This window comes from Equus caballus, chromosome 1 (assembly GCF_041296265.1).
Source record: "Equus caballus isolate H_3958 breed thoroughbred chromosome 1, TB-T2T, whole genome shotgun sequence".
Taxonomy (NCBI): Eukaryota; Metazoa; Chordata; class Mammalia; order Perissodactyla; family Equidae; genus Equus; species Equus caballus.
The window spans coordinates 29,766,244-29,838,332 of NC_091684.1; the positions used below are offsets into that span (position 1 = coordinate 29,766,244).

The 72,089-nt window shown below is 40.5% G+C and overlaps 1 protein-coding gene and 1 long non-coding RNA gene across 6 annotated transcripts; one reads left to right on the plus strand and one right to left on the minus strand.

Moving 5' to 3' along the window:
* Positions 1-1,215: 1,215 nt before the first annotated feature.
* SLF2 (SMC5-SMC6 complex localization factor 2) lies at positions 1,216-43,362 on the minus strand. 5 transcript variants are annotated; one of them, XM_023640834.2, is made up of 20 exons: positions 43,010-43,362; positions 40,321-40,364; positions 39,072-39,799; positions 37,379-37,436; positions 32,517-33,508; positions 31,459-31,529; positions 28,374-28,496; positions 27,812-27,979; positions 26,711-26,813; positions 21,989-22,064; positions 21,049-21,190; positions 16,264-16,366; positions 15,471-15,647; positions 14,180-14,277; positions 13,534-13,621; positions 11,766-11,897; positions 11,244-11,321; positions 9,016-9,102; positions 6,668-6,736; positions 1,216-4,507 (listed from the first exon to the last, which is right to left on the minus strand). In XM_023640834.2, the coding sequence occupies exons 1-20, from the start codon at positions 43,147-43,149 to the stop codon at positions 4,472-4,474; spliced, it is 3,513 nt and encodes a 1,170-aa protein (XP_023496602.1). In that variant the 5' UTR covers positions 43,150-43,362; the 3' UTR covers positions 1,216-4,471. The 5 variants fall into 5 exon arrangements, with proteins under 5 accessions (XP_023496602.1, XP_023496600.1, XP_070078800.1 ...); XM_023640832.2 differs by having other exon boundaries at positions 32,517-33,511; XM_070222699.1 differs by having other exon boundaries at positions 31,999-33,511; positions 43,010-43,336.
* A 17,476-nt stretch (positions 43,363-60,838) lies between these two features.
* LOC138916642 (uncharacterized) lies at positions 60,839-61,238 on the plus strand. Its single transcript, XR_011423946.1, has 2 exons — positions 60,839-61,023; positions 61,125-61,238. It is a non-coding gene; the product is annotated as an uncharacterized lncRNA (long non-coding RNA).
* The last annotated feature ends 10,851 nt before the right edge of the window (positions 61,239-72,089 follow it).

Here is a 72,089-nt window from a genome sequence, read left to right on the forward strand (position 1 = left end):
CTCCTTGTGTCAGAAGGAATAGAACACACATACACTACAATTTTAAGAGATATGGTTGGCTCAGATGTCAGTGAACCCTAAAGTGCATTAAGATCAATTTTAATTTTCATCTGAGAAAAGTCTCAAATTAGAGCTAAACAATAACAGCTAGCATTTATCGAGTTTTTGCCATATGCCAGGCACTTTGCTAAGCACTGTTCATGCATTAGCCCATTTAGTCCTCGAAAACTCTCAAGTAGACACCGTTATCATTCCTTTTAACAGATGAAGAAACTAAGGCTCACAGAGGTGAAGAAACTTGCCAAAGATCAAATGGCTGGGATAGTGAATCTGGGATCTGAAGTCAAGACTAAGGGCAAGGTTAAGGCCCTTAACTTGTACAAGGATGTGCTGCCTGCCTCCCAGTAAGTACTTAAGGCATGTCTCTGCTTTTGCCCGGGCTGTCACTCCCCCACCCCACCACCACCCTGTCGGAAAAAATGCTCACAGGCAGTCTCTTCCAAACCAGCCTGTCAGAAAGGAGAAAGAAATATGGGCATGGTTCTGGAACCCAACGCCTCGGGTTCCATGCAACCATGCCTATCCTTCCATGAGCCCATAAGAACAGTTTATCCTGTGAGGAGGTGTCAACCTATGTCTGCCCCCAGCTGGCATACCCAGAGCTGTATCTGCCTGGCAGGATGGAGGTGGTCCTAAGTCCTGTCTTGGCATTGTATGGCTTCCCCTTTCTTAGCCCTGGGCTCCAGAATGAAGGAGCCAGGACAAGGGTGTTCTTTTCCAGTCTTCTTTGCCCAGTAATAGAAAGTATTTTCACCTGGATACCAGAAAGTAAGACTCATGAGAGCTCTGTTTATGTTGTTCATCACTGACTCCTCGCTGAATCCTCAAGAGTGCCAAGCATGTGGCAGGTACTCAATAGTTGTCGAATGAACAGAGTGAATGAGGCAATGTAAGAATGAGATTACTGAACTCCTGACAGCAAAGTATACAGCAAATTATTAATCAGGTTATATGAAAAGTGAACTGTGTATAGCTATGCCTTTCTGTATTCCAGAAACAGGTGACATCAGGCTAAAAAACTGATTGGAGAATCCAAAGCAAGAGGAAGAAAGGAAAAAATCAGTTTTAAAAATTAGGAGATGGGGCAGGGGAAGAAACAGGACATTCCAGATACTTAACCATCCCCACTCCGAAACGAATATTACCAAACACGTGTTCAAACTGAGAAAAAGCCATTTTAATAACACACACATACATTCATAGGACTTTAAACAAGATGTAGTATAAAATCCTTAAAAAAAAAAAAAGAAAGAAAAAGGCAATCTGCGTTTACTTGTCAACTGCCTAAGAGCTGGTGGATGAACTGGCTGACAGGACTGCCCAGGGAAACGAATGCACAGATGACGAAGTGCACCCACACTGCAAATGAGCAAGAAACCACCACCACAGATTGTGGCCTACATGCACAGCCACCTGCACCCTAACCGTGCCTCCTCAGAGACAAACCAGGACAGTCCTCCCCTAACTCTCCAACTCAGTGTTAATGGGTCACCTCTTACATTTTTATTTTTTTTTAATTTAAAAATTACTCTTGGTTTAAAGACTCCACACATTAATACTGGCCAGTCCCCACCAACTATACTTGTTTTGACAGAAATAAAAATGCAAGTGCTCCAACTGAGCCTAGATGACAACACGCCATTTTCTATCTTTTACATCTGGGGAGATTTTTGTGAAGTCAAAAGCAAGCTATTACTTGTACTTCAAAATAAAAACAAAATGCCAACCTTCCGAAAGGTGACAAAGGCACCACTGCCATCAGGAGACAGACAGAAAATGTATAAATGCTGTTACTTTACTGCTACAGAGATGCGTTTTGTGCATGGAGAGCCTCTTTGCTTAACATGATATAACTAACAGAATTATATTTTTGGATAACAAGAAAAGCAGTTTAGAAAAGGCAAACAGTTACACACAAAAGCATAAACACTTACAAGTACCTTAATTTTCAGCTTGCAATAAGGGTAATAAGTTTGACATATATATCCAGAAAATTAGACACGGTGATTTTGGCACAGTAATATTGCCAAACACACCACCACTCAGTGCAAGCTTTGTTTGCCAAGTCCCAAAGGTGGCCTGACATTCTCTGTGCAATGAACATTTTCTCCCCTGCTACCATCCCATTCACTGGGCAACAGCAGCAGGAGGGAGACAAAGCATGGAGACTCAAGAGGGGGAAGGATAATACTTGCTTTGGGAGAAAAACCATGGGCTACTTCTGCTAAAAGAGAATCACAAAATTTTTATGAGAACCCAAATGCAAATACTGACTGGAATATGACCTGGAGACGAAGACATCTACCAGAGTCATAAATATAAGGGCCCAAACTGATGTTTGGCTATTTACTTTAAAGGGACAGATGAAGTATTTTTCTCTAATGGAAGAAAGACAATTAAAAATAGAACTTTTCTTACTGGAATTGTTAAATAAAAATTTATCAAAGTGGTTTTATATTTGATGGGTAGTTCTGTTGAAACTGCAATACAAAAGGGTTACTTAAAAAAAAAAACCTGAATAACCCACTTGTCCCCCTGTCAATGTACACGATTAGAAAATATTTACACACTGTAATTACAAGCAATATAAGCAGTATTTTATACTTTGAGATTTTGTACACTTTACACAATGCAAAATGAGAAAAATATGAACACTTATAAAATTACACACAAATAATGTATCTACAAAGTATTAAATTACAGAGAGTGAAAGCTCCCATTGTTGGGCAGATAGATGCCAGAGTTTCAAGCTTCTGTCAAATATAACTCTTTGTATCTATCTCATTAACCATAAGTGGCATTTTCTAACAATACCCTTGAGAGGTAGTATCAAGATAATAGTATTCTTACCAGTAAACTTAACACAAAATAAAACTTCTGTTGGTCTGACTCTTGGAGCCTCATTCAGCTGGGGTTCTTGGGAACTAGATTAACTTAGTCTTCTGTATGAAATATCTAACTGCTCAATGCTTGACACGGGCTCAAAAGTTACTGATACTATTTTAAATGATAAATTTAAGATTAAATGCTTTTTACTCCTAAGCCTCAATTTAGAGGTAGAAAGCTATTTTTCAAAATTTATTTCCTCCCCTCTCAAACCATACACATGAAGTCCAATGCCCTTTCCCTCCATCCTCTTCCCCCACAACCGGAGACATGAGAGTGCTCGGGAGAGCAGTTCACCCAAGCCAGTACTGAAAGAAAGAAGAAAGAAGCTGACGTTCTCCTTCAAGAAACCCTCCTAAAAGGGACACTCAGCCAACAAAAGAATTTTTCAGTTAGCTAGTAAGCGTCTCTAACTACCAAAGGCTTCAAAGGGCCCTTGGGCTAAGACCAGCATGCGCACTTCTACTAACCCTCCACCATTTAACCAAAGGATGGCTTTCCAGTGTTTAAGAATTTAGAGCAGCTGTGGTTTTCAAGTGCAACTTTAAAATACAAGCACACACGTGTGTGCATATACACACGTGCACACAGTGTCCCAAAGAATAAACGCCATCCAGGTCTCTGCCAAGGCTATATATGAAGGGAAGTAAGGTTTTTGGAAACTTGTCCAGATTGTTAAGCTTTTACAATATAGACTTCTGTAATATGGCTACAAGGGCCAGAATGCTAACATTTAGCCAAGATTCTAAGATTTAACCAGCATTTAAAAAAAAATGCGCTTAAAAGAAATCCAAAACAAACTGCATATGAATGTTTTGGCATAAAATCAGAGCCACTATTTTATAGCTTAACCTCATCCTCGTAAGGGGATCTGACAATATACCAAACTTCTGTTTTTCAACTGTTTGTTTACATGTATTTTGAAAACAGTAACAGATTTATAATCTTGAACAGTGAAGGAAAATGCATGGGTTGAAACCTCCCTGTGGTTTATAAGAGTTACAGAAGAGATTTATCCTTTTTGTTACTGAACTCAGTTCTAAGCTTTCCCTTTGAGTCCTAACATAACCAAGAGGGAAAACTAAATCCAGCTGGAACTTGTTCTTGGTTTGCACGTCCAACTCCTCAAGTTGGTCCAAACTCTTTCTTACATATTTCGTGTGATAATCCAAGTGCCACAAATACAAAAAAAAGAAAAAAAAAAGATAACTGGCTTACAATTTAACAAAAGGAGTTAATAGGGGCAGGTTACACATGCAACTACTAGCTGCTTCTACCCCTCCCCTCTCATTACAGGATTCTGCTCTTTTAAAAGGCCAGTTGCCTTAATTAAGCAGATTGTGTTTCATATCTGCTTCAGAAATGGCAATTTCTTCATTACCAGTTTCATACTAGATATTCAAGTGGCACATTTGCTGCACATTTTCTTAGCATTCCACTAGATTCTGTAGTAATCCATTCTACTCCTCCAGGAGAGCTTTCATTGAATTTCTCTTGGTTCATATTTTTGCTGCTGTAAATCTTGTTAAGAATCTGGTACCCAGAAGTCATGAAGCTGCCCCTAGAAAGGGGAAGGGTGAAAAAAACAGGATAAAAGAAAATCAGATTATGCATTAATCCTTATAAAACTACTAATCATCAGACAATGGGCTTTGATAATGAAAGTAATAATCTTCATATTGAACATTTCTCTGAAAATTTATGGTAATCAGATTCAAGTTTTACACTTTGTAGTCTAACAATTAAAAAAAAGTATAAAACAAGTACAAGATGTTTTCCTCACTAACATGTGGAGGGTCATATTTAAGAAGATTAGGTAAAATGTTAAGCTGATTAATATAAAGTTTTGGTATTACATTCTTTTCTGTTTTAATGACACATCAGCAAAGTTGGCTAGCTAAAAAATAGTTTATTGAAGTTAGAAACTAAAATAAAAAACAACAAAACACTAGCTTAAGATTTCTCAAAGATTTCTCTAAAAAAGCATATATATCTTACAAACGACATCAACAGCAAAAGAGTCAAAACGCCATAAATATTGGGAGTGCTTTTCCTAACTAATCTTCAGCGTTCTTATTACTTTGATATAAAACATAAACAACTTCTAGGCCCTATCTACTCAAAATATTGGCTCTGGACCAGCAGCACTGGTATTAATCTGAGAACCTGTTAGAAATGAAGAATATCTCAGGTCCCACCCCAGACCTATTGAGTCAAAATCTGCATTTCAGCAGGTTCCCAGTTGATGCCTATGCACATTAAAATTTGAGAAGCATCATTTTAGACAATCCTACATCAGTTAGTGTGTAAACAAGCAGGATGGCAAACTTAATAACAGGTGTTTAAACAATGCCCCTCTTAAGCAAAGTCTCCTTAGATATGACACCGAAAGCGTAAGAGACAAAAGAAAAAAATTAGATAAAACTGGACGTCATCACAATTAAAAACTTTTGTTGCACAAATGATACCATGAAGACAGTGAAAAGACAACACAGAGAATGGGAGAAAATACTAGCAAATTATACACTCAATAAGGGACTTGTATTTAGAACATATGGAGAATTCTTAGAATTCAATAATAAAAAGATAAAAAAACCCAATTACAAAATGGGCGAAGGATTTGAATAGACATTTCTCCAAAGAAGCTATATGAATGGTCAATAAGCACATAAAAAGATGCTCAACATCATTAGTCACTAGGGAAATGCAAATTAAAACCACAATGAGATTCTACTTCCAACCCCCTACTATGGCCACAGTCAAAAAGACAGGTAATAACCAGGTTGGCAAGAATGTGAAGAAATTAGAAAGCTCACACATTCTGGCAGGAATATAAAATGGTGCAGCCACTTTGGAAAACAGTCCGGCAGTTCCTCAAAACATTTAACACAGAGTTACCATATGACCTAGCAATTCCACCCCCAGGTATATGCTCAAGATGTTTTCATTTGAAACATACGTTCACACAAAAACCTGTATCCAAATGTTCATGAAAGCATTATTCATAATAGCCAGGAAGTGGAAACAACTCAAAAGTCCATCTACTAAGCGGATAATAAAATGTGATATATCCATACAATATTGATTTGGCAATAGAAAGGAAATACATGCTACAACACGGATTCACTTAATTTTATGTTATATGGAAGAAGGCACTCAGCCACTCATCAAAGACCACATAGTATATGACTTCTTCTATATGAAATGTAAAGAACAGGCGAATCTATACAGACAGAAAGTAGATTAGTGGTTGCCTAGGGCTTGGGGGGAGTGGGGATGGGAGCACAGGTGTTGGGGAATGAGGAGTGACTGCTAACGGGTATGTGACTTCTTTTTAGAGTGACAAAAATGTTCTAAAGTTAGATTGTGGTAATGGTTGTACAACTCTGTGCATATACTAAAAACCACTGTATACTTTAAATGGATGACATGGCATATGAATTTTATGTCTTTAATGAAGCTGTTAAGAAAAATGCTCCTCACGAAATAACCTCCATTTGATGCAATGTAACGTTTTAAAATGGGCTCAACCACCTCTGGAAATAAACTGAATATAAAGCAAAAAAACCTAAAAAACATACATAAACTATTACAGGGGAATTTTCAGTTTATCTTAAGATACTTAGAAGCAAATGCTCTGTCATACTTTATTCAAAAATATGGAGAAATATCATTTAACAAAATTATTAAGAATAAACAAAATTGTTTAATAAAACGACACCTGAGTAGGCCGACAGTTCTGGATTATTTCCTGCCATTTTCCATGTATCCTGGCAACCAAGTCTTTCACCTAAAAAATATCAAAAAGGGGAAAAGGGATTAGATCAAAACATCCTCACCTAAAATCAATTTAACGCTCGATACAAAAGATCTGATAGCTGTGACAGGCCCACACCCAACAACTCAATTTGATTTTTGTCAAGAAAGATAAAATAAACTCATCTTCTGGAGAGGTTTTCAAATCACAGTGACTAATAAGACTTTTCTTCATCACCATAATCTAAAATACTGAATGCTTAGGACTCCATTTTCCCATTAGTTACTGAAGATCATCCAGAAAAACATATTCCTTGCCTTCAAGACACTTACATTTTCAACTTGCTGGCTTTTGAACACCCAGATAGAGAAGCTGACGGGTGGGCTTTGTTACAGGGCTCAAGGCTTTGGTTGTTCCCTGCCTTCCCAGCTTCTATTTGAAAGACTCAAGGCCACAAAAAATGGTTGTCGTTCGTTCCTTTCCACATTATCAGAAGATCCAAAATTCACTGTTATGCCTTCTTAGGATTTTGCACAGTACTATGAATCCATATCTGGTATGTTCCTATATTTGGAGGTTTAGCAAGTCTCTGTGCGAAACTCAAACTTTTCTACCACTCTAGAGGTTCTCAATTAGCTCTTGAACATAGCTGCTTGAGAAAAATGTTTTAAGTCAGTCAGGAATTTTATAGCTGCCTTAAGTTTAGAAAGTAAATTGCAAGGTCTGCTTTTTTTCTTCATTTAGAGTTCAGCAGATTCAGTTTCTCCAAAACAATCACCACCTTTTCTACTAGAGGCTTGTGGAGAGGCATGCAACTCATCTATTTCAGCAGGACCATCCCCTGAAGCAATTTCCTCAGACCTCTCCGTCACTCTCCACTCCAAGTAAGAAGAGCCCGCGCACCAATCTCTGCCGGCTCTTGGCTTTAAGAAACAAAAACCTTGGGTGGTCCCCTTTTAGCATGTCTGTCAGCAGTAGCCACTACCACCAAGTTCTACGGGCCAGTAATTCTAATCAACGTTCAAAAGAATGTGCTTCTGAAACCATGATTTCCACTCTAAGGCAAAGAGCTATCCCCTAAATATATTTGAAACTCTGCAATCTGATACAACTTCATTAGTCGCTCATTTCTGTACTTAACTTAAATCTACTAAAATAAATACAGATACTAAATCCAAACGGACATTGTTGAAATGACGACCCTTTACAGCTAACTAACGTAAGATATAAAGTTACAAAGCTGAACCTTCACATTCAATGACTATCCAAACACAAGTGGCAAAAAAGAATCAGCTTTACATTACAAAAGCTAAAAGATGATTTGGAATAAAAAAAAATCCTTAGACAAAAAAGTTTTTAAAGAAGAGGTGTTTAATTTTATGTTTCAGGAACAATTTTCAAATCATTTTATCAATATTAAAATTCCTTTCCTAACTCCATACTCACATATTCAGCTTTTCTACTGTCTTTGCATATACTAAACCTTTAAGAAAAAAGCAAGTTTGCTGCAGAATTATTTCCATCCTAGAGCTCAGACTGGGTGATGTAGGACTCAGAGATTTGAAAAGTCCTTCCTTTAAAACATTCTCTAATGGAATATTCAAAGGATAACAGCTAAATTAATTCTTCTCTATGAACAAAAGTTTTCAACCATCACGAAATTTTATAACCACTGTTTTAAAACTTATATATTTATTTAAACAATGCTTTAACCCTTGAAGCTAACTTAAGCACAAAGGTCTTAATTTGTACAATGGGAAAAAACTAGTAAGTTTCATTAGTATTGGAAGCACTTTTCTCCTTAGGTGTCAGGAGTTTTAGAATAGAGAGTATACTAAAATGAAAAATGTATTTGCTTTGAGATTTTTTTCCTTTCACTTTCACTCTGGCTAGAAGAACTTAGTAAAAGCTGATTTCTGGGGCTGACCCCTTGGCCTAGTGGCTAAGTTCACATGTTCTGCTTTGGCAGCCTGGGGTTCACAGGTTTGGATCTCGAGTGCAGACCTCCATCACTCATTGGCCGTGCTATGGTGGCAACAAAACAGAGGATGACTGGCACAGATGTTAGCTCAGGCTGAATCTTTTCCTCAAGCAAAAAGAGGAAGATTGCAACAGATGTTAGCTCAGGGTGAGTCTTCCTTAGCAAAAACAAAAAACACTCAGATGATTTCTGTTATTAAGGAGAAAGTCATATTTCTAATCTCATATGTTCTTTTTTTTAAAGAGAGGCTTATATGCTTCTCTTCCTCAAATATTATGTAACCAAAGTTAAACAAAAATGCTAACAATATGTAAGAAAAACCCACACTTACCTTAGTTCTATAAAATAGTCTTGCGTCTTCCCTAATATCACACTTAACATGCTTTTCCAAAGCCCCACAGAGGTGCACAAAGTGTTTCTGTGCAGAACAAACACAAGAGATGAAAAGAACTCTGAAGCATTACAAATTAACAGAGGAGATTAAGCAGTTAAAACAACTAAGAACCATTTAAAAATCTCTCACTCTCCACTTAGCAATTTCTGACGCTGACCACCCAGCACAGCAGCAGGCCTGTCAGTGAAAGCAGTAACTGCCGCAACCAAGAGACTATTACGGTTTACTGCTGATTAACGTAAAAAATAGACAGAAAAATACACGTTATTTTGCTATGTATTAAGGCACATTAATGAAAACTAACCCTAGAGCTCAGACTGTGACATAATGCCCAGAAATTTAAATAGAGTCCTTCCTTTAACACATTCTCTAGTAGAATATTCAAATAACAGCTAACCTACTTTTTCCTCTATGAAGAATATAAACTTTAATAATAGTTCCTTGAAAAATTAAGTGTCTTAAGTTTTAGAAGTGTATAGTCCAAAACAGTCACTCTCATACATATAGTATGATTGACTATATTAAGGTGAGAATATAAATGGATGCTTTTTGGGAGGGAAATGTGATAACAGCTCTTTTTTTTTTTTTTTTTTTTTGAGGAAGATTAGCCCTGAGCTAACATCCATGCCCATCTTCCTCTATTTTATTTGTGGGATGCCTGCCACAGCATGGCTTGATAAGCAGTGCGTAGGTCCACACCCGAGATCCGAACCAGTGAACCCTGGGCTGCTGAAGTGGAACGTGTGAACTTAACCGCTGCGCCACTGTGCCAGCCTCCGACAGCTATCTTAAAATAAGTAAAATTTGAAAAATTTATAACCTTTGACTTCGCAATTCTACTGCTAGGGATTTACCCTATAGAAATGCTTGCATAGGTTGGTAGAGATATATGAATAAGCATGTTCACGTTAGCACTGTGTGGAATCACAAAAAGGATAATGTTCATCAATAAAGCTTTTCAAATACTATAGTTATTAGACAGAAATGCTAACATATTAAAGTGAAAATACAAAGACAAGTGGCAAATAGTATGAATGGTATGACCCCATTTTTGTTGGAGTCATATAATATGCATACATTATGGAGAAGTCTACAGGAGGGCAATGGATTCTAGGAATCTTTCACTTTCTACCTTATATGGTTTTATAATAATTGAATTTTTAAACAATAATGATCGTTCTTAATCAGAAAAAAAATGTGAAGACCATATAAGAACATTACAGATAGATGACTACATTAGGTTTCAATCAGAAAAGCAAACATAGGTTGTATGTACTACAGTGTTTATAAAAACACACGGACCAGTCTTGTGTCCTTTTCATTATGCCTAAGATACTAAATTTTAAGACGGGGTTGGATTACCTAAGGTGTGAAACATGAGGAATTAAACAAGAACTTTCCCCAGGAGTATGGATCATGGTACTATGGGAAGAATAGAATAATTCAAAATGAAAATCTTAATATGGGAGATAATTCAGAAATGTCTATCTGGAGACATCAGATATAGCAGGAAAAAAAAAAAAAGGGTTGGCCCAGTGGCTGAGTGGTTAAGTTTGTGCACTCTGCTTCAGCAGCCTAGGATCTTGCTAGTTTGGATCCTGGGTGCGGACATGGCACCGCTCGTCAGGCCACGCTGAGGCGGCGTCCCACATGCCACAACTAGAAGGAGCCACAGCTAAAAATACACAACTATGTACCGGGGGGATTGGGAGAAAAAAAGCAGAAAAACAACAACAAAAAAGAAATGTCTATCTGAAGTAGCCTGACATCATCAGTTTAATTTTGAAGGCAAATATTTCTAAACAAAAAAAAAAGTAGACTGGGAGAAGAGAAGATACCAGCTAAGAGCTGGCCCATTTGGTATTTAGTGACCTTGATATCTTACTAATGTATTACACTGTTGCCAAGTTGTGATGGCTAAGTTCTATTCCAATAAGTTCTATTCTACTAAGTTCGTTCCAGAATGAACATTTACAGACAAATAATTCTTGTCAATGATATGGTTGCAAGGTTACTATTACTTCCCTCTATCCAGTGTACAATGGGATTTCTATAGCAAATCCAAAGTTAACTTTTACTAAGTTTTCTCCTATATAAAGAATGTTCATGCATTCCATCAATAGTGACACTTCTTAAAAACAAAAAAATCACTAAAAACTACCCACCCGTTGTCCAGAAGAAAAAGAATGGGAACAACTAACTTCACCAACTAAATGAAGAAGAATGTAGGTCAGGTAATATGCCTGTAAGGAAAATGAATAAAATAAACATCCATGAATTAGCTGGCATAGATGACAATCCAGTTTACACATTAGGAAAGCTGCCCAGGAAGGATTAAGGATTTGCTAAAGTCAACTAAGCTGGTAAATGGGGAAAAGCCAAGCATTTAACCCAGGCTTTCTGATTTCTAACTCAAGTGCATTCCATTTACTACCTCAGGACTGCACTAGTAAAGGGCCAGAAAATATACTCCCAGTGTTAATTACCAAAAACCATCATTTTACCTCAATTCTCAACTTTCAAGTTTTCCTGAATAATTTCATGACAGCAAAAATAAAAAATATCATTCACTTTATAGTTGTGCTTGCTAGAATGTATCTAGTCTCTAATTCCAGAAATGCCTATGCTATCAGTGTTAGGAAGTTATGCTCATATGTACTCTTTTGAGATGACCTAGCCCTGGATACCTGCTTTTCAAGTTCCAAATGAAGACTCTCGTCAATAGTGCCATTTGGTTGTTCAGTCCTTTTCTTCAAGACCATTTTCTTCAACAAATCAGAAGGCTTCATTTGCACAAGATAGCGATGTAGGACTGATACCTATCAAAAGAAAGAGGAGATACTGAATATTGCTAAGGAATACAGTTGCTCTTTCTTAGGCTACCTTTCTTCAGTGTGTCCTCTGTTCATTTTGCCTTCTTTAATTTTGCCCCTTTAGTTTTCTTTATAGTCCAGTGATATCCATTTCTCCTTTACTTAAAAGGCCTCAATTGGGGCAGGCCCGTGGCTGAGTGGTTGGGTTCGCGCGCTCTGCTTCAGCGGCCTAGGGGTTCGCTGGTCCGGATCCTGGGGGCGGACATGGCACCGCTCATCAGGCCGTGCTGAGGCGGCGTCCTGCGTACCACAACTAGAAGGACCCACAACTAGAATATACAACTATGTACCAGGGAGCTTTGGGAGAAAAAGGAAAAATAAAATCTTTAAAAAAAAAAAGTCTCAATTGCTTAAAAGGGATTTTAAATGAAATATTTAGTACTTGTAATTGAGGACAAAAGCTTAAGGGGGAGACCAAATGGCATAACAATAGAGGTCAAAGGGAGTGCTTTCTCTGTGAAATTATTTGAAAGTTGAATCTCCCTGTGAGCAGAAGTTATTGAATTTTGAAAAGAATTCTTTTTTGATGGCAGTAAATACACTGAAAGGATTAAGAGCTATTTGCTAATTACTCTGGTGGCTCAGGAGTGGTCCCCATATATCTGGAATCAAATCTACCTCAACTTTACTAATGCAGAAACCAGCCGTCCCTTTCCATCTCTCTGTCCCACAGCACGCTGTGCATATACTTCTATCACTGTGGACTACACTGGACCACAAGGGCTGGTTTATTCTGTTTCAACCACTAGATTATGTTTTCAAGGGCAGAGCCTCTAATTCATTTCTTTATCTCTAGGACCTAATAGAGTATCATGTACTGAATTGCAATTTAAACAAGAACACCACATCTAGATTAGATTCTACGTTAAGTTTTCAAATCCAACTGTGAGTAGCCCCATTAATGTCATTAATGTTGGTAAAAAGCTTTCAGGACTTCTTGGAGTGAAGCTTCCATAGGACATGTTTACACACTCATATATACATGATAAATTCATGACTGAACAAGCAATGGAGGGCAACCACTTTTAAGCTCTTCTGATAAAATTGCTAACCTTGATGAAGTGAACTAATTTAATAAAAAATGTCATATTATGATTTTCCCAGAAGTTTTAATACATTAATTCATCTAATTGTCTACAACCATCCTCTGTGGTAGAGAGTGCGATACCACCTCCATTTCACAGATGAAGAAACTGGATCTCATTAGTTAAGTACCATTCTACAGAATACATGAATAGGGGCTGGCCCCGTGGCCGAGTGGTTAAGTTCGCGCGCTCTGCTGCAGGCAGCCCAGTGTTTTGTTGGTTCGGATCCTGGGCGCGGACATGGCACCACTCATCAAACCACGCTGAGGCAGCGTCCCACATGCCACAACTAGAAGGACCCACAACGAAGAATATACAACTATGTACTGGAGGGGCTTTGGGGAGAAAAAGGAAAAAAAAAAAAAAAAGAATACATGAATAGTATTATGCCCGAGAGTTGAGATCTAACCCCAGGATTCTGACTCAGGATTCATCACTTTTCCCTACACCTCACCAACTCTCCATTTATTAAAAGAGAACAAAAATGTTATTTATACCTGCAGGTTACTGGCATTGGGGATATCTTCATGTTTCTCATCCAAAAGCTTTGAAATAATCACTAGGCTGAGGCACTGTCTCAGTTGCCTGGAATTAGAATTTAAAAGTATTTAGAATGTATTTTAATCAATATTGCTTGAGAAGCAAATGAAGGAGCCAAAAGGAGTTCTTCTAATTGGAAACAGCTAATCTTTCAAGAGAAGGGTATTCAAGAAGATATGAGCTTTAACAAGACAGTATAATTTTCATGTAAAATATTTCTACATAAAGCTAGAGTTGCCTGAAGCTCAGGCAAATCATTAAAGAGCCTTTATCTTTGACCTTGCTGATTTACTGATAGAAAATCTATCTTACTGCTGGAATTTATTTTTACTAAAGCAAAGAAAATGCTATTTCATTCACTTTCATGGTATGTACCATGTAAATTATCAGATAAGCTAAAATTAAAAATCAAGAATATTACAAAATGATCTAAGTTAAGTGTCAGAATCAGAATGCCAATGCCTTTTCCCACAGCTGAATATGAAATAAAAGACTCTGGTCTAACAGTCAAGGAGTGATGAAAGGAAATAAAGGTCCCAAAAGCTTTCCATTCATGTAAACATTATAAAATTTTCTTAATATCTAATTCTCACTTTTCAGTACCTTCCACGTGACGTCCAGTTAGGCACCAGCTGTACCAACCACAGAAGATTGTGGGGATGACTGGAGAGTTCACTTATGGCCAGACAGAGTTCAGGCACCTGAAAACAAAGAATGAACAAGATTTTTCAAATAAGACAATGGAGTCAAACATCTAATAGATTATCCACATCTCTTCTTGCCCTAATGGAAGTGTTATTACAATAAGAACACTCATTTTTAGAAACAGCGTGGAGTTTAGAACCTGCTAAAATGTACACAGTACAGAGATTCAGTCTTAAACTCTACAACAGACTAACCAGATACATTTATCAGAATTTCATCTGGCATTCATGTTTTGTGCTACATCACATCTGTATCTGTATTTAAACAGTACTTCTTGGAAGAAAAAAGTAATCTAAATACAAATACCAGTTCCGAAAGGTGTACAATGAGAGTTGCAGAAGATCAACATATTCCTGACCTGGGATTTCTTGCATTTTAGGGATCCTCAACTATTCTAGTATTTAAAGTCTAACAGAATTGCTTCAAACTAATCCCTGAGTAGGGGAAGGAAGTATGGGATGAGGGTAACAGACAAGACAAGATTGATTATGTTGTGATAATTGTTGAAGCTGGGTGATAGGTACTTAGGGGTTCATTACATTCTTCTCTCTACTTCTGCACATGTTTGAAATTTCCCACCACAAAAGGCTGAAAAATATATTTAAAAACTTAACAAAAATTATATATGGCTGCATAAGTTCAACTCAAATTCTTGTTGTATACGTGACTCATTCCACCACTTCATTTAGGTCTCTGCTCAAAGGTCACTTCTGAAAGGACTTCCCCGACTGCCTCATCTGCAATAGCAGAGCACCCCTGCCTTGCTACTCTCTATACCCATGTCCTGCTTTATTTTAATCTGTAGCACGTATTAGAACTTGACCTACTATAACCTACACTTTGTTTATTATCTAACCCACTGACTAGGATAAAACTGCTATGAGGACAAGGATTTTATCTTTCTCACAGCTGTATCTCTAGCACCTACATTATAATATACTTGGCCCACAGCAAATCCCCAATAAACACACTTTTTTTATTGAAAGAATAGCTGCGGTTTTAGAAAAGATTCAGTTATCACAAATTTAAATAATACAGTTCCAACAAAGACAGTCTCTTCCTCAGTTTATTTTTCATCTGCCAAAGATCTTAACTGAGCTTAGAAACTATTAATTCTGCATACACTATGAAAGTCAAATTGTGATGCTATACCAAAAAAACCCAATACTAAAGTTTTAAGTCACATTACCTTTGTGTTCCAATCTCTGATGTTTTTCATCAAGTTTATCAGGAGGCTTTGAAAGTCCACTAGAGGAATCTGTTTCAGCTGTTTCTCCAAACTCATTTTAAACAACATTAAAATCAGCAACATTACCTCACGATCCTGGTAACCTTCTGGATGTATAGATGTACACAAGCCTAGAAACTGTGAAACAAATGCAGAGACAAAACAACTTAAGGAGATACATTTTACTTGAAGAGCTTAAGTTACAGAAACTTTTTGACAAAAAATGCAAAAGAGAACTATAAAGAAAATAAAACATTAGCCGTCTAGAAAAAAGAAGGCAAGAAACAGTCATGCTAACAGTTGAGTTAGGTGACTGGATAAATATTTTCTTCTCCATTTTTGATTTTCAAGATTTTCTTCTTAACAGTTCAATATCATTGATTTGATTCAGCCACTAAAAATGTTTTAACACTGTTACTAATTCTTGATCACTAAGTTACATTGTAAGTAATAAGTTTTTCGTCATACATCCTCTAAAAAATTATTGGTTTCAAAAAATATTAGTTTCAAAAAGGTTTTTGGTAAAAGTATTCCTAGAACTATTTTAATTACATAACTCCAATCTAAAGTTCCCTTTCACTCCTAATATTAAAACAAAAATAAAAACAACCTCTAACACAAAGATTATTGCTAAAAAATTTCAGAGACTGGAAATCACTTGGTAAAACACTAGTGATTTTGTTTTAAAACATTAAGCATAAAACTAAAGAGTTCCATCTCTGTGCTAAAGACATACAAAAGAGTTTTTTCCTACCTTAACTACATTTAAAATGTTGGTTTCAGGAAGAGCTGAAAAAATTGGCTTAAAAGATGAATCTTCACTTCCTTTTTCCCCCAATGTCATCTGTGTTTCAGAACTATTAAAAAGTGAATAAAGCAATAGGAAATTAGGCACAAAATAATTACTTTAAGAAATACTGAAAAGTAAGTTTTATTGAGGTATAATTTACATACAATAAAATATACCCATTTTAAGTTTTGATAAATGTATATATACTAGTGTGACCAGCATCTGAATCAAGAAATAGAATATTCCCATTACCCCCAAAAGTCCCTTCATGCCAGATCCAAGTCAATCCACTATCTCCCACTCCAGGTAAATACCAATCTGATTTCCCTCTCTACGGATTAGTTTTCCCTTGAACGCTACTTTTTATAAGGCACTATCCTCGTGGCTCTTGGTGTCAGAGAGCTATGTAGAGAAGGTGGCTCTCACTACAAAGAACTCATAATATTTAAAGGCCTCATGACTGGCCTAAAGAAACTGCCAAGGCAATATAAAGAAACAATTCTTTTTTTTTTTTTTTTTTTAATATTTTATTTGTTTTTTTTCCCCTTTTTCTCCCCAAAGCCCCCCCGGTACATAGTTGTATTATATTCTTCGTTGTGGGTCCTTCCAGTTGTGGCATGCGGGATGCCACCCCAACGTGGTCCGATGAGCAGTGCCATGTCCGTGCCCAGGATTCGAACCAACGAAACACTGGGCCACCTGCAGCGGAGTGCGCGAACTCAACCACTCAGCCACAGGGCCAGCCCTGAAGAAACAATTCTAAGCATCCCCATTTTGGTTGAGGTAATCAGTGAAGATTCGTGGAAGAGGAGACACATGAACTTGGCCTTCAAAAAATAGACAATACTTTCTTGTTTAATTTTTTGAATAAATAATACCTTCATATGGTTAAAAAAAAGTCAAAAGGTATCAACACCCAGTATGCTGTGAAGAACTGTCCTCCCAGCACCCATTTCCCCTCCTCACTGACAAGCATGACTAGTTTTAGTCCTTCCTCCCACAGGCATTTTATGTACATACAAATGAATATGAATATACGCCCCCTCCACTTGCAATACAAATGGGAGCATACTATATACTGTTGTGAACCTTTCTTTTTTCACTTAACATATCTTGGAGATATTTCCATAACTATATGTGAAGCACTTTCTTATTTTTAAAAATATCTGCTTGGTAGTCCTGTGTCCTTCTCTAGCTGTAACAACCTAAGGCAAGTTACTTAACCTTTCTGTGCCTGACTCACCTGTAAAATGGGAATGAAAACACTAGCTAATAGTTGTAGTGATATTAAATGAAGTACTATATGTTAAGCCCTTAGAACTGTGCCTGGCACATAGTAAGCAATATGTGTTTGTAGTTGTGATGATTATTATTAAAGCACCATGGTTTATTTAACCCATCCCCTAAGATGGATTGCTCTAATAAACAGTGCTTCAAAAAGTGAGACAGGTAATATTTTGGTGAGCAGTCAGAGGATGGAGGTGAGGGAGCAGCATGAGGAAGGGCCAATGCAACAACGGCTAATGTGGAGGAACAATAAGCAGATCAATTTGGTCAGAAGAAAATAGAAAATAGGTCAGAGACAAACTGTAGAGTCTTAAAAATGAAGTGTAAAGGTTTGAGAATAGGGAGAACGAAGTTCAAGGCTATTTCATAAAAGGAATCTTCCAACAGTGAAAAGAATAAAGATTTTAGAGGTGGAAGCTCCTGGGGGAAAAGAGATTATTGCCAGGCCAGGCATGCAAAGGGGATCTGAATTAGACTGACACTGAGAATAAAAAGGAAGGAACCGCTGTGACATAGGTAGAGGAAGAGGTGAGATGTGAGAACTGATGCAATATAGAATAGAAAGAGGCTGGGACTCAAATTTTAAGTCTGTATATCTAGCAGAATAATGTTTAAGAAAAGAACCATACTAGTATCCTTTAACATCTTACTCTTTCTATCTGAATATTTACACTAACAACCTTCAAATATTTTTTAGTCCAAATCTGCTATTTGTATAGAGACTTGCTATTATGAAGATGCATATACAAACCAGCAAAAACGGGTAAGTTGCACGTGAGCCCTAGTGAGAGAAGAGTGAGTTGTGGTCCTATCTCAACAGGATTCAGTCTTGTGCCCATGTTGTTGGAACAGGCATTTCATTACATTTCATTCACTCCTTCACCAGCTCGCCCCTGCATGCCTATGCTCAACTCTGCCTACCACTACACAGCAAAAGTGACGACAGCTACCTCCTCCCTGCTCCGTTCACCACACCTGACTGAGGCAACTCTTCAGTTGGTAAGCAACTAAAAAGAAAACCCTATTTTGCTAAATGTTATTTGTGTTTACTATGTCTTATTGCAATCATTATATATCTTTATTTCATTATTATGGTATCTGCTCACTATAGTGAAGAAAAAAAAAATTCAAATCTGTTGCATACAACGTGCAAAATTACCACACACTGAGTTCATTAAATGTTAAATAATAAAACAGTTCATATTTTATTTTTTTAAATATAGGTGTTTGAGTATTTTAGTTATGTCTAGGGTTTTTGGATGGGCTAGGAAAGCATTATTTTTCCTATGTAAAGTGATGGAATATAGCCTTTATCTGACAATTTCCATCATATTTTCAGATACAGATTACAACTGAGCAACAAGAGATCCAGTGTGGGGTATAAAGAAAACTGGAGAGAAGAAGAGTTTGGTTTTAGATATACCAAGTAATAAGAATTTGCATTTTTCTCAGAAGTGAAGATGAATATATTCTCACAATGTTTAAGAACTGTTTTTATTTCTTTTTCTGTGATCAGTCTATTCATTTCCTTTGTTCATTTTTCTAATAGGCTATCAATCTGTTTCTTATTAATTTGAAATTAAGCCTGTGATCAGAGTTTATATGTACATATACACAGACATACATACATATATTCATAGATATATCCCCCTCCCCCATTCTGAGGTTTTTCTTTTGACTTTGTTTATGGTGATTACTGTCATGGAATTTTTTTTTATATGTGGTCAAATAAGTTAATCTTTCCTTTTATGGCTTTTGAGTGTTAGTTCATACATAAAACCATCTTCCTCTCTTCTAGGATTATAAAAGAAATCTGCTAGTTTCTTCTATTAACTTTATGTTTTCACCATAAACATTTAAATCTTTGATGAATCTATCAGTTTGAGGTATGGATGCAAAATTTTTTTTCAGATGGGGACCCAGTTTTCCAAATACTGGATATAATACCAGATACTGAATAATTCACTCTTTCCTTATATTTTGAAATGCCACTTTTAGCGTTTACTGAGTACCTATATGAATTTGATTCTATTTTGGACTTATTTCATTACACTGATGGAGCTTTGTACCCTTGCACTTGTCCTACACTGTTATCTGCTGAGGCCAGTCCTGCCTCATAACTCTTCTTTCTCAAAACTTTCCTGGATACTATTTTTTCCATATGACTTTAGAGTCACTTGTATAGTCTCAACTCCTCTCCTCCCCACAAAGAATCCAACTGGCATTTCTTATTAGGATCTGATTAAGTCTACAGTTTACCTTAGGGAGCGCTAGTATTTATGACGTTGAATTTTCCTATCTGACAGCATGGTATGCTCTTCCACTTACTAAGGTCTTCTTTTTGTCCCCTAGTAATGTTTACGCATGTGCACACACACACGTTTCTATTTAACTTTATTCCTAGGTATTTCATATATTTTTCTTTTTTAAAGATTTTATTTTTTTCCTTTTTCTCCCCAAAGCCCCCTGGTACATAGTTGTATGTTCTTCGTTGTGGGTCCTTCTAGTTGCCGCATGTGGGACACTGCCTCAGCATGGCTTGATGAGCAGTGCCATGTCCGCGCCCAGGATTTGAACCAATGAAACACTGGGCTGCCTGCAGCAGAGCACGCGAACTTAACCACTCAGCCACGGGGCCAGCCCCCTCATATATTTTTCTTACCACTGTAAATGAAGTCTTTTCTTCTAGTGTATCTTTTGACTAGCTACAGTTCATATATGTGAAGGTTACTAATTTCTCTTTATTAACTTTGTATCCTGGTGTCCATACCAAATTCTCCTCCTTGTTCATCATAGCTTTTCAGTTGACTCAGACTTCTATGTATATATTAAATCACTTCTGCAAATAATAAATCTTTCACCATCTCATTTCCAATTTTTATATCTCTTTTCTCTTGTCCAATTGCTTTGGCCAGTACCTCCAAAACAATGTTAAATAACAATGGGAAGTCTCATTTCTAAAAAAAGTTTAAAAATGTTTAAATGTTTCTATTTTTGCCCTGTTAAACATGATGATGGCTTTTAGATTAAGACAGATGTTAAGAATGTATCCAGGGGCCGTCCCTGTGGCCAAGTGGTTAAGTCCTCACACTCCACTTCAGCAGCCCAGGGTTTTGCTGGTTCAGATCCTGGGCGCAGATGTGGCACTGCTCATCAAGCCATGCTGAGGCAGCGTCCCACAGGCCACAACTAGAAGGACCCACAACTAAAATATACAACTATATAATGGGGGGACTTGGGGAGAAAAGAGCAGCAAAAAAAAAAAGAAGATTGGCAACAGTTGTTAGCTCAGGTGCCAACCTTTAAAAAAAAAAGAATGTATCTAATTCAAGAACCATTTCAACTTTGAGAGATTTAAAAAATCAAGAATGGATACTGAATTTATCAAAGGAATATTAACTGTTATTACATATAAATTGTTTAAAAGAATGTTTTAGAGTTAATTATGAAAATAAAACTTACACAAGATTGTCTTCATTAAAGTCTGGCTGAAGATTCTCCAGAGGAAACAAAGATCTAAAATCAATTCCCATGTTGAAAAACACAGCTGCTATATCAGATAATGATGGGATCCAGGGCCAAACCGGTGAATCACTGAAGGTATCTAGTTAACGAAGAAAATATTTTATTCCAAATCCTAGGTTCACAAACCCACAGTTGCAAGGTGATAATCTGCATGTGAAACATGGACTATTATGATTTTATAGAAAGAACTGGTAATGATATGGTAAGAATACAGTTATTTAGAATGATCATACAGAAATTATACGTCTTTCAAATAAATGTGAAGAAAATGACACTTATGAACAAAATACCTGAGAATGATGGATAAAAGGGTTTAACTCAGGAGGAAGTAACACATTTTGAAAAGACTAGAAATAATAATGGTAAAATACCAACTACTGCTAACACAGGAAGATTTTACTGTCTTCACTGCCTCTATAGTCCCAATCCTCAAAACAAGTGAAAGAGGTAAATCACAAGACTTGTTTCATTATAAGGGATCTCAAAGGTAAGAAAGCAACTTCCACATTTTTGCAGTGGATACTTTCAATCTCCTCAGTGCATAATTAGTACAACACTGTTGCTCACCAACAAGCTAATTAAAGTTAATTGGCTAAATAAATAAACATAACTATTTCTACTTACTCAGCACAGTAAGCTATGACTTGGTAAATATTAGGTTAGGGCTGCCATTTGCAAGATCTTATACCCTTTTTCTCAATGCAGCTAAAAAAATGCAGATATTCATTTTTGATTGGAGTTTCATTTCATTAAAGACTTTACAAAAATTATTTTTTATTCTTTATTTCCCAGTATCCTGATGTTTAACAATATAAGAGACCATGTACACACCAACCAGTAATTCACACTGTTAATCACAGTAAATTTATACACTCACCATTTCTAATTGTTATTTCCATCAGTGTACTTAAAATCTGCACGGACACAATACAGTTTGTATGAACCGACATCATCTGTCAAAAGTAGATAAACGATAAAGACAGAATAAAGAAAACATATGAGCATTTACTACTTGCCAGGCACATATAAAGGTGTTTTATGTGCATTTCATTTAATACTTACAATAACCTTATGAAGTGGTCATACATTACACATATGAGCAAAGAGGCTCAGAGAGATGAAAATACTCTACCCAACATAATACATGAGGAGCTGGAATTTAAATCCAAGTCTGATTGCAAAGTCAGGGTCTTTACCATTCTAACATGCTGCTTGTTTTTACAACTTTCATTTACAATTAGACAAATATAACATTTGAATTATCAAAAAATGCCTTTCTTGTTCACATGACGCCATGAAACCCAAAACCCATAAAGGAAAAGGCTGCTAGGTTGAATCACATCACAGACAGAAATCAAACCATAAACTAGTAAAAATATTTGAAAAGATACAAATATGCAAATTAATATACCAATATACTTTTTAAAAGATGTTCAATATCATTAGTAATCAAAAAAATGCAAAGGAAAATGATAAGATATCATTAGTTGACTTCAAGATTGGTAAAGATCAAGAATATTGATAATCTTCAGTGTCTACAAGAGTACTAGGAAAGACATAGTATGCCCAGTCTGAGTGTAATTTGGTAAAATTTTTAAAGTAATTTGGTAATGTTTATGCAACGTTATTGTCCTTATGCTTTGATTGAGTCAGCTTTTTTACACATAGGAATTTACATGCAGAAGCATGTAATTAATTTTAATTTTTTGGAACAAAATCTCAACTTAAAAAAAAACATTAAAAAAAAATTATATACTTAGGGCCAGGCCCGGTAGCCTACTGGTTAAGTTTGGCACGCTCTGCTTCAGCGGCCTGTGTTTGGTTCCTGGGTGCAGACCTGCACCACTCGTCTATCGGTGGTCATGCTGTGACAGTGGCTCACATACAAAATAGAGGAAGATTGGCAAAAGATGTTAGCTCAGGGTGAGTGTTCCTCAGCAAAAACAAAAACAAAAACAAATTATATACTTACATATTGAAAGTAATTTTAAATGGTTTTGTAGAGGAAAACATACTATATTTCTGCCACTTTCTCTTTGTCTTTTGAGCCATGGATTATGATAATAAATTTAAATCTAAACTGTAAGGGGGAATAACCCAAACTCTAATTTCAATCAGGCATATGGCTTGTGTCATTTCAAAATCAACCTACGTGAAAAAATGTCTTGGCTATGATGTTTGTGTTGTTATGCTCTGCCACTAGGGGGCAGCGCCATTCAAAGACATTGGACACAGGACACGTTTTTGATGATGATCTTTTTGTGAGGGGTGATGAATTATAAGGGCAACACAGTACTTTGAGATAAGTAAGTGTGTAAAGAAGTGTATATAACAATCTAATGTCTATCAACTGAGACTGGGTTAAATAAATGGTACAGCACTATAAAGGAATACTATAAAGCCATTAAAAAGGATGATAATGTATGGATACTGAGATGAAAATACTCAATAATTTGTTATCTGAAATAAGTTATAAGATAGCAGATATTCTGTTTATATTGTTTACAGCAATCTATGTACATACAGAGAACAATCTAGAAAACACTGACCAAAAATTCATAGCCCCTGGAGATTGGGAGGAGTTCAATGTTTTCTTTTTAATCTCCCTTTCATTTTACTTGAACTTTTATCAATCACATATGAATTCCCTTTAAAAAGAGCATTAAAAAAAAGTAGTAAACTGTCTTTCTGGTTTACTACATTAGACACATGATAAAATCACAAAGATGCAAACATTTTAATAATTAAATTTACAAAATATTAGGACTATAGAATTAAAATGAATTCTGACATACTTTCTAAAAAACAGTTATGAGTTGGTAAGTCTCTCCATCATGAAAAATGGACTTGGAATTGAAAAGGAGTAACAAGACAAAGTGTCTTACACAGAAAAAGGGCTCAATGAATGATTAATAGTCTGGTTTTCAAAGAATAAATATGAAGAGTATAAAAAACTGGTTACACAAAGATATGCTTATATGCCATCATTAGGCTTTTAAAGGCTATAATGATGGGCCCACATAAACAAGATGAAAATTAACACAGATAAATGCAATGTTGTACTCGTAAGTTTAAAAAAAGATATATTATATAATTAGAGAATAATGAAGCCCTGCTGTGACAGCAAATGAAATTTTGAATAAAGAGAAATATGTGTCGGGGCCAGCCTGGTGGTGTAATGGTTACGTTCATGTGCTCTGCTTCAGCGGCCCAGGGTTCGCGGGCTTGGATCCTGGGTGCGGACCTACACACAGCTCATTAAGCTATGCTGTGGCAGTGTCCCACATACAAAAATAGAGGAAGATGGGCACAGAGGTTAGCTCAGTGACAATCCTCCTCAAGCAAAAAGAGGAAGATTGGCAACAGATGTTAGCTCAGGGCCAATCTTCCTCAACAAGTAACTAACTAAATAAATAAACAGAAATATGTGGGTGGGGTAGATAGCTAAGAGTCTTGCTGGAAACTGTTGGTAAGAAAGACCTTATCTGGAATATACATCTGTTTATGGGGGGAAGGGCGAAACACTTTAGGAGTGACACTGACAAGCTAAAGGTCATTCAGAAAGATAATCAGTAAAGGGACTGGAAATTTAATAACTGGAAAATGTTTAGTGTGAGGAGAGAAGAAGGTCATGATGGTTGTTTTAAAATAACTGAAGGACTATTAGATGAGGCAGATTCTGGGAAGCTGTAAGAACAGATAATAAGTACCACTAGATAAAAGCCATAGGGAGGCAAATTTTGATTTAATTAGGACTGTTTAAAAAAAAAATTACTGGGGTCCAAGTGGTGAGCTCCTAACCACCAGAAGCAAACATTCCTGCCCCACAGTCTGCACCACTTGTATTCTCTCTGCCTAGAATGCTCTTTTCTGCAAGTCTCATTCCACCACTTTCTTCAGGTCTTTACTCTGACCTCACCTTATCAGTAAGGCCTTCATCAACTACTTTATAAATATATTTATAAAAGCAAACTTTCTTTCCCACCCTGGTACCCTCTACAGCTACCTTGTCCTACTTTTTCTTCACAGCACTTACCATCTGACACAATATATCTATAAATGTGTGCGCACACACACACATATTTATTGTCTGTCTCCTCTATACTAGAATGTGGGTTTCATGAGATCAGAAACACTCATTTTTTCACTGCTGTTCTCTCCAGTGCCTGGCACAATTGGCACTCAAAAATGCCAGCTATATAAAAAAATGAATGAAAAGCTGTACTGGAATATCTAGTTCCTGCTAAATATAAAATTCTTTGAAATGCTACCTTAAAGCCCAGAACAGAAACTCCCTATGCTTTTCCCACTTCTCACTTCACATGTAATAATTATAGTTCTCTGATATTACTGACATTTATAAAGTTACCATGTAGATAATACAAAAATTAAGATAATTATTTAGGGGGCTGGCCCCATGGTGTAATGGTTGAGTTTGGTGTGCTCCACTTTGGCTGCCTGGGCTCTCGGGTTTGGATCCTGGGCATGGACCGACACCACTCATCAGCCATGCTGTTGTGGGACCCACATACAAAATAGAGGAAGACTGGCACAGATGTTAGCTCAGGACGAATCTTCCTCAGCAAAAAGAAAAAAGAAAAGGTAATTATTAAAGGGGATTTAAGAGTTAAGAAAGAATGGGGAAGTGAAAGAGTCAGTTGGATGTGTATCAAATATATATATATATATATGTGGGGAAATACTAGTACACAAGCCAAATCTTAAAAATGTACACAGGTGGGGCTGGCCCCGTGGCCGAGTGGTTATGTTCGCGGGCTCCGCTGCAGGCAGCCCAGTGTTTCATTGGTTTGAATCCTGGGCGCGGACATGGCACTGCTCATCAAGCCATGGTGAGGCAGCGTCCCACATGCCCCAACTAGAAGGACCCATAACGAAGAATATACAACTATGTACCGGGGGGGTTTTGGGGAGAAAAAGGAAAAAAAATAAAAATCTTAAAAAAAAAAAATGTACACAGCTATTTCCATAAAAATGAGGGGAAAAAAGCTAAAACTCCCAGGTATGTAAGCATTAGAATTAGATCTCTTCTTTTTTTTTTTTTTTTTTTAAAGATCGGCACCTGAGCTAACATCTGTTGCCAATCTTCTTTTCTTCTTCTTCTTCTCCCCCCAAGAGCCCCCCAGCACATAGTTGTATATTCTAGTTGTGAGTGCCTCTGGTTGTGCTACGTGGGACATCTCCTCAGCATGGCCTGATGAGTGGTGCCATGTCTGTGACCAGGATCCAAACCGGCGAAACCCTGGGCTGCTGAAGTGGAGCGCACGAACTTAACCACTCAGCCACAGGGCTGGCCCCAGATCTCTTCTAAAACTAACTATAATAGTGATTTACCAGTGTGATGAAATGTCTCAAGGCACAACTGACATTACTGACTATCCTGCACACTATCTGCATTAGCATTTCCTTTATAATCTCTTTATATTGACTCTTTTTGCCTCTAACATACTGAAATCATGGGTTTGATGTGCTAGGTTTGTTTTTTCTCTAGTAACATGCAAGGAAGATTATATTTTAAAAGTTTGTTTTTGATTGAGAAATACAGTAGGAGGCGACTATACCCCTCAAACATTTCTCTTACCCGAAACAGCCACTTTAACACAGGGACAGGACACTGGACATAGTGATAGGCAGAGGTAAGGAAGCCTTGTGTTGTCAAAAAAATTTGATCTGTTTTTCCTGATCTGAAAAAACAAAGGAAAATCAATATGACTGTAATTTTCATGGCAAGAAACTTTTAGCACCACTACATCTGACATAATTAGGGAAATGAGCAAGCAAACCATCCACAGTGCATAGAGGTGGACTCTGCCCCTGTATGGATGGGTGACTCACAAAAGAAATTCAACTGACGGCCTAAAGCTGATCCAATCTGTTGGGCTGGCTCCAGATCCATGTGGTGGGCAAATCTACATTAGCTAGCAGTGTTGAGAAGAAGCCTATCAAGTCTCAGGACATGATCTGCTTTTGTCAGATTGGGTTTATACTTCCAAAAAACTCAGGAGCAGAATTAATGAGATCTCTCCGGATTTGAGACATCATGCACTGAAAAAAATTAGACCAGTTTGGGCCTTGTGGTAGAGACTGCTAGTTGCCCATCCCAACATCTACTCTTGCTTTTCCTCTTGGTAACTGAAGTCTGATTTTCAGCTGGGTACACTGGCTGCCTGAAATAAAAATCACTTCCCAGCCTTCCTTGTAGCTAGGTGTGGCATGCTGACTAAGTTCTATCCAACTAACCATAAACAGAAATGTGTGGCGTTTCCTGGAATCTGAATCTAGAGGCTGGAGCTCCAGCAGAACCTGAAGTAACCCGTGCTAAGGATGGTGGAGAAGAAAGATTATTTGGTGAAACACCAGTCCTGGACTTCCCACCTCTGAACTTCTTTCACCTAAGAATGAAATATACTTCTTGTTTAAGGTCCTGTTATTGTCACAGTCTCAAAGTTGCTATTATTCTATACTACTCTTAATTCTAATAAAGGTATGTGATGTGCCAAATGACTATCTTACTCTGCTTCACATAAATAATAAAACACAAAGAGCAACAGTAATAAGTAAGGGGATTAGGAAGCTGGATAGGTCATAATAGAAATTAACCTTTTAGAAGATTACATCAGTCAGAAATCTTTTAGAGTACTTTTTACACAGGAAAAAATAAAATATCTATTTTTCTACTTACTTAAGAATAAGCTTTTCTACAGCACTTTGTCCAATAAAACCAGAGTCTCTTAAATCCAAGGTATACTGATTGAAAATCTTTCCAGAATTGAAGAAATTAAATATTTCTTCACCTGGATGATGATCAGGAATAGCATCTATTGTAACTGAAAATTTCTTTAGAAATTCCCTGAAATAAAAAAAAAAAGTTAATGAATACCAAAGAGTTATACTGCATATGAGTTTGTATGTAAAGTTTGCGTCCGAAAAAGACTTTTCTTAGGAGCAATGTTAATTCCAGATTGGAAGACTAGCGTGAGAACACGTGTTTTGCTCCTCCCACTTTTTGCTAGTAGTTAGTCCAGAGCCACTAGTGTCTGTGTGAAGAGAAACAATAACCAGGAGAAAAGACAAAAGATGTAACCTGGCCTTAACATCTGCCTTTCAAATCCATCACAGATGGATGAGAATCCCACCACAGATCATTCACTAAGTAAACAACCATCAGTGGCCCATTTATTTTACAAAAACAAAGTTTTTAAATGTATAAACTTAATAGCGTGTACAGCATTTTTCATACGTACCTGTGCTCTTCTAAGAGGCCATCCTCATCATCCGTACTGTCTTCATCTCCAATTCTGACTGCAGATTTAATGCCTCGGCCCTGCCTTATGTCTTCCTGCAGTTGCTTCTGCAGTTCATCTAGCCTGAGAAATCAAAGAATGTTATAATAAATGGTTTACCCTAAAAATTAAAAAATCTTTAATTTACATCTAAAAGCAGCACCAAGGAAAACTCCCATTAAATACCGTTAGATGACAAACTTTGTTACGCTATAGGTCAAATCATGTCTCCCAAATATATCATGATGTACAATATACTAGACTACCTTCACTAAAACAGAGAAAATCAATTTCAGGTCTTAGGCTTTTACCCAGCTACCAGTACCACATTAGAATAATGTTCCATAGTATAAAAGATGTGAATATTTCTTTATAGCTAGGACTTCAAGAATGATGCCCAATTCATTTACAGAAAAGCAAAGGAGAAACGGCAAAGCATAAATGTCACTAATTTGATTATCCCCTCTAATCTTTAATGCTCACTGACTTCTAGTAGACCAACAACCTGATAATGTTAACTAGGTTTTCTAGCAGCAGTAGTCATTATCATTGTTGTCATCCTTATCATCAAAACACCCAAAACAGGGGCCAGCCCGGTGGCGCAGCAGTTAAGTTCGCACGTTCCGCTTCTTGGCGGCCTGGGGTTCACTGGTTTGTGATTCTGGGTGCAGACATGGCACCACTTGGCACGCCTTGCTGTGGTAGGTGTCCCGCACATAAAGTAGAGGAAGATGGGAACGGATGTTAGCTCAGGGCCAGGCTTCCTCACCAAAAAAAAGAGGAGGACTGGCAGTAGTTATCAGCTCAGGGCTAATCTTCCTCAAAAACAAAAACAAAAACAAAAACAAAAAAACACCCAACACATACTGAGAACTTACTATGTGACAGGCACTGTAATAAAGACTTTATATATTAGCTCTTTTTTTTTTTTGAGGAAGATTAGCCCTGAGCTAACGGCTGCCAATCCTCCTCTTTTTGCTGAGGAAGACTGGCCCTGAGCTCACATCCGTGCCCATCTTCCTCTACTTTATATGTGGGACGCCTACCACAGCATGGCTTGCCAAGTAGTGCCATGTCCGCACCTGGGATCAGAACCGGCGAACCCCAGGCCGCCGAAGCGGAATGCACGCACCTAACTGCTGCACCACTGCGCCGGCTCCTGTATTAACTCTTTTAACCCTCACAACAACCTCATGTGGTAGTTTATGTTACCCATTTTATACCTGAGGAAACACACTTTAGAAAAGCTAACTTGTTCAAGCTCACACTGCCAGGAGCTGGGATTCAAAGCCAGAGTCTAGCTCTGGAGTCCTTGGCTATATTGCTTGCCAAGATAAAGCTATTTTAACCAAGGTCTTTATTCCCAGTCCCACAGTAAGTACAAGATAATACAATAGTAAATAACCAGTAACTGTACTGCTCTATCACTATAGAAAAGAGTCAATCATCAGATCAAACCAGCTTCTCTACCTTTGGTCTGTGCAATATTCAATTTTAAATAAGCAACTTCAGATTTGACATCACGAATTACATGAATTTATCAAACATTTAAAGAGTCTACAACAGAGATAATTTCTCTAAATCCAGACTATGGATCTAATATTGTCTGCAATTCCTATGGTTATCAAGTTTGAGAAACGTATATAACAACTTCAAGCCAGTTGGGCTTTTAGCAAAGTTCTCTGGGCTAGTTTCAAGAATATTCCTTGAATTAATAAGGAATATATATTTCCCCCCTCATTAGCAAAAGCAGTTTGCAACTAGTCACTGAAATTTCCTTAGGGTCATTATGATCCTCAAACTTTTTGACTTCTGTGTGTGTGTGTGCAGGGGGTTATCAGTCATAATTCTAAACTTCTGCCTCAAAAGAGTAACCTGCTGTAGAAACACCATGTCTGGTTTCAAAACTTGGGACTGAGTGGGCATACAAACATTTTAAAAAATTCTACCTATGCAAACAACAAAGAAACAAACAACCCCATTAAAAAATAGGCAAAGGATCTGAACGGACATTTCTCCAAAGAAGCTATACAAATGGCCAATAAGGACAAAAAGATGCACAATGTCATTACGGAAATGCAAATCAAAACTATAACGAGATATAACTTCATACTCATTAGGATGTTTATCATCAAAAAACCAGAAAATATCCAGTGTTGGTGAGGATGTGAAGAAACTGGAACCCTTGTGCCCTTCTGGTGGAAATGTGAAATGGCGCAGCCTCTATGGAAAACAGTATGGCAGTTCCTCAAACTGGCATAGAACTACCACATGATCCAGCAATTCCACTTCTGGGTATATACCCAAAAGAACTGAAAGTGGGGTCTTGAAGAGAGATTAGTACACCCAGGTTCACAGTAGCAATATTTACAATAGCCAAAAAGTAGAAGCAACCCAAGTGTCCAGCAATGAATGAAGGGATAAACTAAACGCGGTGTACACACACAATTATTCAGCCTCAAAAAGAAAGGAAATTCTGACAAATGCTACAACATGGATAAACCTTGAAGACATTATGCTAAGTGAAATAAACCAGTCATAAAAGGACAAATACTGTATGACCCCATTTATATGAGGTACCCAGAACAGTCAATTTCATAAAGACAGAAAGTAGAAAAGTTCTGTAGAGGGATGGTGGTGTTGATTGCACAACAATGTAAATGCACTTAATGCCAGTAAACTGTACATTTCAAAATGACTAAAATGGTAAATTTTATGTCATATATTTTATTACAATAAAAAAACACAAAAGAAATTCTACCCATGCTTTTGATCAAGAATTGCAGCTATCAGTCAGATATTAGTTGTGGTAAGTAGAAACAAATTATATTATTAATTAATGCAGTATACTATAAAAACTTGGATCTTCTGATCCAGCCTATGAATGAGAACACCTTATTTTCTAACATAGTTGACAATAAAACAGTTATAAATAGTACTAGCACAAAATGCATGCTAATTTCTCATGATTTCTTAAGGTAAATTAAAGGCTAGTCCCACAAACAAGCAGTACGTTAAATTTAGCTGGGTAGTGATGCTAACTAACCTTTGTGTGTCTTCCATCTCCTTCACTAGACGCTCTAAAGTATTTGTATAAGTCCCACTACAAACGTGTTCCTAAAACAAGAAGAAAATTTAGGAATACTTTATAACATAACCTTTGCAGATGAATTGGGATGTTTTAAGTTATTCAGAGTACTAAAGAATATTTTCTATTTCAATAACCTGGGCCAGGAGGATACCTTTCTTAATAGAATTTTCACCATCATGCTTTAAATCTAGTATTTTGTACTGCAGGCAATTTGATTTTACCATCTATTAGGAAAGGCACTACTTATAAAACCGTGCTAGCCTTAGGAATTGACTGCAAACACCCAAGGGCTCCATGGCTACCCTGTCTTTATTTTTAAATTCTATTTTAGTGGAATCACACTACTAATTTTTAGGTGTTACCATGGAACATTAACACCTTCCCCACCAAATTTTACAGACATATTAGAATTTAATTCAGCTTATTCCCAAATTAGAATGAAGCACTTTATAAATAAAATTGCACACCACAATTAACAACATTTCTACACTCTACCTTCATTTACAGCAGTGGTCTCCAAAGCAGAGGGTGTGCAAGGTGATCCATTGGGGTGCAGGAAGAAAATAATAGAACTTCTATTTATATGGAACTTCTAGAGAAACTCCAGTAGAACTTAGTCTATAGTAACTTCTACATAACTTCTATAGGAAAATACTTTTTTATTCTTCCTTTTAAAAAAATTCTGTTTTTGCATATGCCTTAGAAAGTATACAGTAGTATAGTGGTACATGTATATAATCCATAAATATACATATATATTGGGGTACATGCTCAAAAATTTTTTTACTAATAGAAGTGTATGTGATCAAAAAAGTTTGGAGACCACTGATTTACGGTTATAAAACTAAAAATACGAGAAACCCATTAATCAAACAAGAACTATACCAGTTTCAGTACAATTATGAATCATAACAAATAATGAATTCTAAACCAAGTTCTAAGAATCTATCCCTCTTCCACTAATCGATCCGTCCTCCCTCTTCAAGTAAAGATAAATGTCACAGAATACTTACTGTATACTCTGATGACTGAGGTCTAAGCCCCTTGGAAAGAGCGGGAGGCTTTCCTGTAGTTGCAGGAGTCTGATTGAAGTTCAAAGCCATTATTTCTTCCAGTGATTTTAATGTTTCCTCTTCCTCATCACTGTCTAGGTTGTAACCTAAACTTTCTTCATCACTATCAAAATCACCCCTTAATTTTCTTTTCAGTGCATTGCTACCTGCATTGGAATTTCCTGAACTCGCTTTATCTGAAGGGGCTTTATCTGAAGGCGCTGTAGGGCTCGGGATACATGGCACAACTTCCAAAGCAGCCGGGGGAGACTTTGCAGGAGTGCCATATTCTGAACGCAAAGATCCCCCACAGACTTTCCCTGAAGATACGTCAGAATCAGCCTTATTATTGTTAGTCTTTGCTTTGTGTTCCTTGTGTTTGGAGGCCTCTGTAGAATGCCCAGAACACTCTTTAGATGAGGAATGCTCTTTATCTTTTTTAGGAACTGGAAGAGTGCAATTTTTAGCATTTAACGGTACCCGAGAGGAACCAGCACTTGGAACATGGGAAAGTAAAGGTAGAAGTTTTGTCTCCTTTGATGCCACAGAGCTGGCAGTTTTATTTTTCTGAAGGTTGCTAGCTTTTTTAACTGCAGACTTCTCCTGAGGTAAAGATAAGTGGGGTTTCTGCATCTTAGTCTCTTTGGTACTTGCCACACGTATTTGGTCACTATTCCTGGAAGAATGGTGGCCAGAATTTGAAGGTGCCAAGCCTGCAGAGGAGCAATCAGCTTCTTCAGTCGGTTCCTTGGATATGTCTTCCAAGCGCAACACCCCACCAGGGGTCTTCAGTGCAATGTGTTTTATAAACTTCTCTCTCGGATGCGGTGTGTCAGGACGCTTCTCGAGGAAGGACTCTTTTGCTTTTGGCATTATAGATTCTCTTGTGCTTTTCAGATCTGAGTCCACAGAGTTCCTTTTTCTTTTGTCAGGGAATTTATTCTGCTTAGAGCCTGCTAAAATTTAATTTTTGCCAGATTAGTGAGAAGCATATTTTCCTATCTTAGTAAAGTTTATTCAATGGGTGTCTAGAACACTGACAAAATGTCTAAATTCTAAAAGTTTAGGCTGAGATTATTCACCATATATAGAATGAAGAAAAAGAGTTAATATCATCATTTATTTATTAACTGATAAATACTGGTGCCCAAGAAATTTAAAGCTAATGAAAATGCTTGTTTTCATTCCAAAGCTATTAAACAGAATTAAAGGTGTCACTCCCCCAAACATAAAAAACTGTATATTTGTATCAAAGAAAGGATTCCAAAGGCACTTTCCTTCAAAGTACATACACTCTTTCTTAAACCAAGGACTACCTGGTTCCAGAAATGTAACACTTCTACATCTAAATTTATAGTACCTTAAAACACATATACCATAACAAGTTGAAGGCAGACAAATTTTAATTTCTCAATTAAAAAAAACTCACCCAAGTCTTTCTCCCTGGTATTTGTTTACTCTTTCCCCTATATCCTTCAAGTCTTCAGCTGTGTTACAGGTTGAATTGTGGTTCCCAAAATATGTTGGAGTCCTAACTCCCAGAACCTCAGAATGTGACTTTTATTAGAAACAGGGTCTTTACAGGGCTAATCAAGCTAAAATGAGGTTGTTAGGGTGGGTCCTAATCCAATATGACTGGTGTCCTTATAAAAGGGGAAATTTGGACATGGAGACAGACATGCAGAGGGAAGATGACATGAAGACACACAGAGAGAAGACACCATGTGACTGGAGTGTTTTATCTACAAGTCAAGGAATGCCAAGGATTGTAGGCAAGCACCAGAAGCTGGAAGAGGCAAGGAAGAATTCTCCCTGAGAGTTGTTATAGACAGCAGGGCCCTGCTGACAACCATAATTTTGCATTTTTAGCTTCCAGAACCATGAGACAATAAATTCTTGTTGTTTCAAGCCACCTAGTTTTTGATACTTTGTTATGGCAGCCCTTAGAAACTAACACAAGCTTTCTGTGTCTCAGGAGCTCCATCCAGAAGGACTTTAATAATCACATATATTCGAGTTAACCAGTTTTTAAAAATTTCTTATTGTGTTGAAAAACGTGATGTTTCATTAATTCCCTCTTAAAACTCATTATTCATTAAAAAATTCTCTACTTATATAATCAGTATTCTCAAAATCAAATTTCTTTCTGCACATGGACAGATGTCCCCAAATCCTCAATAGTTTGACTAAAAAACAAAACAAAACAACTCAAGAGTTAAGCTTATTTGGATAGCTTGATCAATACATAATCTGAAAAACTCAATTTATAAAAAATTTAAAAATCAATTAATAAACAAATGCCCCTATCTTTATTCATATATATATATATATATATATCTCCTATTACGTGAAAAAACCATTCTATGCCCACTCAGTTTCCTGGGGTTAAATGTCTTGTAAAAAAGGAAAGGGGTCCCTTATAGTGCAGGATGAGAAACCAAATAACTAAGAAAAAGAGAAGACTTGGCATGGACTTACACTATCTAACTTTGGGGTTACAAAAAAAATTAGCTACAGAGTTGCCAGTTTGAATTTTGTTCCACTTTCCCAGAGAAGTCAGACCATTTATACACAGCTAGTAATGAGGAGAAATTCCTGCTTTGGTTGAGGAACTGAAGACTTACCCAGGAGGAAAAACTTGTTTGTGGACAAAGTTCAGGAAAAAATCAGCTTATTAAGAGCTTTGAACATCTAGAACTAGAGGAGGGTAAACTGGTACTGCAGGTAGCTTCCCGTTGTAAGCTCTCTAGGGTAGTGGATTAACTGCAAAAATTTCATGATTTCTTTTTGTACCCCTTGTACGATATGTAGACTGAATGTTTGTTTTATGACATTTCAAATATCTATTAACATATAAAATACTCAGATAAGATAGGGATTGCATTTGTAAAAAGAAAAAAGGAAAAATCCAAATGTTCATTAATAGGGAATTAGTTATTAATAAGTTATGGAATAAACTAGAGATGGATTAAGTTGGACCTCAGAATTCAGCCAAAGGACAGGGCTCTAGAAGACCAAAGAGCCAAATGCCTACTCAACCAACATTTCTGAAATCCCTGAACTTGTGTGTGGCTAATGATTGTGTAATTATGTATATCACCATCACAATCAATAAGCATAATAGCAGTAATATGAGTAAGACATAAGGTCTGGATTATTAATATCTATTCACTCTCAGATAAAGATAAAGCATTCTTCATGTTATCTAGAGTGAAAAATCCTCTTATGTCCTTTATATTCTGTTGCTAGTCAACTGAAGTATAAATGTATATTTATTAAGAGTACAATACCATAATTATTAATGAGGATAATGAATATGTGCAAAAATATGAGAAAAATATAAGTGAAGGCAACCATCTTAAGTCTGCCTCTGAAAATATGCAGAAAGCATCTTTTTCAAACAGTGTTCAAAGACTTCAGGAGGTGGGATTCTATAAACGAAACCCCTTCAGTTATCACTGAGGAAATCTGCAAACCTATGAACTGAAGAGAATTTTTATCTTAGTTATTATCAGAGAAAAACAAACTTGAATAGCTTGGTGGCAACACCACCACCAGCAGCCCCTTATACTGGCAGAGCTGGCCTAAAATTATTTTGTTCTTCCATTCAACTCAGCACAAAGTGATCATTTCTTTAGTATTACAAATGTGTAACAGTACGAGTGTAGGAGCAATCTCATGGCTGAGAAATTATTTTTCTTGTACTACAATGTCAAAATTCTCTAAAATTTGCACTAAAATAAACAACATTCTGAAAATTAAATAAATTTTTAAAAAACACATAAAATTTAAAATTTATTCCTGTATCCTTGAAGCTCCATCTATGATGGTAAAAATATGGTTTCAGCCTTGGCTGAAGACTGATTTTTAACACTTGGTCAAAATGCAATGCACCTCGAGAATATACAAAAAATAGAGTTTTACATGAAACCGGAAGAAGAGGCAGAATTGTCTCTCTGTGCCTCTGTTTTTTTTGTCTCTAAAAGTAACCACCTTATAAGGATGTGAGGATCAAATGAATTAAAAGTATATAGAACAGGGCATGGCACACAGTAAGTGCTTAATAAACATTGGCTATTATCATCATGTCCAATGTACCTTACTGAGTGTGAAAATTTGCAAAGTGTACTTTTCAAAGTTTGCAGTCACAGCAGAAAAAAATATTCTGATGCACCAGACTACTAACAACTGTTATTTCTGGGGGGCCTTCCATTTTCCATGTTATAAATTTATGCAGTGTTCGAATTTTACATTGTTCTATTTTCTAGTCTAAAAAACAGATACAGATACCTTAAGAATTACTGAATTAATAGTAGCTATTTGTTAGTATGTATTGTCTCAACCAACAGATACTAAAAATAGCAACTAGTATCATGCAGGTGTCCTAGAAATTTGATATTAAAAAGGGATCTTTGTATTTGAAACATGAGGAAACACTGTTTTAGATCATGATGTTTCAACTTCATACAAAGCATCTGTAATTCCAAGACCTCAGATAATAGTCCACAACTCCAAGAATATAAGATTATGCTTCTTAACGTAGCCAAGGATTCAGAACTAGAACAATGACTACCAAGATGAGAAACACATTGTTAGGAACTCTTGAAGAAGGCAGAGAATGAGTCAAGACAAACCACAGGTTACATATAATAAATTCAAGGACTATTTCCTTTGAATATAACTTTACTAAACTCACAACTATCTGAGATACTCAATTTCACCTATAGGAAAGAAATTACATATTTAAACTAATTTGCTTTAAAAAACAGTGCCATTAAGATGCAAATTTATTTAAAAATTCATAAATTTAATTTTGATTCTACCTGAAGCAGGTTCCCATGAATCAGAAGAGGATCTTTTTCTTGAGAGATGTCCATTTTCCTATTAGCAAAATGAGAAAAAATTAATTAGGAGTTGGGGGCAGTAAAGAATGTGAACTTGTCTTTAACATTTAAACACAGATTTCTAGACTGAGTAAAGCAAGCACGTATATTTGGAGATAAATTCAAACTTCTATAATAAAGTGTTTTAAGTTCTTAAGTTTTAGCATTAAAACGAAGGGCATTTGTATCATAAAAATGTAAAAATAGGGGGCTGGCCCGGTGGCGCAGCGGTTAAGTGTGCACATTCTGCTTTAGCGGCCCGAGGTTTGATGGTTCGGATCCCGGGTGCAGACACGGCACCGCTTGGCAAGCCATGCTGTGGTAGGCATCCCACATATAAAGTAGAGGAAGATGGGCACAGATGTTAGCCTAGGATCAGCCTTCCTCAGCAAAAAGAGGAGAACTGGCAGCAATGTTAGCTCAGGGCTAATCTTCCTCAAAAAAAAAAAAAAAGTAAAAATAAAGTGAGTTCTCATAATGCAAATTAAGAGACATATTAATAACTCAAGATTGATATTAGAGCACTGTACTATTATTTTGATAAAGAAATAGTAAGCTTAATATTTGCCAATCAAATGGATACAACTCACTCTTCAGTACTTCTGTTTTAAGTATTGATGCACCACCAAACACCGAGATCTTAAAAAATGGACCAAATATTACTAACCTCTATTGATCATTAGCAAATCTTGCTGGTGAAGGCATCAAACTCCCTGCAAATGAACTCTAGAGTTTACAAATATATTTTCCAGTAATTTACAATGCAACAATCTCCATTCACTCCTAGAATGTCATAGTTTGGTTTATTTTTGGCTATGTGATTTTAAAATCTCATGCATCTTATCAACATACCACTTTCTTGATACCTGATCTTCCTTTATTTGCTCTCTATATAGAGAAGCTCTTTGAAACAGATGTAGCTAATAACTTGACTTTCCAGGAGAGAGGAACAGCTTTTATGCTAATCTTAAGTCTGGTCGATTCTCACAAGAGAAATCTGATGATGTTAAGATGTACTTGGATAGTTTTCTAAGTCATCTTCTAAGTTTCCTAAGACCCATACTCAATTGTTTAAGATTTATATATAATCTAAACCACTGATTCTTGAACTTTAAAGTGCATCAGAATCATCTGGAAGGCTTGTTAATTGCAGATTGCTAGATCCTACTTTCAGTTTCTGGTTCAGTGGGTCTGGGCTGGGGCCTGAGATTTTGCACTTTTAACAAGTTCCCAGGTGATGGTGATGTTGCTAGTCCAGGGACTACACTTTGAGAACCTCTGTTCTAAACCATTTCGTGCTGTTTTACATTTTCCAATCCTCAAGTATCTTGCTGCAACACAGCCTAATTTAAAATGACTATATTTGCCTTAAAAAAAGAATGCTTACTTTCCTGATTATGAAAGATCTTTGTTCTTGTTCTGAAAAAATCAAGGGCAAGAAACACTGCTTTACTGAGTTCTGTGAACAGTTGGAAGAAATCTAATGAAACCAGCTTCTACACAAACTATGTATCACTATTTCCTTAATAAAAGATACCAATATGATGTCAACAATTTATTAAATATTGTTACATTTAGTATTTTAAATATGATAAAGCAGTACCCAAAATAATTCAGTAATTATTGCACATACCAAGTTTGAAAGGTTACTCTTTCCAGGTGTGACATCATTCTGTTTACCTTCTTCTTGCCTTGTTTTATATTTTCTTCCTATACTAGATGATTTTAAGGAAAGATTGGTTGCTTCTGAGAAAGAATTTTCTGAGTTGATTCTCCGCTCCATTTGCTCCCTTCTCAACTTCTTTAGTTCTCTTTCTCTGCAGTAAGAAGCTAGTGACAACTGGAACTTAGCTCCCAGTGGGCTTTCTCCTGGCTGGTGCCTGGGTAGGCTGCTCCTGCTGCTGAGACTTCTGGAGCTGTTCTTGAAGATGTCAGCTTCTGCACCCGTGGCCTGCTTTCTGGAATCTGCATTGGTCTTGCCTCGATCTCTATCCTGCTTCTCCCTGCTATTTTCATGAGTGAACAGTGACTTCCTTCTCTCTGGAGATGGATGTTTTCTCTTTAGTGGCTTCATCTCTTTTGACAAACGATATGAAGGAGGAACAAAAATTGTTTTTGGGTATTTGGTGCCTAGGGACACACAAGGCCGACATGACTCATGTACGCCACTATCTCTATGCTGCTCTTTAACACCCTTCATGAAAGCCTTTAAAATAGAACCCTTTTCTGATGGTATCCTTTTGAGTTTGGATTCTTTTGGTGAGGATGGTTTCCTTTCAAACTTCTCTGTTCCCGTGATGGACAATCCACTTCCTCCATATTTGATATTTGATTTTTGTGGAGAATCCAACATATGTCTGTCTAAGTAGCCAATTAAAACACATACAAATTGCATGTTATTAAAAATAACACCAATGATTACATTTTGCATAAATATTTATTTCTATTATTAATACTTAAAATACTAAGCTACCACAAAAATTTTCAAATCAATATTTAGATGATGATATACATTTTATAAGAGGGAGAAATTAAGACATGGTCTATTTGTTAATAGCCTTACTTTCATAAAGCGCTCTTTTATGACATCATGTAAGCTCCCTGTGGCTCCATTTATGAAATAAGTTACTGTATTAGAGGCTCAAAATAGTATGCACTATGAACATTATTGACTGGAATATTATTTTAAATATAAGAAAACATAACAGTAGTTTCCTTATGATGTTTAGAACTTATCTTTGTAGAAAACACTGCATCTTCATTGTATTTTCAATTTTGAACACTATGTTTAATCAGATTAAGAGTTTAGAGTAGATTCAAAAATTGAATCCATCTCCTTCCTCAAAAGATCTCACAAAAAAATGCATTAATAGTATACATACCTTGTTTTGAGGCTGGTTTGAAGAAATCTATAATTGACTGCTTCCTGAAAATAAAAGCATAACTAATATGGTATCACACAAGCAAATATTAAAACCTTAATAATTCAGATTAAGCAAAGAATACTAGTAAATTTATAAAATATAGGCTGGATTCACTATCTGGTTTCATCAAGTTCTGACAATGGCAATAATACCTTGCTCATTATAAAAAATTGAAAATAATTCACCACTTCCTATAGGAGTAAACTGATAAAAGCACAACTGAGGTTTATGTAATCTGTAGTACGAAAATAAGACGATTGGAGTGTGGATCCAGGGAAGCAGGAGAGTGCTTCCTAGGACTGAAAAGCATGCTGCTACATGGTAGAATAAAAGATCTTGAGGGGACACGATCCTAGTCCTTGATATCTCCAGTGAGTGGTACAAAATAATGCTCAACAGATGTTTGCTGAATGAATAATAGAGATTATAAAAACAGAGTAAAACCTGAACAAATTCATAACAAGATTAGATGCTAGATGGCAATATGAGTGACCTGGCCAGTCTGGGGAGGCAGTTGAAGAGTGCCAGGCAAAAGGCAGAAAGGATCAAGTACTAAGCTTACACTACTCTCTTTATACACTACAGTGAGACATTAATCTAAGTAACAGCAGAAACTGGAATGAGTATTCACAACTAAATAAGTAGTGTTCCAATATTTTAATTTTTTATCTAAGAATTCTTAAGGCATTTACAAAAATAACATATTGACTAGGAAAAACACAAACAAAACAAAGAGAAAAGGAAGAAAGTAAACAAGAATAACAAAAATCAAATTGGTTTAATTTTTAAGGATTTCTGCATTGTATAGAGGACACAAAGTGAAACAGGACCATATTACCAGACTTTGTATTTTGATTTGTTCGTGTATTTAGAGTTATTTGTCAGCCGCATAAAAAGAGGGATGATATATGTAGAGAACAAAATTAACTTTCGGGTAAATTTTGCTAGTATTCCTTCCACCGAGAGAGAGCAAGCGGTGGACTATTAAGTCTTTCCTAAACATTTATCCACCACAAAATGCTCAGAGAAAACTTGAACCACCGAAGTCCCTGGAAGGTTAAGCTTCCTCACATCTTGTGTGTACACTTTACTGTCACATGAGAAGAGCAGTGACCATCTTTAATGGTTTACTGAGAGTCTCCAATGTTCGTTTGAGATGTTGGTAGAAAAGCTAAGTGGTTATGAAATGAATATGAGGGACAGGCTAAGGAAGAATCTATGCTTTGTTTTCAGAAAGTAAATTATATCAGGCAAATTAACTCCATGAGAGAGTAAATGAAGAAATGCTAGTTCTCCAAAGGGGAGGATGATGCCCTTCAGTTATTGGTTGAGGAAGGTGAGATAGGAGAGGATTAAGCAGCAGCTAATTAATTCAAAACAATACTAAACGTGTTTTTACATTTATTACTAAAAGTAACACTGTATCTCTTTCCTAAAGTATCAGACCCCAGGCTCCTTTTCCATTAATACACCAGATAGAAAAACGATTTGGCGTAAAACATACCAGAAGTCTGTAAAATAATCACGAATGTAACTTTCAAGAAGGAACAGTTCCCTAAGTTCACATGCACAGAAATGTGCGTTACTTACTTATAACTAGTTAAAAAAATTATCTGTAACAGCTCATAAACCCTTATCTGAAACTTTTGGGGCCAAATGTGCTTTAGAATTCTGCATTTACTGGATTTTAGAAAGGAGGTTTCTTAGATGCATTATATAAAACCCCCAGTGGGGTCTAACACTGCACCCTGTAAGCAAACATTAATATTTCCCCAGCAAAACGTACGAATACCCACACCTAATGGGATAAAGATCATATACAGCCTTCCACTAGTTCTAGCTAGGTTTGGCTGCCAGGTAAGACGTGGTGCCAAACTTACCGAAAACTTCAGGTTTTCATAGCTTTCTGGCTTTCAGAATTAAGAGAAGGGATTGTGGACCTGTACCACCAATATCAGAAGATAAATTTACTGTTAAACTTATGTTACAAGATTTTAAACTTAAAATAAAAAAGACAGTACCAAGTGCGTGGAGAATTTAAACATGTTTTATTGTCAGAGGATGTCATTTGATGAAGCTCCCCATCTCATTACATAGCTCCCACAAAACCTGTACAAAAAAACTGGCCTCTCGCAGAGACATAAAGTTACTGAAGGAGAAGACATATCACATCCCAAATCTGCATGTTCTTTTAATTATGAATACCGTGTATACTGCACTATAAAGTAATTCGTGGAAGGGCTTCCCTCATTACCTCTTACGTAATTTCACCCAGAATATGGAAGAGGTTTCTACTACTACACCACCAGCATCAGTAGAACTGACAACGTACAGAAAATCACCTAAGCATGCATTCAGCAGTTAGGGCCCCGAGTCCAGCTATCGTCAAGGACAAGAATCACGCTCTACCTAAGGCGGTTCTTCCAGGCTGCAGTCACTAGACCGAGAGCAGCGTCCCAACTACAGAGAAGGAAACTCGAACTCCCAGAAGCCCCCGCGCGGAGGCGGGGCGGGGGTTTGCCTGGCCCGGAACGCCGAGGCCCGAGCTCGCAGAGGATGGCGGGAACTGGAAGAGCGGCCGTCCGCAGTCCTCCCTCATACCCTTGCCCCCGCGACCCGGCCCCTCCTCAAGCCCTCTGCACGGTACCTGTCCCCAGGACTCTCTGTTCTCTTTCCCGCTGCAGCAGGGACGGTACTACCGGGTCTCAGATGGCAGCGCGGGGGCGACGACCCCGGGGCTGGGGAAGAGGGGAAACCTGGCCTAGCGGGCATGCAGCGCCTTGTCATGTCGGCGCCGCTGGCGACGGCGGCATGAGCTGTGGCAGGAGAAGTTGGGTGCGTGGTTGCCGTCTTGCTGCTGGGACTCGGGGAGGCTGTCGGAGCAGAGGTGGGCGGCACCCCCTTCTCTCTTCATGGCGGTTCCCTCTCTTCGGAAATGACTCCTGTGCGAGCGGGAAGGAACCTGAGGACCAACAAGGGGCGGGCCTTACCAGAAGAGTCACGTTCTGATTGGCTGGCACGGCCTTCATTCCTGTATTGGTGCAATAGAAAGCCACAGACTCTCAGGCGGAGGCGGGGTTTGGGGAAGGGTCGGGGAGAAGGAAAACTGCCCTCCAGTCACGTGCGTGGGTGTTGGGGGGGGGGGGCCGGGCGCGCGCTGTCGCGTCCGGGCCGCTGCTGTCTTGGCCGGTGCGCGGGGGCGGCAAGGCGCGGGTCGCCGTGTGCGCTGCGGCAGCTGCCGACACCCGCCTGAGTCGAGGGCGAGGGGCGAGGTTTGCACAATCAAACCCAAGCCCAGCAGCTGCCCTCGGTGAGCATGGCCAACATGTTGGGCTTCCTGTGTCCCACAGTTGTGCCTCGGAAATCCCCAGCTGTTCATTACATCCTCTCTTTAACATCTTAGGCCAAAGTGCCTGAATGCTGTCACCATTTCCTCGGTGGTCTGCACAGCCCAATTTGAAGACTTGTCCATTCTGTGAGAGTTCTTGTTAAAGTGTCGTGGTGGATTCTTTCTCTCTCTTTTTTTAAGAAGGAAAGAAACACCCCCATTGAAATAAAGACTGTTTTGATTCCGCGAAAGCATTTTGTTTCTCAGCTGCTGAAACAAGTTACCCGTGAAGTTTCTGCAGCCAGATTCCTTGGAGATTTTCCAAAGGAGCAGGGTCAGTTTTCGACTACCCATGTTAAGTGTGGACGGCATAGACTAGTGAAAGGCACCAGCAGTCACCAATCCTTTGTAAATGGCTTGTGTTTTGGAGGCTGTTAGCCAGGGTTTTCCTTACAAAGATTGATCAGAGTGTCTCTGAGCCTCGGTTTCACGTCTATAAAATGGGTATTCTACTTTTCTGGGTAATTGTAAACCATAAAAGAGATAAGCAATGTAGACTGCACAGTTCACAGTTTCTCACGTAATAAGTACTGAGCAAATTAGTGTTCCCTTTCCTTGGTTTTTTAGACTGACTCTTACACTTTAACTTACTGCAAAGTCTTCCAGAGACAGGTCAGATCTGTTATAGTAACTATTAACCAAAATATCAATCTCAAGGATGTCCAAGCTTTAATTGGCAGGCCTGTTCAATCAGTTGGATGGAACAAAATCTTAAATGACACAAAAGAATTTAGGCAGGTCTTTAAAGTTTATTGTACTGAGATTTAACTGCTTCCGTAGCTAAGCATGCCTGACTGACCTGAAGTTTACCTCCTTTCCTTCCCTGTTAGCCCTCAGGAGGAAGAGTTAATGAGGAATAAAGTGGCTGACGAGGTGGCAAGTGGAGGGTAGAAGGTAAACAGTGAACATACAGGTCTCTCATTCATCCAAAAAACATATATGCACAGCCATATACTAGGTAGCAGTGACGTGAGAAAGGAAATACTAAAATAAGGGGCATTTTTCTGCTCCTAATAACTAAGAAGTTACTGTAGCTACCATTGTTCCTTACATAGAGGGTAACAGATGCTCAAAATGTGTTGAATGAATAATGACTTAAATGTTTGTTTATTAAGGGCTTTATACATGTATTGTTTCCTATCTCTTGTATTAGTGTTTTCTGTTGGATGTTCTACGCTAGTAAATTCCTGCTTCTATAACAGCACATCTACAAAACATTTAATCTGATTCGTTTCATTGCATGCTCAGTCCATAAAAAAGAGTAATGCATAAAAACATGTTCTGCATGATCAATTAGTTGCTTTTCTTGGATTATAGCATTTGAATCATCCAGCCTCCAAGGTATCCCTTTAAAGTCTGTAATCGTGCTGTCAGACAATAGTTTTCACATTTTCTTAATCTGAGCAACAGATTATGGAGTTAAGTGAGGCAAGAAATCCCTTGATCAATAAATGGAGATGGAGTCATAATGAAAACACAATTTTAAGAATCTCTTCTTAACAGGGAAGTAGTTATCTAAATCCTCAATAAGCATCAAGGCTCTTCTTTGTTTAAGCTGTGTTTGAAAATGATACAGATTTGAGTTGCAGGGTGAAATATGCTCAACATACTAAGCAGAACTGCTGGGAGCCTCTAAGGCTCTTCCCGTCCAAGAGTGTTGGACAGTCTGTTTTGTGTTTATATCCTTTCTCCCACTGTGAATGTGTACACATATACACCATACACACACCCACACATGCATGCGCACGCATGGTTCATGTAAGAGCTTTTTACACATTAATTTTTAGTGGGCCAGAAATAGATGGCCAGGAAGCTGTGCACTAGGGGAAAGATGTTAAAGAGCTCAGGTATTTGGATGTGAGGAGACAAGGGAAGAGAAAAACTGGGGTGGGGCTCGGGGAGAGGATGATGGATAAAGTAGACAAGACTGAATTAGAGACTGAAGACAAAAACTTCAGCCAGGATTGGAAAAATAATTTGGAGAAATTAAGATCAGAGGACCATAAAAGGCTAGTTTGAGAAGGTTTCTGGGCATGGTGAGGAGGAAGCAAAGACCACAGGAAGGGAGTGGCTTCTATGCATGAAGCTTCTATGGGGTACGGCTCCGCTCAGTTTAGCACCCTGAGTTGTTAAGGACAATAGGAGGAGGGCCAACTCTAGCCTTGATGGGAAGGGATGGGGTAGCAGCAGAAACAATGTTACATGAACAACAGATCAAGTTTGCTCGGAGCCCAAGGCCACTGTGGGAGTCCTGAGGGGAGTGGCAGTATAACTGATGCCAGAGATCCCAAGCAGTCACAAGAGAGAAAACACCTTGGGCAGATTGGCTCTCGCAGTACCTTAGCAGGCAGGAACCAAGAGAACAAAAGGTTAGTGAGTTACAAAGAATGTTGCTAAAATGCAGGAAACTCTAAAAGTAACTTCTGATTCTGCAATAATGACCTGCTTCTGCTCTGAGATTGCTACAAACTCCAAGGCTTTTGTTGGAGGGTGCTCTAGGGCAGATAGTGAGACAAAGATGGGTTAGCTGCAGAGCTGCCTGCCTTTGGCCAAGAGTGTGTGTGCAGAGGGGAGGGCAGAGGGTGACCCGGGAAGGGGGATACAGAACAGACTCAGAGAAACAGGAAATAATTAACCTGAAAGCCTGACAGAGAAAAACAGACCACGTGATGACCTTAAGAAGGGAAGGCAAGCTCCAGTCTCAAGATCCACACAAATTGCTTTGCAAATGGATGCCGAACTCAAAACTGCCCAAGTGCTTGGAAAAAGCACTGGCTTGGTTTTAAGGGGTGGCTGGGGAAAAGCCAAATGTGATATAAAGTAATGTTATGTAACCTAAACTTCCTGGGAGTAATTAGTAAAACTGCAAGAGCAGATCTGATGTTAAGGAAAGTAAGTTTCTTGTTGTTTGATTATGGAAAGGTACAAGATGATGTTTCCCACTTTAAAACATGAGTAACATATTTTTGATTTTTGACATACCTGAATATTTCCTATACTATTATTTACTTAATATTTTTCTTTGTCACTTTTTAAACTTAAATATATTTTTAGAAGAAAACTGAAAATCATTTCCTTGACTGGAAAATCAGTGGGAAATTAAGTGGAAGCTAAATCTAGAAACTAATAATAACTGGAAAAGAAATATTGCCACATTCTTCTAGAGTCATCTTGTTTACTAGTGGTGGTAGCCGTATATATTACTCGTACATCTGAAATATAAGAGATTCTTTGGGAAATACTGGTTTTAAGGACTCCAGGTTGTAATCAAGTGTTTTTCACACACGGTTAGCAACCCATTAGAGGATTTTGAAATTGATATAATGGGTCACAGACCACACTGAAAAAAAATAGAATAGAGAATATCAGTGTACTGCACATAGTATACGGGTGTGTGTTGTTTTGCAAAACTTCTTCCGTTGTATATACATTTTCTATGGTAGTGATGTAAAAGGTATTTCTGTGGCCCCGACTGGAGGCGGTAGTCAAAATGTTTGAAGGTCATTGCTGTAATCTATATTCCTATTTCACGCTTTTGTGTATCGGTGGCATTAAACAGCAGAAGCTGTTTGGGGGAAGAGAAATGGGCTGCCTTTGGCCCCTCCTGCTGGTGGGGCTGGTGGAGGAGACATAACTCAGGCTCTCCTTGCACCTTTTTAATGCCGTGCCCTCCAGGAGTGGGAGAGACTTGCAGAGGGAGGCACACTGTCCCTCCAAAGAAGCTCGCCTGTACCCCTCCTGTGCTATAATGGCTTCTAGATGAGGCAGAGTGGTTGAGGTGGCCCTGTCAGTTCCTGCCCTGTCCTCCGTAATCTGGGGACTGCAAGTGAGAAATGGGAAAGAAGAGAGAATGAGGCAAGAGGCAGAAAGATCTTATATCCCTTGTCCAACCTGCCCCTCACATAAAACCCCGCGACCCTGGAACTGGAGAGAGTCTATTGGGGATAATACATTTAATCTCACACTTTTGCGATGCTCTCCCCAGAATTCGACACACCTGTCATGACCCATGAGTCCTTTCTTCACTGGGCTCTGACCTGACTCTTCAGAGTCATTCCCTAACACCACTACCCTTAAGCTGTAAGCTTCTACACTACCAAGATACTGAACCTCTATGCCATGCATGATAAGGTGGCCTGCTGAGGATGTGTTTCTTTTAGCTCCCAAAGAGTTTTTAAAGATGTGGGGCAACATTTAAAAATCAAGAGATTTCACACGAAATTCTAGATTTCTGGCTTCAAAAGATACAAAGAGGGGTCTCACACTTATGCCAAGAGCCCCTTGGTAGGTAATATAAGTATGTGAATCAGGTCCATTTTCCCATCATTTACAGAGAGTTGAGATCAGAGAAATATTTCTTGACAACAACAATGACAGTGATGGCAAATACCTATTGGGTCTTACTAGGTTCAGAGCTGTTCCGAGCACTTTATGATTACTGACCCATTTAGGGTCAAATTCCTACAAATTAGGAAATGGTGGTGTTTGCCCAGTTTGCACAAGAATGAAGATAAATGGCACCTGGAATTCAGCCTCAGTGAGTAAAGAAGTGGGACTGTGGGAGAACCCGAGGGCACATTCCCCATTAAATGGGGACAGCCTCTCCAAGCCACAGTTTCCATGTGGCAATGTAGGCCCCATGTTTCCTCCTCTCCTCTCAGCATCAAACCCCAGGAGTGGTGAGGTGGGAAATGACATAGACCTGCAGTAGAAGTCTGCTGTCTCCTAGTTGAGCTGCCCTAGATGTTTTGTTATATACCCTAACATTTGTTTGTTGCTATAGTTCTGTGAGATTGTGCTCTCTTAAAGGGAATGTCTCTTGGAGCCAAAAGAGTTGGAAAGAATGAGTGCTTTTGGTGTTCAGAGTATTAACAGGGAGTAGGCAGGATTCTCACTCAGGGTTTCTTAAACTTAAAGAAATTGCTGATCAAGACATATGGGCATTTAAAAAGACCAATGATAGTATCTATCAAAAATATAAAATGTGCATCTCCTTTGATCCAGCAATTCCCCTTCCAATATACAAAGATGGATGTATAAAGGTATTCATTGCAGCACTGTCAGTAGCAAAAGACTGAAAGGGAACTAATTAGTCCAGCAAGAGAGGACTAGTTAAATAAATTATGTTACATCCATACAATAAAATACTGTGCTGCAGTTAGGAAGTCTGAGATAGACATACAGGATGTGGTGTGGTTAAATGTGCAGGTCCCAGGGTCCCACTCCCTGGGTTCAAATTCCGGCTCTGCTATTTAGCAGATCTGTGACCTTGGGCAAGTTACCTAATCTCTCTGTGCTACTGGCCTCATCTGTAAAAGGAGGTGACAATAATACCTGCCTCATAAATTTTTGTGAGTTTTAAGTAAGTTAATACAAGTAAAGTTGTTAGAACAGTGCCTGGCATATAATAAGAAGTGTGAGGTTTAGCTATTGTTACTTGCTATTGTGACTTTGTTCAATTAACACTTGTCAAGTAGAGCCCTGGGTTAAGTAGAGCCCTGGGGTGTTGGGTGGTTAACAAAAGACCACAAGGGAAATTGAAATAGAGAAATTTATTTCTCACAGGTCCTGGAGAAAGTACATGGCATGCCTTTATGGGCCACACGGGGAGTTCAAAGCAGGGTGCAGGCAGAGAGAGAGCCGCAGGACCTGGGACACATGCCTTTACTAGGGTTCATGGGTGGAGGGCTTTAGGGTTCTTGGACTAAGGCTTTGTCAGTTCAAACCAAAAAGAGCCAGGTTTTGATAAGCTCTGCGTGAGTGCACAAGTGGAAGGCCCTGGGAGGCAGAGGACACTGTTTACCACAAGGGCTGCTGGAGGAAGGTTACATTTACTTGTGATTCTGCGGGCTGTTATCTAGGCATGCGCTTGGGAGGGCTAGTGTCAGGTCAAGGCCTCTGCAGGCTGCTTGGCCACACAAAATGGATGCTGAGGCAGCAAAACTCCCAACACTTGAAACAATATAAACTGGTATGGAATAATCTCTAAGATATAGTAAATGAAAAAATTAAGTTGCAGAACAGTGTATGCTACAGTGTATACATATACTATGTTATTATTTTGTATAAATAAAAGAGACTATTTACATGTATATGCCAAGACTATCTCTGGAAGGACGCTGTACTTTCCAAGTGACTTCTAACTGCAGCATAGTGTCCTATTGGATAGATGCACTATAATTTACTTAAGCAGTCCCCAATTGCCGGACCAGTTAGTTCCCTTTCAGACTTATGCTACTAATAACGCTGCAACAAAAACCTTTATACTTCCATCTTTGTGAATATAGAAGTACACCTCAAAGATATATTGGGAAGGGAATTGCTGGGTCAAAGAACATGTGCATTTTATATTTTTGATAACATGGACCATTGGTCCTTTTAAATGTCCAGCTTGATCATAGGTAAAGAAGCTCATAACAGCAGTTGCCTCTGGAGAGAGGTTTTCCCCTATTTGTGAAATTTAGATTTTACCAGGTGCATATGTATTTTTCCAAAGAAACATGTATCTCTATGTCTATCTGTCTTAAAGTAAAAGAACCAATGGTTTTAGATGAAAAGTGACACTAATTGTTACATTAATTGTTTTCAATGAAGACCTTGCCAGATATCCTCTGCTGTTTCTATTAGCCTCTGCTCATTTCTCCTGTATCTCCCTTCCATAGGACCTCGCTGCCGACACCTCTACCTGGTTCCTACCCTCCTTGTGGGCACTGTAGCAGCCATTAAGTTATGTTGCCTGACAAGGGATTTGACAGCACAAACATTTGTTGGGTTCTCAAACTCAATGTGTCTTAAACATAACTTACTATCTTTCCTCCCTGACCTCCAAATTCGATGCTCTCTCTTCCTGTATTTCTTATCTCAGTGAATGGTATTGTCATCTCCCCTCTCCTGTCACCCAAGCCAGAAACCTGGGAGTCCTGTTAACCCCTCCCCTCTGTCTCCCTCAGCATCCATCTGTTATCAGTCAACAAATCATAGTGATTCTGCGCCCTAAATATCACTTGTATCCTTCTCTCTCTCTCTTTTTTAAAAAACACATAGCTCATTCCTTTTTATTACTCAATAGTATTCCATTGTATAGACTCACTACAGTTTGTTTATCCATTCACCTACTGAAGAACATATTAATTCCTTCTTGTTTGGGCAATTCTGAGTACAGCTGCTGAAAACATTCATGTGGAGGTTTTTGTGTGGGCATAAATTTTTAAATCAGTTGGGTAAATAGCTTTGAGTGCAACCGCAGGATTATATGGTAAGACTGTTTTGCTTTGTAAGAAACTACCAAATTGGCTTTCGAATTGGCTCTACCATTTTCCATTCCCACCAGAAATGAATGAGAGTTACTGTTGCTCACATTTTGCCAGAAATTGATATTTTTATGATTTAAAAAATTTAGCCATTCTAGTTGGTGTGTTTCCTTTCTTCTGTTTTAAAAATACAGTTTCCCATGTTGGGGCCTCAGATGGTCTTTACCATAATATTCTCTTTCTGAACCTTTCCAAGCACCAAATTCTTACTTTGTGTTCTTATGACCAGAGCAGAAACAAACCTTTCCTGGGTAGTTGGGAACAGGAAAATATGCTTTATTTCTGTTTTGTAGAGCAGAGCCTAGAAATGCCGTGCCTGATTTTCCAGAGGCCCTTAGAGTGCTGCTGGCTTAGATCACAAATGAAAAATTCAGATGTGGACAGGTGTGAAAGTCAGGGGATCAGCCTGGGGGATTCTGGGTGTCTCCAGTTCAGCAGAACAAATGGCAAAACAACAGGTGTCCACAGATGTACCAATCCATGAGGCACTTATACCCAGAGCTCAGTTTCAGATCGAATTCTCTCATGAAATCTGCCCCCTCTTTGAGGCCCCCATCACCCAGTGTCTGTAGGGCTTGGGAAATCATGCATTTTGCTGGCCTTACGTTACAGGTACCAGGAGGTTATGGGTGACTCACCCGGGATAAGCTGGCTTTAGGACTCAAAGTTCTGACATTTTCAGGCTGTTTATTAGTCACAGAATGTTGCAGCCTACCTATAGATATTGCATAATAATTAAAAACTATGACTGAAGCAAATGCTCAGGAGTGACCCGATAGGACAGAGACCTGTGGAGTAGGGAACCCAGTCTAGGGTCCTCAGAGCCACAGAGTGCTCTCTTGAAATAAGAAGACGTTTTCAGGTGGAGGAAGAAGGAATACTATGGGAAAAAAATCAACGTGACTTTCCCTAGTTTGGGGATCAGAAACGGAGTTGGTGAACTTTGGAAGTTAGCATTCCATGGAAAGAAAGCAGAGCCAGGGACTACTAAAGTAAGATCTTTGTAAGCTTTGGACCACCCTGCATTTGTTCTTATTGTGTTCCCTGTTTGCTGCTTGGAGTGATGGCAGAAAACACTTAAAACCAAAGAGGCCTGTGTGCTGGTCATCAGGAGCACTAGCAGAGCAGGGAGCTTAGGGAACTACGTGTTGCTCTTTAGCCAACATAGGTGGTGGTATGGCAGCCTCCAAAAGAGAGGGAAGCAGGTTGAATACTTGGGTCTGCTGCAAAGGAGAGCTTTCAGTGAGTTACACGGTGGGAGGGAGCAGTTGGTCCTGAGAAAGGCCTGAGCCGAGCAGCAGCAATTTCATGTGTGAACGAGGTTGCTCATAGCAGCACTGTCTGTAATAGAAAATTGGAAACAACCCAAGTGTCCATCAATAGGGGGTTGCTAAATAAATTGTGGAACAGCTTTACTATGAAATACTATACAACCATTAAAAAGAATGGAGAAGATATAAATGCTGATATGAAAAGATACCTGAGATATGTTGTGAAAAAAGAGAAGTGCATAATAGTATGCATATAGTAAAATCCCATTTCTATATGGTGTTTCCTTTTAAGGTTAGGCATATAATATGTATTTACATATTGTATGTATCTGGACAATGTCTGGAAGGAAATACGTAAAACTGTTAACAGTGCCCCACCCCTGCCCTCTGGGATTGGGACTTTGGGGAAATATCAGGGAATTATTTCTTTCAACTTTATAATCTTGATTCTGTTTGAAAGTTTTAAAAGGCATTTATAATTTTTTTCTCTTTTTTTTTTTTGAGGAAGATTAGCCCTGAGCTAACTACTGCCATTCCTCCTCTTTTTGCTGAGGAAGACTGGCCCTGAGCTAACATCTGAGCCCATCTTCCTCTACTTTATACATGGGACACCCACCACAGCATGGTGTGCCATTCGGTGCCATGTCCGCACCCGGGATCCGAACCGGCGAACCCTGAGCCACCGAGAAGTGGAACATGCGAACTTAACCGCTGCGCCACCAGGCCGGCCCATCCATTTATAATATTTAAAAATTCTTTTTTTGTAGAGCTTTTGAGGGTTTCGGCCAGGCAAATTTCAGGATTTATGATATTTGGAAGCCTGTCCCTCAATGCTGATTTCAATAGCAATATGGACTTCAGTTTTCTGGTGTCTTCCTTCACCCCGGGTGGTGGACAAAATTGCAGGGGTAGTGTATGTTCTTTTCACACCCATGTGCAATATTTACAATGACCATGTTCTAAGCTACAGCAGGATTCAACAAGATGCCGAAGAACTGATAAGATATAAATAACATTCTCTGTCCACAGGGCAATAAAATGAGAAATCAGTAACAAAATACCATATTTAAGTAATAGTTAAATAACCAGTTTAAGACATAGTCCAACTCTAATTCTCCAACAGTGATAACATAAAGGAAAAACTTGTAATCATGACTTTTCTCTGGTTTTTATCTTCACCCTTAATTATAATGAGGATATTTGCTGCTCCTAAGTTGAACTAGCTGTGAACAAATGAATGAGTGAATTTATTTATTTATATCTCCTCTCTTTCCATAGTGAATTGAAGGCAGTTCAGTCACTTGTGAACTCAATTCTGAATCTGGAGGGACCTTCCTTGTCAGTAGTTGTGACACTAATGTATTAAAGCCATGAAATTCCCCTAAGATGCTAACCCTGGGCTCCAGGCACCTGCGTTTGAAGAATCCTGTTTTTCTCTGGAGAGGAACCCACACCTGCCAGTCACAATAATGCTTAGATACTGACACGGACAGATGCCCAAGATATATCTTATGTGAAAAAAAACAAGTTGCAAGGGCCGGCCCAATGGCATAGTGCTTAAGTCTGTGTGCTCCACTTTGGTGGTCTAGGGTTCGAGGTTCGGATCCCCAGCCTGGACCTACACACTGCTCATCAAGCCATGCTTGATGCGTGCCCCACATACAAAGTAGAGGAAGATTGGCACAGATGTTAGCTCAGGGACAATCTTCCTCACATACACACACACACACAATTAAAAAAAATTTTTCTTTTAATAAAAAAAGTTGCAAGACAATGTGTATTATACATAGTGTTAAGTGGCCTAATTTACAAACCAGGCATAGTCTTGGGGCATGAAGAAAGAAAAAAAATGTTTTGAAAGATATATATATATATATTTTAAAGTACTGAAATAACAAAGGAAAAATCAAAACTTTGACTTCTGTATATTCATTTACTGTTTAGTATTTTAATTTTGAATGAGACATGGGTGGGGTAGGTGGACAGCATAACCATTCCTAGGTTTAGGGTTGCTTAAATTCTGAGTCTGATTTTATGATATTAATTTTGTAAAATTTTACATATATGTGCGTATATATTAAATGTTCCCATATGCAGAGAAAGCAATCAGGATAAATACACCTCAGCTTAAAAGTGGTTATCTCAGGGCTGGCCCCGTGGCCGAGTGGTTGAGTTTGCGTGCTCTGCTTCAGCGGCCCAGGGTTTTGCAGGTTCGGATCCTGGGCGGGGACATGGCACCGCTCATTAAGCCATGCTGAGGCGGCATCCCACATGCCACAACTAGAAGGACCCACAACTAAAATTACACAACTATGTACCGGGGGCTTTGGGAGAAAAAGGAAAAATAAAATCTTTAAAAAAAGTGGTTATCTCTGTAGGATAGAACTTTAATTTCTACCTCATGTATTTCTGTAACTTTTGACAGTTTTACAATGAGTAAGAGTTATTTTTGTAATCAGGAAAACAATGAAGATTAAAAACAAAACAAAACAAATTTATTTTAGGCAGTGTGCAGTTGAGCCTTGTCTGGGAATGTCACTCATCGATGGTGTGGTTGTGTGGTCTTACTGCCCATTTTCAGCTACTGAGATGTTGCTGCCAAACTCACGGACAAAATCTTTCCCACAAGCCCAGCCTGAAGGCTTACCCTTGATTTATTGCACTTTCCTATGATTTCTTTGCATCCTTCTGCTGCCACTCTGATCCCTGGCCACATTCTACCTGTTCCCTTATCCAGCTGGGCTCGGTGGACACTCATCTGACTATTAAGATTCCTAACTCTGGGGCCAGCCCTGGTGGCATAGTGGTTAAGTTTGGCATGCTCTGCTTTGGCAGCCCAAGTTTTGTTCCCCAAGCCTGGACCTACACTGCTCTGTTAGCAGCCATGCTGTGCTGGTGGCCCACATACTAAAAAAATAGAAGAAGACTGGGATGGATGTTAGCTCAGGGCAAATGTTCTGCAGCAAAAGAAAAAAAAAAAGATTCCCAACTCTGTTTTTCTCTTTTCCAGCTTGACTTGACCTCTGGAATTGACATTAATGCAGACTTTCTAATAAAACTGTACTTCATTTTCCTGTGTAAACAGGCCTTCTGGCCATTTTCTTGTGTGATTCAGAACTTTATGTAAATACTCCGGCAAGCTGGATGAATGCAAAATGTGGGCATGATCAATTAAACATATTGAGCACAGTAAGTTCTTAAAGCTGTGTTTGGATGGGAGATGGTACTGACAACCATGCAGAGGATGCTCACCAGTTTCCTGACAGTTTAGGGATGAAGGCTAAACCAGCAGATCAGAGGAACAAGACAAAGGTGGCCAGCTGGCAATGAGGAGATTGCAGTGTTGGGGAGGTGAGGGTATCGGTGGTGATGAGGGGTTTTGACTGCTGAGTGACTTCTCCGGGTGGAGAATTCATCAGGGTCTGGAGTTTCCCGAAGACTAAGGCTGTTGAGACCAACTGGGATTTACTGGGCTTTAGCTAATCCTTGGCTTGGAGACACACAGATTACCTGTCTGGCCTGTTTGTTGGTGTGTTATACAGAGACCAAAACCCAGCAAAAGAGAGGCCTGGGAGAGCAGAACCCCTCTTAAGTGGAAGGACCCTTCCCCAAGGTAAAGCTGATGGCAACTCAGAGTAGGTTTTACTTGATGAATAGTTGGCCACCCAAGGAGAGAGAGAGAGATTGGGAGAGAGAATGAAAGGGGAGGGGTGGCAGCCCAGTGAGCGCTTCCAGTTACCATATGAGAAAGGAGTCAAGAGCCAGGCCCTGGAGCCAAACCTTGTGACACCTGTGTGACTCTTAACTGTGTGTGCCTCTCCCAACTGTGTGTTGTTTATGTTTTTCCATGTCTGTTTCCAAGGTGATTAGCAGTAAATCAGTATCAGTAAAGGAGCAAAAACTTTAAAATAAAATGTGTTTGTCCTTGGCAGCAGCAAGGAAGGGGGAGCTGGGGAGGCTGGCAGAGGCACCTCCCCAGGGAGATAAAAGCATCCCGGTCCCCAGGGCCCACTGCGAGAAGGTGAACGAGATCTGGACCTGGCAGCAAGCTTGCATCGAGGAGGGCCTTGGGGCCTTTGAAAAAAAAAAGCCCTCTCCTGTGGGGTTTTCTCACTGCTACCCTCATTTTACTTATCCCTCTATTGTGCCACTTATTTCCCACCTAATAGGAGATCATAAATTACCCTGTGACTATTTGCTTTTATATTTCCAGCTAGATGTTAGAATGAAACGATGCCTCACATGTTCCTGTATTCCCAAGAGCCTGGTACAGAACTGGGCATGTATCAGAGGCTCAATGTACCTGCATTTTTTTTAATTAAAAAGAATTTTATATACACATATATCGTGTATAAAGCTGCCCTTTTTGTTGGCTCTTTTTCCTTGGCTCTCCCTCCTCATGTTCATGTGGTCGTATACAAATAGAATGCACACACACAAATATATATAGTTTTTTGTCAATATATATTTTAAAAAATATAATTATGTCACCTCATACACTTTTCTGACTCTCGTTTTTCTTCCTCAACAATACCGCTTGGAAATCTACCAAGTAAATTTCTATAGTCCAAGGTGTTGCTATAAATGTGCTGTAATGTATTCAAAATGTGGTTATGCTTGAGCCCTGGCTCTCTGGAGCTGATTGTTCACGTCTCTTCCCAGTCTGGCATTTGGTGACGTCAGGCTGGTAGCTTGAAATTGGGCATGGTGGGAATATTTACACCATAGAAATCTGCTTTTTCCTGGTTTTACTAGCATACCACTGATCCCTACTAATGGGTTTTGGTTTGTTTCTATTTTTTGTGGGGTGAGTGGGGGCATGAGGGGAGAATGGCCAGTACAAATAAACAATGCTGATACACACACATACCCATACAAACACATGTATATATCTATATCTATCTCCTTATGTACTGGAGTTTTCATTTCTATGGGATATGAGTGGGATTGACGGGTCAAAGGGAATAGATATTTTCAATTTCAAAAGATGTCGCCAGATTATAAAGGGTTGTAAAAATTTACAATTCTGCCAGCAATGTAAAAACTGTCCATGCATCCCTGCTAGCAGTGGAAATTACTTTCCTTTTAATTTTTGCTAGTTCAAAAGGTGTAAAATAATCTCGTTGTACTTTAATTTGCATCTCTTTGAATACTAATAATTTTGAGCTTGTTTTCCTATGCGTGTTGACCATTTAAATATGCTCTTTTGTGAGGTGCCTTCTAATAACTTTTGCCCATTTTTCTATTGGGTTCTTTGTCTCCTTCTTGTCCATTTATAAATGCTTTTTGTTTATTGTTGTTTTTAATTATCTGTCTGTCTTGTACATTATGAATATTTTCCCCCAAATCTATTGTTTGTCTATTGACTGCTTATTTTATCTATTGCCATATGAAAGGTTTTTTTAAATTGTTACAAGGTAAAATATGTCTATATTTTCTTTTATAGCTTGTAGATTCCAGTCTTGGTTTACAAAGCCCCCACTCTCCCCCGACACTGAGCATGTAGACTCTAAATTTTCAAGATTGTTATTGTCTTATTTCTTACATTTGTCTTTAATCTGTATGGAGTTTATATTTGTATGTGGTATAAAATCAGAGTCCAGTTTTATTTTCTTCCAGATGGAAGTTGTCTTGGTACCATTTATTAAATAATCCATCGTTTTTCAGGGAATTGAAATATCAACTATGTCATGTAGTAAATTCTCATATATATATATATACACTTCGTCTATTTCTGGGTTCTCTATTTTATTCCACTGATGCATTTATCTATTCCCATGCCGATACCAAATTGATTTAATTACAGTAGTTTTATAGTACACTCTGACGTCTGGTAAGACAAATCTCACTTTTTATTTTTCTTTTTCACATTTTTATTTGCCATTCTAAAGCATTTATTTTTCCATGTAACTTTAAGATCATTTAATTCAATTTTCTCCCCAAATAAAAACATTTTTGTTATCTAATTAGAATTGCATCAAATGTGTACATTAATTTTGGAAAAATTGACATTTTCGTTAATATTCTTTCCAAAGGTATTTACTGAGTACCTACTTTGTGACAGGCCCTGAGGGTATAGCAGTGAAGAAAACAGACATGTCTCTGCCCTCTTTGAGTCCAGGTTATTTTTTAAGTAAATAAATGGCCCAGTGGTTCCACTCTTGGGTATATACCCAGAAGAAATGAGGACTAACATCCACCAAAAGATGTGTACAATAATGCTCAGAGCAGCTTTATGCATAATAGACAAAAACTGGAAGTAACACTAATGTCCCTACCATAGAGTGGATAAATAAATTGCAGCGTATTTATGTGATGGAATATCACACAGCAATGAAAAAAGAATGAACTACTGATACCCACAACAACATAGGTGAATCTCACAGATATTATGTGGAGCATACAAAGGTGAACATAGAAGAGTACATACTCCATGATCCCATTTATTTGAGGTTCAGAAATAAGGAACACGTTATCTAGAGACAGGGTAGAATAGTGGCTACTTCTGTGGGCTAGATGCATATTTACTGTGAGGGGACACAAAGGAAACCTCTAGGGTGGTGGTCTTGCCTTACATTTGATCTGGCTCGTGATTACACAAGTACATATATACGTTCATCAAACCATACGTTTGTGAACCATCCACTTTACGGTTTGTAAGTTATACTTCAATTAAAACAAAAAAGAATAAAAGGGAAATTCATCCTTACAGAATTGCCACCTCCCCTTCAGGGTCCCTAGGATGAGCAGCCATCTGCCCACCTCTGTCTTCTGCTTTCTCCATCTCTGAAAAACTGAGTTTTCCAGTGCTTTCTAGGCTGGGCTGTTGCAGTCTTGAAGTGCCTGCAGCTGCTGTTCATGTCACGCTCTTCCAGAGCCCTCCCCGCTTTTTAAAAAATATATTTGAAAACATCTCTTGATGGAATACAGCACAGTATTGTGGAAAAGCAGCAGACCTGGACAAGCCAGCTCAAACACCGTCTCCCCCACTGGTCAATAAGAAACCCTAGGTTTTTGTGCCTTACCCCCAAAAGAGTTATAAAGTTCAGTAAGTGCCTGGAAAGCAGGCAAGACTCTGCGATGCAATCTGGATCCCCCATTACCAATTTGCTTTGCTCACCCACCGTGATGGCTGGGCCTTATGCTTCCTAGGGGGAAATGAGCAGTTTGAATGCCCCCTCCTTCTCCCTTCTCCCATCTCACCCACTCTCTTCCCTTTGTTCTCCATAAATGGTTCGCTGATGTGGGGGTGCCTGCATTTGCGGCTCTTTGGGGAGAAAACTTTGAGCCAAACTTGGGGTTCACATGTAACCCCAAAATTGTTAACGTTGGTTGCAGCCCGCAGTGGTTACAAAAGGCAGATTACCATGCAGTGCAGCTGAGTTGTAGTTATTTCATGCCATTGTGTATTTCCGCCCTCTAGGGTAGTGACTCACTGCTTTCCAGTTCAATGTGAGGACATGTCCCACAGTGTTGACTGCCTGATGCTCCTGGAGGACATTCCTAACCCACCACTCACCAAGTTATTAGAAATCTAACTCCGAAATCACTAATCCCCAAATAGCCTCTGTTCTCTCAACTGCTGGCTTCCTTGCTTTGATTTTATGCACAGTAGTTCTAAACTCAAGGCCAAAAATTCTACCCCATGCCGAGCCACTTTCAAAGGAGAACCAATATGCTAAGACTAGAGGGGGATTTGAATAGCGGCTAATTGTCAGTTTGTCTAGTGAAAAAAGCTTCCTCTCTCCCCCAAGCGGGCTGGTTATTTGTTAAAGTTTGCTCGGGTTTTGGAGCACCTCGCTGTTAGGGGCAGCTCAGACTCAGCAGTTTTAATTATTAATCAGGTCAAAGGCTGATGACAATTTTTCTTCTCTTCAGGGGAGGGTCTTGGAAGTTCACAGGAGGGGATGTCCAAGCCCTTGTCCTGTGATGGGTGAAAAGGAGCGAAGGAGGGAAGTGATTCAAGCCAGACCAGTCCCGAGTTCTTAATGGTTCCTTGCCCTAGACAGACTGGGTTGGAAAGTTGCTTACTCTGCCTCTGGCTTGATTATAAGTGAATATAGGTCTTCATCCTTTCCGAGGGGTTGTGGCTTTCTGAGTTGAAGAAATCCCAGACTTGACAGCCTATGTGAAAGCGTATCCTGTAACATAGACCCTTGCAAATTGGAGGGCAGACAAGGTGGTATGCTCTTCAAATTTGGCCACTTTGGGGCATCAGCTCACTCAGGTAGGGGTGGGGTAGGGCTCCTCTTTGCTCCAGCACACTTTGGGAAAGGCACGAGGCTTTTTGCAGTTGGGGTTTGAACGTTTCCAAATATGCTGACTCTATTCCTGTCCTGCCTCCCACGCTTCTCTCCTGGTCTCTCTGGCCCTGCTTTCTCTTTTTGGCCTGAGACCCCAGCTTGACAAGATCCAGAAAAGTCTCCTTTCCGACAGCCATTCTGCAGGATTCCAGCAGGCCCCGCCTCCTGCCCCTGTTGCTAGGCAGATTCCCCTGTTGCTAGGCCACCACTGCTTCTTCCCTGCCTCAGAAAGAGGCACAAATTCCCGGTGACCCACTCAACCGTCTACCTAGCCATATGCTGACAAGACAAGTGGGTCCTAAACACCTACTATATGTGAACCCCCATGCCCAGTGTAGACCAGTTCCAAATGGGAGAAGAGGCAGCAAACTGGGGTGTCAGACACAGAGGTGAGCAGTTGTCTTGGGGGGTGGGGGGCCGGCTGTCTCCTGGGGCGGGGGGGGTTTCTCAGGGGCCAGCCATTAACTTGGAGACTTTTCTCTGGTCCAAGGTCTGACCCTCAGCCTTACAAGCTCTGAAAAGTCATCTTACCTGCCACCAGAAACAGAACCTTGTCCTGGTAATAAAAGCATATTCATCAGGCTCGAAAGACCAATGCCTAAAACCAGAATGTGAATTTATTAATTTATAATGAGAAGTCTGTCACATGGATCTAGGATACTCCTGCAGGCATCACCGTCTCTCTGAGGAGGCAGACTTTTCTGGAAACAATGGCATTGCTGAAGGATATTGGAGAGTTGCTATGGAGCATCAGTTTGCATAGGAAAGGGAGTATTTCTATATTTATATCTATTTGAACGTTCTTACAATTTGCTAGATGTACTACAAAATGCTAGATGTTTTACAGATGTCATTTTATTAATTTCTCACATCAGCCATGAGAGGGAGCTACAAACAGTCAAACCCATTTCACAGAAAGAAAGCAGTTCAGGTTAAAATAACTGAGATTATCCAGCTAATAGGTGACAGAACCAGGGTTTGAACCCCAAACTCACAGTTGGACTAAGAGATCCCAGCTACCTGGCAATGGTGAGATGACAAATTAGGTTGGAGGTGAGTTGGATAATGGACACTGAGATGCTGATGAATCAACCAGATGGAAATTTCCTATAAGCGATGGAATGTGTGGAAATGGAACTCTGCTGAGCCTAGATCTAGAGATGGCAGAGAGTGGCATCAACTAGCATATGCCTCACATCTTCTGGAAGTGCTCTGAGAGAACAACTTCTAAGTTCTTATTGATAGTGGAGAAATATTTGTGCTTTTTCAGTCCACTGTAGTGATAGAATGCAGAAAGTTCATTTGGGCTGGATAGGCATCTGAATGGGGTAGGACGGGGCACCTGAGGGAATTGCCAGGGCTGGGAGCTCAGAGGAAAAAGGCTTCTAAGATAGTGGCTCCACCACTGTCTTGCCAGTCAGCCCCCAACTCAAGAGGCCCCGCACCTAACCAGACCAAGAGACCAAGATCTTAACTTTAAGGAAAGGCAGAGGCAGCCTTGGGGAGAAGATGGCATTCATTGAGTTCTCTGGAAGGGGCAGCCTGGAGCCTTTGTGAGGAGAAGGCGAGAGAAGAGTGCCTTCCTTGTCCAGGGGCCTGGTCAGGAGCCCCTACCACAGGGCGGAGCAGACATGCCACACAACCCAGATCAAGGCAGGGACTTGGGTGGCAGGTTCTGAGAGCAACTAAGAGCTCAATCTGGCATGGCGTTGGTGTTAACCTCTATCTCTGGCTAAACTGTGAGCATCTTTGTTCTGTAACCAGACCTTAAAGAATTAAGGAAGAGTGAGAAGCAAGGGTGTGGGTGTCCAGCAACCTTAGCTTTTCTTTCCTCCCTCCCTTCCTTCTTATTCACTTATTCTTGCAACAAATTTTCCTGGGACTGGAGTCCTTCTGGGAGAAGGAATCTGTGCTCTATAAGCTGTCTGTTGCTCTGCTTTTGTAATTTACTTTTTTGGCTTTCCCCCCAGTTTCCTAGTGAAGTGCTTTTTGAACAATCTCAGCCTTGTCTGGATGCCTGAGATTTGCCCACATTTGGGCCAAGAGACTCAGGGGTTCCAGGGCCCCTGGAAATTTAGCATGGTGGGCCAGCAGCTGTCTCAGGTGGATTTGCAGGAAGCAGCTGGTGGAGCCAGGGCAGAGAGAGGTGAAACCTCGAGAGAGGGGGAGATTGAGAAAGGGAGCGAGACACGAGCAGCTGCAGTTACTAAGCCCTCCTGCCTGGGCTCCTCCGTCTCATTGGCCTGCCCTGGCTCCCTGGTTTTGCTCAAAAAGAAACAACCAAGTTAAAGTGACGCCCCGGGGACTATAAGCAGTGGGCATGCATAGTATCTGACAGGGAATCAGACCTAGGGGTCTTACCTTAGAGCTCAGGGTATGTTCACCTGTAAAGCTTAACAGCACCTGGGGTGTGATTCAGCTAGAGGGGGATTATGCCCCAGACACTAGACCATGACTGTCGGCGGATGAGATCCAATCAGGGTACAGGCATTCTACTGAAAGAGCAGAGAATTGGAGGAATTTGGGCTTCTCCTGTTAGTTTAGTAAACTGAGAGTCTCTCAGAGGCTTGTGCACGCTTTAGCCCGCGCCCGACTGGAGGACCTCCCCCACTCCCATCTCCCTTACTCGGGGGAGATTTTTTTACTTAAAGACTCGGAATTATGTAATAACCAGGGAAAGGCGATAATTTCTTCCACTTATTGCTAGCTGGCCTTTTGGAAGGAATGGCTGGAGTTAGGAAGGTGTCAGAGTCACTCAGAAAGGTTTTGGGGGGCTGCCTTTTCCTAACCCACTACGATTTTGCAGACTCAGGCTTGGTTCCTGGGCAGCAGTGGTTAAATTGAAATCTTGATTCTCTTGGTAACTTGATGGCTTAGTTTAGGCCTCAGGTTGCTGTTCCATGAACTGCCTTGAAATTTAATCACCCAAATTTATTTCCTAGAGTGTTTTTCACCGTCTCCTCCTCTAGGCCCATTAGTCACCATCCCGTGACCTGACAGAGTGATTATTAAAGACCCTGTGGTTCCCTTTCACTAGATTTAGGGGTTTTGGTAACTCCGGAGGCAAGTTTTAACTTGAGTCACAGTTGGGTGGATTTTCCCTCAATTGGTTGTGAATCTTCCCTAAGGGCATCTTCTCAGGGCCTGGGAGAATAACACTGTGGACCTCCTGTTCTTTCTTCAAAACTGGAGAGATGGTTACGGGGTTCTTCTAGGACTGGTGTTCTCGGGCTGAGGGTTATATTATCCTTTGCCCCTGGGCACATCACTGACATCTTCCAGCTTCAGTTGTCCTTTAGGTGAAATGGAAATAGATAATGCATATGAAAAAAGGAGTGCTGAGCCAGGCACACAGGCATGCAACCCATCTTAGCTCCCTTCCTATCCAGCTGGGACAAGACCCTGGCTTTCCTTCTGGGATCTTGGAAGAGAAATCTTATCAGTCTGATTTGGATGCATTTTTACAAAACTTTATTTCAAGAGTAATTCCATAAATGAAATGTTTAGCTGTCCCCCTTCCAACCTAGTCCTTTTCTAAAGTAGGAGTTGCAAACTTACATGATTACAGGGGCAGGCAAGTAAATATATAGCAAGAAGCTGAACACTGTGTGGGGCAGGAGGGTACGAGCTCTGTGAAGACAAGATACTGTCTCCCTGCTGGAAACACTTGTTTCCACGTGAGAATGAGGCCCAGTATGGTTCCCACTGTTTTTTTTTTGGTGAGGCAGATTGGTCCTGAGCTAACATCTGTTGCCAATCTTCCTCTTTTTGCTCGAGGAAGATTGGCCCTGGACTGACTTCTGTGCTAATCTTCCTCTACTTTGAGTGTGGGGCACCACTACAGCGTGGCTTGATGAGCTGGTGTGTAGGTCCACTCTCGGGATCCAAACCTGCAAACCCTGGGCCACCAAAGCAGAGCGTGCAAACATAACTACTATGCCACCAGGCCAGCCCCTGACCTCCCCATTTTCGAAGAGAACCCAGATAAGAAGCATATTTTGGTGAAAAGTCCAAAAATTTAAATGCTTTCAACAAATTAAAAACTTTTAAATGTGAGGTGAATGAAGCACAGCATGGTTCCCCGCTGGCTCGGGTTCTGGAGGGGGTGTCCTCCTCTCCCCCAAGGACTAGGCATTCCTAACGCTCTGCTTGGTTGACCTTTGGAGGTGTCTGCATGGGCCTGCTCCTCTCCTGCAGACATGTTGGACCAGTTAAAGGTTATTCTGTAGAAACCTCAACCAACAAGTCAAAAGATGAGTTTCCTGCTCTTAATAGATAATTTTTATTGGTTTTGCAATAAACGTATGAAATAGAAACAATAGCAATAAACCAGCTCAACAAGAAATCGAAAGGCACAGGCCCCCAAAGCCCTTCCTGCCTCTTCTTAATGAGTCTCTAATTTATGGACCCACCAGCAGGCCCACTTTTCTTTTTCCAAGCTTTGCAAACTTTTCCATCTCAGAGGCTCGGGCGCTCTGGGGGCTGTGTGCCTGTTTCTGCACAGTTGCTGTAATGGAAGCCAGGGCACAGCAGTGCCAGACAGGAGGGGGTGGCACTGCCTTGGGGCTTGGGGGTCTGGACCCAGCCCTGTTTCCTCTAACTTGGAGGGTCTGCCCCCTTCTAATTTCATGTTTGTCAATGAGAGGCAAGAAAGAGAAAGTGACTAGGACACAAACTCATGCCGAAATGGCTAAAGGCCACAGTGTAACTTTTTTGGAGAGCAAAGTGACCAGGGGTGGGCATGAAAAGCATCCAGAGGCTGGAGGAAGGGGTTTTTCACCTTTCAAACCTCTGACTTTTATCTTTTGGAATGTGCAAAATATTTTTAGTCCATAATGCTAGACCTTTTCCAAGGACTCACATCTGCGTGCCCCCTGTCTGCTAAGCAGCACCAAGGGAGGTGGGGGGAATCTTGGCATCTTTGTGACGCTGATGAGACCTCCTTGCTGTTGTTCTCGGTAGCAACTCAAGTGAGCTGGTGTCCCTGGGTCCCTGCCAGTGGGTATTTACTTGCAGGGTTACTGGCAGTGTCAGATGAGTGATAGCTGGAGTCAGAAGGGCTCAGCGCTCCATCTGAACATTTCCCCCGAGGCCTGCAGCCCAAAGAACAGGTTATCTGTGTTCCTGCTCACGCCTCAGAGGAAGTGCAGGCCTCCTCAGGGCTCACACCTCAACAGTGAGAGCGACAAACAATACCAAATGGGTTTTCCATACCCACCCTTCACCCCAGGGTCTGCGTGCGTGGCAAAGACCCTGGCAGCCCATGGCAGGAGGGCACAAAGGGTTTTCACTTGGGATGTTTATGCTCTCATCCCCATGGCCAGCTTGGCACTCCAGCACAGCCTGCCTCCCGCCCCTGGGCCCCTTGCCGACATGCCATGCCGGTGTGAGGAGGGAGCTGTGGGTGAATCCTCTTAGGAATTCACAGCTGGGGAAAGGGCTGCTGCTTTCTCCAGCGCCTCATCTCTCTGCTGCTCTCCTGCTCACCCCATGTCCCCCTCCTCAGTGGACCTGGGGGAAAAGACCGCTGACTTTGCAGCCCAAAGCCTCTGAGAGTCCCCGTCGATGGCATGCTGTTATGCTTCGAGGACACAGGACTGTGAACTCGAAATTGTCTCGCCTTTGTCACCTCCTGGCAGGTCTTTAGAGCTCAGGGAAACAGCGGAGCGGTACAAATCACAGCGGCGTGGTAAAGCCCCCCTTACTCCTGATGGGCTGCCTGACTCATATCCGTTTCCCTGGCAAAAAATAAGTTTTTGTTATTGCTGGCTTGGCAGAAGCACGGAAGAGTGCGCGAGGATCTACTGCCCCATGCATCACTGGCCAAATTGCCTGAGAAATCCCAGCTCTAGAACTTTTCATCGTTGGCTGTGATGTACGGAGCAGAACAGCAGCTCCATTTCCCCCGCGTGGGGCTCAGCAATGCTGGCTCTTAGCAGACCTGCTCTGCTTGCAACTCCCAGCAAATGTGGCCTCTCCTTTCCCTTCCCTTCCTTTTGGACCCTTATCCCCACTACCCTTTATCTTTCCCATCCCCCGGTCTGCTCATCAACCCCCTCCCTGCCTCTACCCAGCAGAGCCATAGCTGGAGAATCAGGAGGAGGCCCACAATGTCATTTCCCCATCACTCTGCAGACGATTCCACACTAATGTTCTTTTAATGCTGTGATGCTGCACTAATTAATAAGCATCCTGCACAGAGGCCTCGCCTCGCCTCTCCTCCCCTCTCCCCCCTCTCCCTTCTCACCCCTCTCCACCAGCCCTCGAGAAGGCCTCATGACATCCTGGCATCTGGCAGCAGAGAAAGGATTTTGCTCCTCTACCTGGACTGCCTGATATTGCTATGAGAGATAACTGTATACGAACCAATAATCTAGCCTGACAATCCAATTTACTGACCAATAGCGCACAATCCACCATGTCATCGGCTGTGGGGAGGCCCATAAATTAGTTCCTAGTAATTTATTCTGATCAATAGAATGGGCAAAGTCACTTGTCTCTTTAATCAAAGGCCCTCTCAGAGATGTCAGGACAGGCGGCTGTGTGGGAGGGAGCAAGGCTCTGCGAGCATCTGGGAGGTGGGTGCTTGGCGCTACACCCAGAGCCCTGGCTTCAGGAATCCAGCAGAAGGCTGCCTGAGATGGGGCTGGTGTGGTAGGGACCCATGCTCCAGGCTGCCTATGCTTCCTTCGGCCACCCCAACCATAAAACATTGGCCTTTAAATGAGCTAAGGGCAGAGGTGGCCAGGATGGTGGTTAATGAGAGACAGACTTGAGGAGGCAGTGCGCTGGTCCCGGGGGAGGTCTTATCCCTTCTGAATGTTCAGTCTTCCTTCCTCCACAGGTCACAGGGGCCCCACCAGCTGTGTGCTGGGGCTTCTGTAAAGAGAAGGTACGTAGGGTGGGGACAAGAGCCAGACTGCCTGGCTTTGAGTGGTTGCGCTGCCACTTCCTGCATCTGAGGCTTTGGGCTGGCTGCTTCCCTCTGTGTGACTTGGTTTCCTCTTCTGTAACGTGGGAGTAGTAGTACCTGCCTCATGGGGTTATTAAGAGGATTCGATAAACTAATATGTGATATGTATTAAATGAATACAAAATTAAATTAATATGTAAAACACAGAACAGTGCCTGACACCTAGTAAGTGCTATATTGTTTGTTAAAATAAATAAATGCAAAGAGATCAAGGAAAAATGTTGATGTGATTCTCTCTGAAGATGTGCCAAGACCTTGAGATGCTCCGCTCGCTCCCGGAACACTTTTGCTCTTTCCTACCCACCTTCTCCTCTTGTCCAAAATAAACAAAGGAAGAGTCGATTGATGCCAGCTCTTTGAAATGACAGAGAAACTCCAAAGGCCTCCGTGCAAGGTTCTTCCCTTCCTCTGGGCCCTCGGGGGAGAGCTGTGCATCGGCCTTGAGGAAAGACAATGATTGTGCTTTCGACAAAATGAGCCTGTTACAGAGAGGGGAGAGAAGGGAAGAAGCCCTGTTACCAGTGTGGGCTGCGGGGACTGACATATGAGGCAGAGCTCGCTGACAGCAGCGGGATAGACAAAGGAAGACGGAGCAACGATGCAAGGGTCTGTCACCTTGGGTTCCCATCCCCACTCTGCCACTCACTAGCTGCGGGAGTTTGGCCAAGTCACTTCATGTCTCTGACCCTGATTCTGTATCTGAGACATGAAGCGGTTGGACAGAGTGATCTCAGAAGCCTTTCCCGGCTCGGACACTCTGAAATTCCGTGTGGTCAGTGAAGGAGTCTGTTGGCTTCTCTCTGACTCCCCTCAATCCTGCGCTCCCCACAATCATCATCCAAAAGGCTCTGAAACCAAGCGCCAGCAGCTTAAGGAAACCCATAATGTCTCAGGAATATTACAGTCACTAAATGGAACTGATGTCACTGGTGGAACAAGAATGGGATGAGAACCAACTCACCGAGGAGAGGGGTTCCTGGACCCCTGACCTCAATTGTGACAAGGTTGCTGGGTGTGCAAGAGGCCAGGCGCCTCCGTTCCGTCATCAAGGTCAAAGCCAGGACTTCAGGTTCTAGGGAACCTCTGGGACCTCCTCTGCTCCATCCACCAGCCCTTGGGCTACCTCAGGGTAGGGAACCCCATGCTAAGACACAGCCTCACTGAGGCATTGAGAGGAAACTGAGCCAAAATCCCACCTGAAATTCCAGGCTCCAGTGACTGTCTCTGGATCCCCATCCTGGCCTCTCATCTCCCTACAACTAACCCCTGACATATGCCCAGCTCAGACTGGTGTGTCCATCTGAGGTGAGCTGGAGGGCTGGGGTACAGCAGTCACTGGGGTTATGGAGCCAGGTTGGAGGCCTGAGGCCAGCCCAGGGTGGCTGCATGGCAGGTGGACACAGTTTCTAGTGAGCAGTAATCTGGCACCCTCTGCTGACCCCGCGGCGGAAGACAGCTGGTCAACCAGGCTGGGGCTGCAGCCATGGGGAGGGGGAGGGAAGGGGTCCAGGACCAAGCGGCAGCTTACCAGTCAAAAGAGCGGCTCCCCTCTCTGAATAGATCATTTTTATTGGTTTTGCAATAAGCTTATGAGACAGGAACAATCGCAATAAACAAACCAAACAAGAAATCGAAAAGATGGGCCCTGAAAGCTGTGACTGAGCTCTTCTCACCTTCTCTTAATGAGTCTCTAATTTATAACAAACTCATCAGCCTAGCACCTACAGGGTTCCCTGGCCTCAGGCTGGGAACCAATGGCCTCTGCCTTGTGTGTGTGTGATCTGTCATCTCCAGAGGCCTGACACCGTGGCAGAAGTGGCAGGAGACTCTCGCAGAAGGAACTGGTCCAGGGAAGTCCTGGGATAGGCCGGGGACTTCAGTCGTGACATCCCTCATGATCCCTCTTCAGAATGGATGGAATTGGCTCTGGAGGGCCCAACTCCTCCAAACTTCTTCCCCAACCCTCTTCCCAGCCCTAGGATGCTGATTCAGACACAGAAATCATGTTCCTTTCAGACTTCCAGACTAGGGTTTTGATTGGGAGGCTGGAATAGCTGGGAGCTTCCAAACCATCAAAATGCCTGCTTCCCGGATAAGATTGGGGTCCCTGATGGGGGCTGGGGTTTTTCCCTCCTCAAGGTTATAGGCTCCCTTAGGGTAAAGCCATGTCTCAAGCCCCCACCCCCCAGACTTAGGCTCTCTGTGAAGGGGTCAAATCCTCCCTATCAGACTGTGCTTCTGTGAGGCAGAGCTGAGTCTCTGCCTGCAGGTGGGGGATCCCTGGGGAGAGGTTGTATCTCCTCCATCAGAATGCAGCCCCCTGGCTCAGAGTCATGTTTTCCCACCCCAGACTGGGGCTGCAGGAGGACAGGGCTACATCTCTACAACAGAATGGAGCTCTCTTACAATTTATTTTTCTCCAGTCCCTTTTGTCACCAAGTGACCCTGAAGCCTTTTCCCAAAGCAGCCTCCTATTCTTCCACCTGTCTCTCTTCAAGGTACATGTCAGTCCCCTGTGCCTTCCCTGGCTGCTGAGCATGGGACAGGGCACCCAGGGATCAGACCACTGTCCTGCCAGGGTCTTCTGGGTTACAGGTAGGGCAGTGCTTCTCTGCCAGGGACTGAGTACTTCCTTGAGATACCTGCAATCCTGGAGATGGCCACAAGATGTCAGTGTGAGGCCGTGGAAATGGCTCCTGTCCTGGGGTTGAGCTCAAAAGGAAGGAATCAGAGCAGCCTGCAAGGGATGGGAGTGGGGGATCTTGGCAACCAGCCCTGTGCTTCTCTCTCTGTCCCCTCTGCATGTCCCAACCCTTGCCCTCCCACTCCACCTTATTCCCAAACTCAGCAATGCTCCATCTCTCTGCTCTGCCCCAATTCTTTGCTCCCAGAAGAGTGGGTTCTGAAGCTCCCTGACATCCAGCTCTGGGAAGGATGGGGAGCTGCTGCCCCTGCTGCAGGCACCCTTATTGGGAAGAGCAGAGCGCACATATGCGGTCCTGCATGTGTCAGTGTGGGTGTGGCTTCAGGCCACCATAGGCTGAGTTCTCAAAAGCCGGGTGTGCTTGCTTGGGGCTGCCTGTGTTTGTGTGTGACCTTTTGCAAGGATTTGTGTCTGCCACAGACAGAGAAATTCAGACCTGAAAGGGGACTTAGAAATCTCCCAGTCAATACCTTGTCTTATAGATGAGGAAACAGAGGTTCAGAGAGAGCGAGTGGCTTGCCCAAGGCTACACGGCAAGTCTATGGCTGAGCTGTCCCTGGAACCCAGGTCTCCTGCCTTCTAGCCTATTGTGTTTGTGGGTTCCTGTCTGGGTGTGTCTCCAGGGCTGTGTGTCTGGTATGCTTCTGTTTTTGTGATTTACTTCCAATGGGTCCTGAGAAACTCCCCAACTGATCGTTAACCAGCAAGATTCTGAACAGGATCGAGGCAACAAGAAGAAGGGATGGGATGGAAAGAAAGAAAGGAAAGACAGGGATGGGTATACATGTATGGGTGCATGTATCTTTATGGTTCACCGTGGCAGTGTGTGGATGCTAGTGGGTGGGTGTGTCTGCCTCTCAACATGTCCGTGTGAGTGTCTGTGCCAGAGACCCTGATTCTGGTATGTAGGTTTGAGTTTGTGTGTGTGTGCCTGTGTGTGCATGTGCATGCTAGGACCTGTGTGAGTGGCCGCTCGGAGTCAAGGCCTCTTGGGGAGGTGTTAGTGCTGCCGGCTGGGTAGTGTGTGAGTGATGGTGTGTGCCAGCCATTGGTGTGCGTGTCAGTGACTCTGGAGTGTGCATCAGTCAGTGGCTGCGTGAGTGACTGTGGGTGTCAGTGAGGACATGAGTGTGTGCATGAAAGAGAGGCTGCTCCCTCTTCCCCACCTCCTTGCCCCCCACCAGACTGTCTCCCGTGGCTCCTAGGGTTTCAATGTCCCAGCCCCAGCAGCAGCAAAATCCTTTATCGGTTGAGGCACCAGCCCCTGTGTCGGGATTTCAAGGTTCCTGTCGGTTCCATCCATCTTCCGGGGCCTCCTGGTATTAGCATTGATCTACAGGGGAAATGGAGAGCGCGCCTGGGTTATTACGCACCCGCCTGCCTTCCCTGGGCCGTGATTGAGTGCACACAGAGAATTTTTGAAACATGGCCACCCTAACTTATTCTGTCTTCCTGCCAATAGCGTGGCGTGGGTCCAAATTACAGGTCGATACCAGCTGATCTTTTTATGTTAAACTGTGATGAAGTCGCTTCTATGAGGAGATAGGATTAGGCCCTGGGCTGTCTTTTAACAGAGAACTTTTAGGGTGGAAAAGGAGGAATTGGGGAGTGTACAAGAGGAGTGGTCCACAGGTGCAATGGAGGTGGGGAGGCTGAGGGCAGGCACTATGTGAAAGCGTGCTGGCAGGGGAGTCAGAGCTGGCTGCACTGGCCCCTGGCCTCCCCCTTCCTGCTGATTTCTCCCCTTGTGACCCTCATCGCACTGGGGACCTCAGGGC

What these genes read in the sequence shown, in the direction of transcription:
- SLF2 (XM_023640832.2), bottom strand. Translation starts at nt 43,149, where the DNA reads ATGACAAGGCGCTGCATGCCCGCTAGGCCAGGTTTCCCCTCTTCCCCA. An exon ending in GGAAATAACAATTAGAAATG is followed by an intron (nt 21,191 to 21,988) that starts GTGAGTGTATAA and finishes TTCGTTAACTAG; the next exon opens with ATACCTTCAGTGATTCACCG. An exon ending in ATTTGGAACTTGAAAAGCAG is followed by an intron (nt 11,322 to 11,765) that starts GTATCCAGGGCT and finishes TTTTCCTTACAG; the next exon opens with GCATATTACCTGACCTACAT.